Below are 71736 nucleotides of genomic sequence, written 5' to 3'. Positions count from 1 at the left end.
TCATCTTGAATTCCCACCTGTTGTGGGAGGGATCTGTTGGGAGCTAATTGAATCATGGGGGTGGGTCTTTCTGTGCTATTCTTGTGATAGTGAATGAGTCTCATGAGATCTGATGGTTTTATAAAAATGGGAGTTTCCCTGCACAAGCTCTCTTCTCTTGTCTGCTGCCATGTGAGATGTGCCTTTCACCTTCCACCATGATTGTGAGGCCTCCCCACCCATGTGGAACTGTAAGTCCAATAAACCTCTTTCTTTTGTAAATGCCCTGTCTCGAGTATGTCTTTGTCAGCAGCATGAAAATGGACTAATACACTATACATCTGACCAGGGGTTAATACTCCAAATACACAAGGAACTCCTACAACTCAACAACAGCAACAACAACAACAACAACAACAAACCCAAGCAATCTGATTAAAAATGGCAGAAAGACTTGAGGATAGTTGTTTCTTCAAAGAAGACATACAATTGGCCAACAGGTACCTGAAAAGATGCTAATCCTCAGGGAAATGGAAATAAAAAAAAAACTTTAAAGAAGAAAAAAGGGGAGAAGGAGCAGCAAATACAAACCCTTCCTGCCCCCAAGGCCCCTGGGGCTGCAGCTCATCACACAGAGGCTTCTGGACAGCTCCGTGCACCAGAAACACAACGGCAGCCACACACACAGCCACAGCTGTCATTTAAAAATTTCTAGTAGCAACACGAAGAAAGTAAAAAAAAGGCAGGTAAACATAATTTTAATAGGGTATTTTATTTAACCCAAAATATGGTTGCTGTACCATATGATCAATATAGAAGCTATTAGTGAGATAGTTTGCAACTTCTTTCTGCTGATTCTTTGAACTCTGAGGTGCAATGAATGCCTAAGGACAGGCCTCAGTGTGGAGCAGCCACGTGCCCATGCTCAGCACCCATGTGTGGCCAGCAGGGGCCACGGTGGACAGTCAGCGGTGGAGATGACTAGAAATCCATGTTATCCCTGGGATCCAGGTGGTGTCTTTATGTTACAAAAGTAGCCTTTTTCCTTCCTTCCTTCCTGCCTTCCTGCCTTCCCATGTTCTAGCCTCCCCACCTTCCTGCCTTCCTCCTTTCCTGCCTTCCTGCCTTCCCATGTTCTAGCCTCCCCACCTTCCTGCCTTCCTTCCTCTTGTCCTTTCTTTCGGCTGCAAATGTTTACTGATGATCTGTTAGGTGCCTGGGTCTGAACTGAGGAACTGGGAAAGGTAAGCTGAAGCTCTTCCCTGCTAGGGCATATGGCTCATCTGGGAGACACAGAAGCAAATGCTCCTAATAGGACAGGGTAATTATTACAATAGAGAAAAATCACAGTGCAGAGGGCAGGCTTGAACTGGGCCTTGAAGCTTGAGTAGGAGTTCACCTGGCAGTCGGGGTTGAGGGGGCTGGACTCTAGGAAAGGGGCCAACACATGGGGTGTCAGGGAGGAAGAGGAGTGTTTAGGAAGGCACGTGGCTCCTCACCAGCTGTGTTAGTGTCAAGGAACTGACGTTCTGCACTAGAAGTTGAGGTACTGGCTCCAGAGTTGGGCTCCAGAGTTGGGCTGCGTCTGTATCTAGACATTTCAATACGAATTTAAATTTATACCTCATTGTAGGTCAATATTTTACTGAGATTTTGATGAAAAATAATTATTTTACACTCTTGATTATTGAAATGACGGTTATGCTCATTGTAGGTGATTAACTGAGCCATGAGAATGAGTATTTTATATCAAAACCATAGTTACTAATTTAGGTAAAATCTGCTTGTAGAACTGCCCTTAGAAATCAGTGGATGTTCTGTAAGAGCAGTTGATCCCCACTGAGCATCTATTTGAAGCCCAGCAGCTTGAGGCCTTGGTCTAGTTACTACGGATACAAAGATGTTGATGGCAGTTTTTCTGATGGCAGTTTTTCTCCAGCTGGTGGGATGATGTGGGAGCCGGAGGTTACCGCGAGTAACCTTGTCAGGGCCTGGTGCTTTGGGTGTGAATCTCGGTGGGGCTTTTTGTTGGAGGTGCTGGGAGCCGTGTGCTCAGAGCTGTGTTAGGTGGGTCATCTGCTGGTGTGCAGCATGGAGAGGTTAGAGAAGAAAAGAGTAGTTCCATGTTTGTATTAAGTGAAAATTAGTTTTTTGAAGTGAAGCCTAAAGAGAAATTCCCTCCATTTCTGTCCAAAGAGGCTACCATTATCCAATGTTTTTACAGCAAAGGGAAATCACTTATGAATATTTTGCCCAGGGTGAATGTAAAGCAGTACAAGTGAAATATAAAACAATTTCAGCTCTTCCAGGAATCAAAATCAATTTTCCTGATTCCTAGATCTGTGCCATGTTTTTTAGAAATTATTTTTAAAATTCACTAGGCCAATAGCTTAATTTTAATCTATAACATGTAGCATAAAAAAAGTGATGTCCTGCCATTATGTTCAAAATTCAGTGGCATTCTTTGATTCAGGTCTTTTCTACTTAAGTGTTGTAACCCAGCCTTTTTTGCTCAGGGTAGCTGTGAGGATTTCACCACTACCTGGCCAGTCTCGGCCACGCTGACCTGGATGACAACCTGACCCTTCCTTGTAAGATATCAGAGGTCTGTCTCACTTCACCCAGCATGTCTAAAACTGATCTCCAAATTTTCCCCAGGTCAGATTTCTTTATGAGTCAGAAAGCATTTTTCCCACTCTTAGTCACTTCTTCTCACAGTCTCTCTACATTTTACCAGTCCTTTCAAGTCCTCATTAATCCATTTCTCTTCTCCGATCCTTTGGTCCTGTGGCCTCTGCATCAGTCCTGAACCTGGCCTGCCATCCTTCTTGCCTGTGAAATCAGCATTTCAAAGCTGTGGGAGCTTGTGCTGTGATTTCGTCCAGCGTTTCTGGTAAGATAAAAACTGCAGACTGCCCTCGCCACTGTGGCCATGGTCTGAGGAGAAGGTTCTAGCAAGGATCCCGTAGATGTCAAAGTGGAGCCCGAGAGAGTCCACTACTCTGTTCATACTTAAACCTCTTCTTTTTCAAGCAGGGTAAACAGGAATAAATATGGGGCCTCTGGGAAGATTCCGTAACTGAAAGGATGGAGAACGTGCACACGAGATGCAAGGGAGTGGGATGGGGCAGGCTCTGGCTTTGCTACACGTGCGACCTTGGTAACGAGGATGCCCCTGACTTCACATGGGGCTGTATGGGGAATAAATGGTTAATGCGGGAGGAGTGGCTCAAACCATGCTCGACGTGTAGTCGGTGAGCTTAACAGACACACACTATCAGCCTTACTCATGGTTGCTGTTGGTTTTACTATTATATGTTAATAAGGACTTTACTGTAGGAAATGAAAAGATTTATGAAGTATTCTCTTCATATTCTCAATACTCAGGACTCTAAATTCAGAGAGTCAAGATGGGATAAGGAGAAAAGAGTGAGAATGGAGATATCTTGGAGGAAGCTTTAAAAGAGTAGGTATGGGATCCATTAAAATATTAATTAAACAAAGTGATAATTGCAAAATTTAAGACAATCTTAGAAGCAATAAGAAAGGTTACATTCTACAGAAAATCAAGTTAGAGATGAGTAGGACAATCTAATAGTTTCTTCTAGAAAAAATAAACTTCATACAAATAAAATAAATTTTTATCATTGCTCATTGGAAAGAAAAGCTATAATGGAAGACATAATTTAATTTTAGTTTTCTGAATTCAATACTCACCTTCAGATTGAATCAGCTCATTTTATACAACAAGGCGAAGCCAATGGCCAGATCTGGTCATGTGAAAAAATTTGATTATATAGGTAGAATCCAAAAACCTCCAGGCAAAAAAAAAAAAACAGGAAAGCTACAAAGGAAAAAATAGCACACCTGTCTCAGACTTCTCCACATGTCTAGGGAAAGAATAGAGCAATCTCTATAAAATATTGAGAAAAAGAGTAAAGCAAGCAGTGGGGGCACCTATGGAGCACTGTTCTCAAGAGCTCTATAACTAGCCTAACAGCTTTGAATGAATTCAACATACTTGTTGAATGTATAGTCCATTCTCACACTGCTAATAAGGAAATACCCACGACTTGGTAACTGATAAAGGAAAAAGGTTTAATTGACTCACAGTGCCACAGGACTGGGGAGGCTTCAGAAAACTTACAATCATGGTGGAAGGGGAAGTAAACACATTATTCTTCACATGGTGGCAGGAAGGAGAAGGATGAGAACTGAGTGAACGGGGAAGCCTCTTACAAAACCATCAGATCTCCTGAGCGTTTACACACTATCACCAGAATAGCATGAGGGAAACTGCCACCGTGATTCAATTACCTCCCACCAGGTTCCTCCCACGACATGTTGAGATTATGGGAAATACAAACCAAGATGAGATTTGGGTGGGGACACAACCAAGCCATATCAATGAGTGCTGCTGAAGTGTGCTGGCTATGAACCTTTTCACAAACATTATTCTGTGGCAAAATGAAATATGAAAAATTTCCAGTGTAACAATACTTGTAATGAAGATAAAAATAAGTAGAACAACAAAAAATTAGGTCCGAAGAAGAGTTGAAAATATTTTTCTAAACTAACACAAATGGCTAAAATAATTTTTGAAAAAGAAGTTGCAAAATGAAACAAATATTAATAACATAGAAGGAGGATTCTGGGAAGATGACAGAGTAGGAAGCAATAGGAGTCCATCTCCATTTAGACCACGGTTGCACTGGCAAGATCTGGCTGATGTAACTATTTGGGACTCTAAAGTCTATTGAAGGCATGTAACTTCCAGGGGAAGGATGGTAGGATGGTAAATTGAGGTCAATTTCAGTCCATTTCAGCTCTTGGCACAATAGACGCTACGTATCCCTTATCTCCAGCCCCATGGCCAGCAGTTGTGAACATGTTTCTGAAGCAGCCTGCACACAGCTTACAGCAGCCAGGTGGGCAAAGGGACCCTGGCCTCCAAATATCTGGGATCTGTGCCTGGATTGAAGATTGCTGCTTCTAATTATAGAGACAGACAAAGAGGCAGGGGCCATTGTTGCACCTGCCCCAATTGATGCAAGCCCCTCCCCCTCCTTTAAATCCCTTGGAAGTCACTTCTGCTTCAAAATACTGACTTCCAGGGGATTTAAAGAGCTGGCATCTTTCCCCTCACCTTTATTTTTCTCGTTTTCTCCTTTTGGAACTCAGACATTAAAAACTAAGACATTCAAAAGTAACTGCGTATATGAAGAAAATTAGAAAGTGTGAGTGCCCAGGGAAAGGCACAGGCTCAGAAGAGAGCTGAGAAGACCTTAAGTTGACACTTCAGGCTGATCTTTGGTGTGGAAGCAACCTAAAACAATAAAAAACAAAAACAGTACCAACAACAGCAAACCCTGGGGAAAGGGGATAATCTGATTTCCAGTTACCACATCATTAAATTCAAATGCCCAGCTTTTAACAAAAAAATTATAAGACATACAAAGAAACAGGAAAGTATAACCCATTCAAAGGCAAAAATTAAACCAACTGTTCAAGAGAAAGACCGGATGGTGGACCTACTAGATAAGGACTTTAAAATAGCTGTCTTAAAGATGCTCAAAGAACTAAAGGAAGATATAGAGAAAGTCAAGAACAAAATGAGTAAATAAAATGGAAATATCAATAGAGTTAGGAAACCTAAGAAAAAAAGAAATTCTGGAGGTGAAAAGTACAACAACTGAAATAAAAAATTCACCAGAGAGAGACAGAGAGAGATTCAAAAGCAAATTTGAGCAGGTAGAAGAAAGAGTCAGTGAAGGTCAATCGAAATGAAGATAGGACAATTGAAATTATTGAGTTTGAGGTAAAGAAAGAAAAAATACCAAAGAAAAGTGAATAGAGCCTCAGGAATGTGTAGCACGTTATCAAGTGAACCACCATAAGCTTTGTGGGAGTTCAGAAAGAGAAGAGAGAGAGAAAGGGAAAGAGAGATTATTTGAAGAAATAATAGCTGAAAATATCCCATGTTTGATGAAAGACACAAACATAAACATTCAAGAAACTCAATGAGCTCTAATTAGGATGGACATAAACAGACCCGAAAAGACACATTATATTCAAGCTTTTAAAAACCAAAGAGAGAATTTTAAAAGCAGCAAGAGAGAAGCAATTCATCACATACAAAAAATTTTTAATTAGATTATCAGCAGATTTCTTATTATAAACTTTGGAGGCCAGAAGGTAGTGGACTGATTAAGTGCTAAAAGAAAAATTTAAAAAAACACCAAAAACATATCAACCAAGAATCTTATGTCGGTAAAACTGTCCTTCAAAAGTGAGGGAGAAATACAACATTCCCAGATAAAGCTGAGGGAGTTCCTTACCACTAGAACTATCCTACAAAAAATGCTAATGGGAGTCATGGAGGTTGAAAGAAAAGAACACTGGAGAGTAACTTGAAGTCATATAAACAAATGGAGATCTCAATAAAGATAAATACGTGGGTAATTATAAAAACTAGTATCATTGTAAAAATGGTTTGTAATTCCATTTTTGTTTTATATATAATTTAAACAATTAATACATTAAAAGTTCTTGGCTAAAAGCTAGTATTATTGCAGCTTTGGCTTATCACTCTACATTTTATTTTCTACATAATGTAAGAGATATTATGTATTATAAAAATAATTCTTAGTTTACATTTTTTTGGCACACATGGTATAAATATGTATTTTGTGACATCAATAACTGAAAGGGTTGAAAATGAAAATACAACAGGAATGTATAACAATTACAAACATTTATGGACCTAATAATGGATTATCCTAATACATGAAGCAAAAATGGACAAAATTGAAAGAAGAAATAGATGGCTGTACTATACTAGTGGGGTATTGGAAACTTCGCTACTCCACTGTCAGTAATGCATAGAAGAGCCAGGCAGAAGATAAATAAAGAAATAGAGGACTTGGCCAACACAACAAACCACATGGACCTATGAGACATACACAGAGCAGTCTACTTAACAACATTGGAATACACATTCTTCTCAAGTGCAGGTGGAACATTTTCCAGAATAGACCACATGTTAGGCCACAAATTAAGTCTCAATAGGTTTAAAAAGATGGATATCATACAGAGTATCTTCTTTGACCACAACACAGTGGAGTTGGAAATCAATAACCAAAGAAAAACTGAAAAATTAAAAAATTTGTGAAAATCAAACAACATACTCTTAAACATCCAATGCATCAAAGATAAGATTGCAAAGAAAATTAGAAAATACTTAGAGATGAATGACAATGAAAAACACAACATAGCAAAACTTATGGACCGCAGCCAAAGCAGTGATAAAGGGGAAATTTGTAGCTATAAATTCTTACAGTAAAAAAAGAAACATCTCAAATCAACAACTTTAACATTGCAACTTAAGGAACTAGAAGAAGAATAACAAACTAGCTAGCAGAAGGAATAAAGCTAGCAGAAGGAGTAACATAATGAAGACTGGAGCAGAGATCAATGAAATAGAGAATAGAAAAACGATTGAGAAAATCACTGAAGCCAATTATTGGTTCTTCAAAAAGTTCAACAAAATAGACAGATTTTTAGCTAGATTGACTAAATAAAAAGAGATGACTCAAAAGTCAGAATATAAGTGGGGACATTTTTACTGCCAATTCCACAGAAATATAAAAAGGTTATAAGTGAGTACTATGAACAATTGTATGACAATAAATTGAAGATAGATGAAATCAACAAATTCCTAGAAATGCAAAATCTGCCAAGACTGACTCATGAAGAAATAGAAAATTTGAATAGATCTAAAACTAGCAAGGAGATTGACTTCAGACAAAGAAAAGCCTTGGACCTGATGGCTTCACTGGTGAGTTCTACCAAACACTTAAAAAACTAACATCACTTCTTCTCAAACATTTTCAAAAAATTGAAGAGGAGGGGACTCTGCCTGACTCATTCCATGAGGCTAGCACTGTCCTGACACAAAAGCAAGAAAGAGACTCCAAGAAAAGAAAACTACAGACCAGTATTTCTTATGAATATCTATGAAAAATTCTCAACAACATATGAACAAACCAAATTCAGGATTATTAAAAGGAGTATGCATCATGATGAAGTGGAATTTATTGCTGGAATGTAAGGATGATTCAACATGAAAACTGATCAATGTAATATACCACATTAACAGAATGAAAAAAATACCTTACATGATCATCTCAACTGATGCAGAAAAACCATTAGACAAAATCCAACACCCTTTCATAATAAAAATATTTAACAAACTAGGAATAGAAGGAAATTCCCTCAGCATAATGAAAGTCATGTATGAAAACCCACAGCAAACAGCATACTTAATGATGAAAGACTGAAACTTCATCCTCTATGATTAGGAAAAAGGCAAGGATAGTTGTTTTTACCACTTCTATTAAAAAAGTACTGGAATCCTACAAAGACCAATTAGGGAAAAAAAAGCATCCAAATTAGGAAAAAGAAAAATCATAGATGATATGATCTTATACGTAGAAAACCCTTAACATTTCACAAAAATGTTAGAACTAATGAATTCAGCGTAGTAGCATGATATAAAGTCAATGCACAAACATTAGTTGTATTTCTATACACTAACAATGAACAATTTGAAAAGAAAATTAAGAAAGTAATTTCATTTACAATGCATCCAAAAAAATGCCGACGACCAACGCGGTGTGCAGCCCATCCCGTGCCGTTGACCAACGCGGGGTGCAGCCCATCCCGTTACAACGACCAACGCGGTGGTGCTGGGTGCCCGTGGAACGCTGCCGCGTGAACAATGTGTTGAGGAGTGCAGCCTGTGAGAATTATTTTTGATAATTACCCATATTATTTCAAAGAAAAGAGCCCGGGAGCTCTGAGAGGGTGAGACGGTAGAAACAGAGAGGCCAGCAGCTCCAACCCGCCCCGGGAAGCACCACGGAGCCAGGGAGCTGCGCAGCTCAGCCCCAGCAGAGAGCAGGACACCCGGCCGGAGCCGGCTTTGATTTTCCTCGTAAGGACAAGGTGTCCCTCCACGTCACCTAGTTGCTGGTGCCAGCCTGCCCTCTGTTTTCTTTTATGCATTTTCCTGTTTATTTAGAAAAAAAAAATTGCATGACACATTTGTTCTGCTTTCAAATCACACTTTCAACCATGGAACAAGTTGATGAGATGTAACCTGGAAAAAGTCACACATATGGACAGACACACGAACTGAAACGCACAGATGGACATGAGCTCACACTCACATAGACATGAATGCACATGCACACATAGACATGAACTAACACACACAGACATGAACTCACACACACAGACATGCGTTCCTACAGGCATGAATGCACACTCACAGATATGAACTCACACAGATGGATATGAGCTCACACTCACATAGAAATGAATGCACACTCACACATAGACATGAACTCACACACACAGACATGCGTTCCTACAGGCATGAATGCACACTCACAGATATGAACTCACACACAGACATGAGCTCACACAGGCATGAATGCACACTCACAGATATGAACTCACACAGATGGACATGAACTCACACTCACATAGACATGAATGCACACTCACACATAGACATGAACTCACACACACAGACATGCGTTCCTACAGGCATGAATGCACACTCATGAACTCACACACAGACATGAGCTCACACAGGCATGAATGCACACTCACAGATATGAACTCACACAGATGGACATGAGCTCACACTCACATAGACATGAATGCACACTCACACATAGACATGAACTCACACACACAGACATGCGTTCCTACAGGCATGAATGCACACTCACAGATATGAACTCACACACAGACATGAGCTCACACAGGCATGAATGCACACTCACAGATATGAACTCACACAGATGGACATGAGCTCACACTCACATAGACATGAATGCACACTCACACATAGACATGAACTCACACACACAGACATGCGTTCCTACAGGCATGAATGCACACTCACAGATATGAACTCACACTCACAGACGGATATGAGCTCACACTCACATAGACATGAATGCACATGCACAGACATGAACTCACACTCACAGAGAGACAGAACTCACAAGCACAAACGTATAGTCTGAAAAGACCTGACTGTTCATTGCATTTTCAGTTCATTTCATAAAATATTGAACTTTGCTCCACACAATTAAATTTTAATCTAATTCATTTTATATTTTCTGTTTAATGTTTGATCTTCGTACTTCTAGTTAATACTCCAGTTATTAAATTGTTCTGGAAACTCAACACATTTCAGCAAAGCTTTCTCAACACTTTCCAGTATTAACTGAGACCACGCAAAAGGCTTTCGGAGTTGGAGGTGAGCGCTGCCAGCCGAGATGGAGGCCTGCCTTTCACGTGGCCATCCCACCAGGGCCCCACTGGGAGGGGGCGCTGATGGTGACCGGTGGCGTGAGTGCCAGACTATGGGGTGCCATGGGCCCGCACCACCTAAAATGATTTATTTATAAATTGATATTTTTTTCTCATGAAAATGTGAAAAAGGAATATTATGTAGAATCTGACCATGTTATATAATCCTCTAGAACAATGGCTGGTGAACATAGGCCTTTGGTCCAACCCAGCTGACTTTGTGTGTGTTTTGTATTGTCCATGAGCTAAGAATGGTTCCACATTTTAAAATAAATGAATACAATCAAAAGAAGCATCACACTCCTTGACGTGTGAAAATTCCGCGAAGCTGGAATTCCAGCGTCCATGAACGAGGTTTTATGGGGGCAGAGCCACACTCCTGACTCGCGCGTCTCTGCGGCTTTGAGCAAAGGCAGACTTGCGTAGTTCCAGCGCTGGGGTTGGCTCTCCCAGACAAAGCGATTTCCAGTCTGGTCGTTTACAGAAGGTGTCAGCTGGTCCCCACTAGAGATAAGTACAAGATTTCTTTTCTGCAATGTTCTGCTTGTAACAGTTCACACTTTTAATAAACATTTGGTTTTCCTTAGTGATGTGAGTGGACATTTCTGAGTAGACCTACATCATCCTTGAAAATCTATAATCTTTCATAAATTCTAATGCCAGGAAACTCTATTCTGTGATGCTTCTAAACATGCCACAGGCTGTGAAGTGACGAACTTAGAAAATACACGTGGCAAAAGCATGTGAATCGCACACTGCACCATTCTCAGTATAGGTAAAGGCAATTTCTTTGGCATAGAACTTTGAAGTATGTTTTGATGTGCTGTCGCAGGCCTATAGATACAAACTTTGCAAAATATTTGTGAATACATGAAGTTTTTAACCACTCTTACTGCTAATGTTAAATGAGGCAATGATGACTTCTACTGTACGTGACTGTAAATATGTAAATATGGCCAATTATGAAATTACCCCAATTAATATGCAAAGAGCATCTTAAATGCATGCAGTTGATTCTCACAAGTTAGAGCTTTGCTTTATATGCACATAATAAAAATAGAAGCTACGTGTCTATATGTGTTTTATGCATGCACATATACATATGTGTACATACATGTACACGTGTGCACACAGATATTCATGTCTGTGTACACATATACATATTTGTATCTCTGTGTGCATACATATATGTGTACACATGTGTCCATGCATGTGGCGTACATATGTGAGTGTACACACATGTGCATATATTTGTGTAAGCAAGAGTACACATATATACATACATAAGCACACATATGCACATATATGTCTACCTGTCTACACATGAGTGCATATATACATGTGTGTACATATATAAGTGTGTATACATATATGTGTGTACCTTTATGTATAACATTTTTAATCCACACCACAGAATTTCCAGTTAGCATTTCCATTTCATGGCTGAAGAAACTGAGGCTTACAGAAATTCAGGACACGAAGTTCAAGTTTTCAGGGGCAGGTGAAGGTCAGGGCTCGGATTTCTGGATGTGAACACCTGCTTTTATCAAACTACCCTGGCTGCTGCCTCTCTCAGATGATTTTATGGGTTTTTTAATAGCTTTTTTTTTTTTTTTAAAGCAAAGGCGAAACATCTGAAGGGAAATGTTTTTTAGTCTTTGTCATGGAAAGAGGATTCCCTTCAGGCTTCCAACAAACTGTCCGTGTGACTTCCAATATTATCTGGAAATCATTCAATATCAGAGCTCATGCTGATCGATCAGCGATGATCATCTTCAAGGACAAAGCTTCCAAAAGAGTCTGATGAGTGACAACTGTGCCTGGGGACAGAAGGGGTCTGCTTAGCACTGAGTGGAGGGGAGTCCTGTGGAGATTTGCCCGGGGGCACGGGACACGGGGTGCGGTGTGAGGGAGAGGCTACAGCCCCATGGGAAGGAGGGCTTCATGTCATTGTTGCTCAGAATGTAGGTGCTGGTCCTTGTAACAAATCAGACACAGGCCACACTGGTTTGGAAAGCCAGAGCTCCCAGTCCTACGGGCACCTTTGTACTCGGGTGCCTGTCGCTAACCAGCTGGGGACTGTGTCCGGGAATTTAGCTGATTTCTGAACCTCATAAAAGGCCCTTCTTGTTTTTATAATTGGGGGTTTCCCCCTCCCCCATATTTCCTCTCTTTTTCTTCAGTCCTGGCCCTGCATTGTCAGTTGTGTGGCCCTGGGCATTTCTCAGATGCCTGAATGTTCATTTATCATCTGGGTTGTGGTGATGACCATGAGATCCTGGATTACTCTGGATTATTCTCTAGCTATGTCTAGAGTCGTGTATGAACGCGCAGCTCTGGATTACTCTGGATTATTCTCTAGCTATGTCTAGCGTCGTGTGTGAACACGCAGCTCTGGATTACTCTGGATTATTCTCTAGCTATGTCTAGCGTCGTGTATGAACGCGCAGCTCTGGATTACTCTGGATTATTCTCCAGCTATGTCTAGCGTCGTGTATGAACGCGCAGCTCTGGATTACTCTGGATTATTCTCCAGCTATGTCTAGCGTCGTGTATGAACGCGCAGCTCTGGATTACTCTGGATTATTCTCTAGCTATGTCTAGCATCGTGTATGAACGCGCAGCTCTGGATTACTCTGGATTATTCTCTAGCTATGTCTAGCGTCGTGTATGAACGCGCAGCTCTGGATTACTCTGGATTATTCTCTAGCTATGTCTAGCGTCGTGTATGAACGTGCAGCTCTGGATTACTCTGGATTATTCTCTAGCTACATCTAGCTTCGTGTATGAACATGCAGCTCCTTGCAGATGCGCTTTGCACGTGCTTCCTCTGTCACGGGCCGCCTGCATGTCAGCAGCCCCACTCACCTCCAGGGGTGGCCGTGGATGGACCCGAATCACACACAACCGCGTCGCCTTTCCCAGCTTCACTCCTCGCTGCGTGCTGCGCTATGTGATGCCACCTCTGCCCCTTTTCCCACAGCCTTTTGCGTTTTATTTCATATTAGCGTGCTGCATGCATCTTTGCTAGTTGCCTTAAATCTTTTTTTCGGAGGGGGAGGCAGAATGATGCATAAGTAAATACATACACACTACGGGATTTGCAGTCGTCAAGCTGTTTAATGTTTTTATCATTTTATTTATTATTACTCTTAATGAGCTTCTGAATTCATGTCTAGAAGGGGAAAAATCCGCCAAAGAAATCACTCTTTTCAAAAAATTCTACTGATCCACACTGCTTAATACCTAAACCCGATTAGTCACAGAACTTAGAATCTTAACTTTGAATGGAAACTTAGAATTGACAGCACCCCAATCTTTCCCTTCATTACAGTTGTACTAATTTCTAAACAGGTCTCAATTATAAAGGTGTGTGCTTGTCTTAGTTTTCTAATTGCCTTTAAGGTTGGGACCTGGTGCCCAGGACCCAGCACAGCGCTGCAGGGGTGCCGTCCCTCTCACCTTCCTGGCTTAGCTAAAGCCTCGAACTCCTAGAATCTGTTCCTAACCTGCTTCCCTCTGGCCAGGTAGTGCTGGACTCCTCTCCTGACATCCACACTCCCCTGACCCAACACAACCTTCCACGTGCAGCGTTTGAAGCTGAGTGTGACGCCTTACACAATGAGAACGGATGACTGGAAGTAAAGGATTCCTGGGCCCTAAACAGTGTCCGTGAGCTGGGACCAGGAGTGGGAGAGGCAGAGCTCTGAGGACCCTGACCCAGGAAAGGTCGAGCAAGTCAGCAAAGCAGGGGCAGCAGGCCAGTTCAAAGGCTGAGAAGGGAAGGAGGGAGCCCCAGGCAGGAGGCCAGTTCAGAGGCTGAGAAGCGAAGGAGGGAGGGAGCCCCAGGCAGGAGGCCAGTTCAAAGGCTGAGAAGGGAAGGAGGGAGCCCCAGGCAGGAGGCCAGTTCAGAGGCTGAGAAGGGAAGGGGGGATCTCCAGTCAGGAGGCCAGTTCAGAGGCTGAGAAGGGAAGGAGGGAACCCCAGGCAGGAGGCCAGTTCAGAGGCTGAGAAGGGAAGGAGGGAGCTCCAGGCAGGAGGCCAGTTCAGAGGCTGAGAAGGGAAGGAGGGAACCCCAGGCAGGAGGCCAGTTCAGAGGCTGAGAAGAGAAGGAGGGGGCCCCAGGCAGGAGGCCAGTTCAAAGGCTGAGGAGGGAAGGAGGGAGGGAGCCCCAGGCAGGAGGCCAGTTCAGAGGCTGAGAAGAGAAGGAGCCCCAGGCAGGAGGCCAGTTCAGAGGCTGAGAAGGGAAGGAGGGAGCCCCAGGCAGCAGGCCAGTTCAGTGGCTGAGAAGGGAAGGAGGGAGCCTCAGGCAGGAGGCCAGTTCAGAGGCTGAGAAGGGAAGGAGGGAGCCCCAGGCAGGAGGCCAGTTCAAAGGCTGAGAAGAGAAGGAGGGAGCTCCAGCCAAGGAGGGCATGGGGGTGGAGAGTGTGAGTGTGAGGGGAGAAAATGTGTGTGTAGGTGAGTGTAGGGGTGTGTGTGTGTGGGGGGGACAGTAAACATGAGGGGTAGAGAGTGTGAGTGTAAAGACCTGAGGGTGCCTGTGGGTGATGTGTAAGAATACACGTGTATGAGTGTGAGTGTATGGTGGACAGAAGTGTGTGTGAGTGTGTGTGTGTGCAGGCACCAGAAGCTGGGGTGGACAGGGAAGGACGTCAGGAGGCATTCAAGAAACAGAATTGACAGGCTGTGGCCATTCCTTGTATGGCAAACTGAGGATAAGGATGAAATAAATAACGGTGAAAAGAAATTCTGAGAAAAAAATACTAAAAGAAAACATAAAAATAGATAAAAGGCAAAATAAGAGTTAAGAGCAAATAAGATATGATGGAACAAAAAACTTAGAAGGTACAAAGCAAAAAGATAAAATAAGCTCAGAATAGTGATAAAAAGAAGAAATAGAATAATTTCAACAGCTGGGAAAGATCCAAGGTAGATGTAAGTGTAAAGCTAAATTTATGTCAATTTAAATTAATAGAAAATAGTAATAGTGTAACTTGTAAGAAAGGTAAAATGGAAACTGTAAAACAATAAACAGAAAGAAAGTGTGAGTGAAGGTGGGTGGGCCTGGGCTCTGGCAGGGACACCCACAGACTGTCCTGGAGGCCACCAAACCTTCTTCCCAGGTGGGACTTCTCGGCCACGGGGCCGTGCAGAGCCCTTCGGGAAATGATGGCAAGGCTCCAGCGGCTGAGCTCACATTAGGTTTCACACTCCCTGGGCCAGCAGTGGGGAGGATGGGGCAGAGAGGTCATGGTGGGCAGCCCATGACGGGCAGCCAGTCTGTTCGCCCGACCTCCACACACAGGGCAGCAAGACGTCTCCTCAGGCAGGTTTCTCAACTGGATCAGCCCACTGTAGGTCAGCAGCCAGGGAGCTTGGCAGAATATTCACCTCTTTCGCCTGCAGCCATTCCTGGTCTCTCCAATTCCTCTGGGTTCTTTCTCAGCCTGGTACTGAAGGGAAAAAAAGAGAAGTGAGTTAAATTTCTAAACTCACTAAATTTTCAGATTATCCATAGGACAGTTTGAGAGAAAGAAGGATGAGAAGGATTCCCTGTGCAGGTCCAGAGTGAAGGGTGTGTGCTGTATTTGGGGGCACGAACCTGTCAGATGCTTTCTTCTCATTCTCACATAACAAACATTTCACACCATCCACCTCTCCGATTGCACCTGTGGCGTGGTGGGCACTGAGGTGCACGGGCGGCCTTGGCCTTGCTGGGTGTGTGAGAACCTCAGGGCCACTTCTTTAGGTATCTTCCGCCACATTAGCTTGGCTATTGGTCCATAGAGAGATTCCACTTTTCTGCGCAGCTTTATCCTTTGTCAAATTGTGATTAGTTTGGTATTGAGTGCATGTGCAGCCACACGCAAGGTGTTTATGTAAATTTGAAAAGAGACTAGTCCTTTATAATCTATTGAGGGCACAAGGCTTGCACACATGCGACACACTCACACTCAAACACACTCATTCACACACACACACCCAGCAAGAACACAGAGCGACAGCATAACAAAGGGCAGGGTTGGACGGACCAGGCTTCCTGTTGGGTGGGCGTTCCAGAAGGGGCCAGAGGACATCAAGGGTTTGAAATCAAAACAGGATCATTTGTGGAGAACAGGAGGACAAGATGGCAGACTCAGGCCCATCTGCCCTTGGCTTTCAGCTGCACTCATGCCAGGACCTTAGACAACTCATAACCTCTCACATTTATTAAATAGGATGATTACGGTGGCTTCCTCCACCGCTCCTTAGATCAGCCCTCCCTCTCACCAGCTACTCCTCAGTGTTTGCTGTGTGTCTGTTCACGAGTGGGTCCGTGGGGCTCAGAGTTGGGCCTCTGCTGTCCTTTTCTGTATCCCTAAATTCAAGAATGTGCATGGGCCGGATGCGGTGGCCCGTGCCTGTCATCCCAGCATCCTGGGAGGCTGAGGTGGGAGGATCGCTTGAGCCCAGGAGTTTGAGACCAGAGTGGGCAATATGGTGAAACCCCCTCTCTACAAAAAATACAAAAATTAGCCGGGCATGTTGGCACACACCTCTGGTCCCAGCTAATCATGAGGCTGAAGTGGGAATCTTGCTTGAGCCTGGGAGATCAAGGCTGCAGTGAGCTGTGGTTGCACCACTGCACCCCAGCCTGGGTGACAGAGCGAGACCTCGTCTCAAAATAAAATAAATAAATAAATGAAACAACCAAATATGGCTGCTGCATGACAGGGTCCCAGTAAGTACCGGTTGATGGAATAACCAGATAGACGGGATGAAGTTTGCAAACCCTGGACATAGCACACGCTCAGTGGATACTCGCAGATTTTGTTGTTGTCTGTGTATGGGATTACTGAGTTAGGCTATGGAAGATGGGGCTCTAATGAGATCTGCTGAAGTACAAGCCCCACAGACCAGGAAGCCATTTTGCTCTTGGTGCATCCTGAGCCTGGCATGGAGCCTAGCCTGTGACGGGCGGGTGCCCAGGAAGTAACTGCCGAGTGAATGAACAGCGTGAGCCTCAAGCTGTCTTCTTGCTCAACACAGGACTGGGCAGCACTGGTCCTCTTGCCTCTCGTGGGTTGCAGGCTGGTTCTCCCCAGGCAGAACCGCCCTGGAATGCAGGGGACCAGCAAAGGCCACGGCGGGGAGTGTGCAGACGACGCAGCCTGTCCCAGAGCTCAGTGCACCTCCTTTGGCGCCTGCCTTTGAGAGTGCTGTGCTCCCCGCGGGGGCTCAAATTTGCTCTCAGAAAACCACACAAGGTGTCTTGAGCGGCCTCCAGTTCCTCAGTGCATTTCTCTGTGTGGTGTCAGGGTGTGGATGGCTCTTTCCTCGTTGGCTCTGATATAAAACTTCACGATGCCAGTGACCCTTATTTGCACAATAATTTTATGCAGTCAGTGCCTGACTTGGTTAAGCAAACTGGGCATTCAGTAGCTGAGTGGCATCTCACCTGCCTGGGGGCCACTGCTCAGCATTCCTGTGCGCAGTGGTGGGCTTTTGTAAGAACTCAGTGAGTGGAGACCTCTGAAAACTCGTCCTGCTCTCTAAAAATCAGGAGAGCTTTTTTGCAAAGCAGTGAGTGAAAAGACATATTTTTGAAATCACTGCATTCTTAGACTTAAGCTACTATTTTTACAAATTGTCACGTGAGGCTGGAGCTACCTCGTTCTTTTCTTCTTTTGCTTGTTGAAAAATAATTTTTTTCCTTGGCTTGCAAACACGAATTATAAAACATCAATTCTTTCCATTGCTTTTCTCAGAAGAAAAGAATCAGCAAAAGCAGATACCTTGTTAGGAACAGATTATGCATAAAAGGAACGAACAAAGCATTGAGATAAAAAGCCCTTCACATCATTGAGATGCTTAAGTTAGCCTCTGGGATAAGGGCCTCTTAGGTCATTTCAAATGGGGGCCCATTCTTGGGACTCTCTGTGGGTTAAGAAATAAAACAACGCCCATTGTCCTGGTCCATTGTAACCACACTCGTGTTAACTTGGGTTAATTGAGACTTGTGCTCCCTTACATTTAGAAACTTTGTGCAGGGTATTTGAGTGTCTTGCTGTAGCTTTTAAATGTGCAAACTAGATAAAAGTTGCAGGTGGTAGCTTTACTCTCCCAGATAGAAAGAGAGCACGCTCAACAGGAAAAGTGTTCTCGGAAGTTCTGAAGTTCTACAGGTATAAAAGTCAACATAAGTTTTCAAGATGTTAAACATGGAATTATCTATCATGTGACCCAGCGATTCCACCCCTAGGTTTCCACCCATAGAAATGAAAACACTTGCACGCAGGAAACTGGCACAGGAAAGTTCCCAGCAGCAGTATTCGTAGCAGTCAAAGGTGGGAACTCCTGAATGTCCATGGTGGGTGATTGGAGAAGCAAAGTGTGGTGCAGTCACATAACAGAGTATTGTTTGGCCGTAGAAACCAGCAAAGCACTGACAGGGGCTACGAGGTGGATAAATCTCGAAAACATTTTGTCGGAGGAAATAAGTCAGACACAGAAGACCCATATGATTCGTTTACATATGGTGTCCAGAGTAACAAATGGGTAGAGATGGATGTGGATCGGCTGTTCCCTGGGGAGGTGGAATGGGGGTGGATATGAAGGCTAATAGGTATGAGCTGTTTTTGGGGTGATGAAAATATTCTAAAATCAGGATATGGTGATGGCTGCATAACTGAGAATACACTAAAAACACTGAATAGTGCACATTAGGCTGAACCTATGGTATGTAAATTCTATTTCAATAAAGCTGTTAAAACAAGAACACAGTCAATGCAAGTCAAGGGTGCTGTTCTCTGCTATCTGGGCCACAAGGCTGCATGTGTGCATGGAGCTCTGATGCCTGTGCTTTGGAAGCGAGGAGGTGGCGCCTCTGCCTGGGCACCTCTGCGGGGTTGTTGCTTGGGGCCGGAAGAGGGAATTCCTCCTGGCCTTCTTCACCCCAGGAAGAGCTCCTCGTTCTGTTGATAATTTGAGGAATATTGTGCTCTGTGGCACCTTCCTGTCTAAACACGTTCACAGCCATTTTGATGGGCTTCTGGGTGAAGGAGAGAGGCCTCTCCAAACATTCCCAGGGGGACGGCTCACCCCACCTGGCTCAGGTGCCCACATGTAGATATAGATTGTGGAGGGTGACATCCTTCAATCAGCAAGACTGAAAACGGGACTCAGAACTCTTGTGCTTGGGACAAAGAATCTGCAATTGGTTTATGGAAAGAGCAAAATGAGGGTGGATTCAGTTGAGGTTACAGAGTGGGCCTCTCCTGCTGACTCCTATGAGGTGGGAGCCAGGTGTCAGGTGCAGAGCTGGAGAAAAATGCACTGGAATGGGGCATCAGGGGCAGAGCTGGGGAGACATGCATTGGAGTTGTGGCATCAGGAGCAGAGCCGGGAAGAAATGCATTAGATCCATAGTGTTAGCAGCAGAGCTGGGGAGAAATGCACTGGAATGGGGCATCAGGTGCAGAGCTGGGGAGACATGCATTGGAGCTGCAGCATCAGGGGCAGAGCTGGGGAGACATGCATTGGAGCTGCAGTGTCAGGAGCAGAGCTGGGGAGAAATGCACTGGAGTCGTGGCATCAGGAGCAGAGCCGGGAAGAAAGGCATTGGAGCTACGGTGTCACCAGGAGGGCCTGGAGCCCTCTCCCTCCTTCCGCCCTTCTGGGGACATAAAGGACTTCAGGAATGCTCGATAGAGGGATGGTTTTGCAACATGACTGTGTAAACAGAGCTCAAGGATGGCTCTGCATTTATCCTTCTTGATTCTGGTGTTGTCTTCACAACCAACACGAGCTGTGCATTTGCTAATGGATGCTTATGCTGAGGTTTGCATCTGTCAACAAAATCTGGGTTCCTAAGAGCATGGATATAAAACCAACATAAATTATCTTGACTTTGCAGTCACAGCTGTCCACAGGGTCCAAAGCCGATGCACAATCCTGGTCTCTGTCCTTTGCTCTGCCTTGTGGACTCCACACACCAGGGCTGTGGGTTTCTTTTCGAGGGGCTTGGGTGCAGAAGAGAAGCTGGAAGGGGCCCGCAGTTCTCCAGCTGTCTCTGCAGAACCCGTCTGAGGCTGACGTCTGTCCTGAGGTTCAGAATGGCTGCCAAGCCACGGCTGAACCAGGGTGAGCATGGTGGAAACTTCCGGTTGGTTCTGGGCATCTCACACTCTCCTTGCATCACTTGTGTGCTCAGCATTTGCCGGCTGCTCACCTTTGAAAGGGGGTGGAATGGAGAAGAGAAGGTCCTGGGTCCAGAAGCTCTGGCAAGTCTCACCTGTGCTTTCTGTGGGAAATCCCACCTCCCAGCCCTTCCTGTTTTCTTTCTCCGCCCTTCCCACCTCTTCTGAGGGAAGAAAAGTGCAGGGAGGGGCCTTCTGTCTGAACTTCTGCAGTTTTCTTCTTTTCCTCATTGCTCCTTTTACTTTCATGTTATTTATTGACCACACAGTGTTTGGGCGTTTGAGGCCCTGCTTGCTGAGGGCTGGTCTGTCCTGTATTGTGGGGCCTAAGAGGAGCTCACTGTGTCCTGGGAAGATGCCTCTTTCATTGATTTTAACTGCTGTCTCTCAGGCTAGAAGAAGGCAGAATTGTCCCTGGAAATGAGTTGAAGGGTGATTTTTAAAAATGCTTACAAGAAGGATGAAGAGATAAAAGCTCATAAACTGAAAAGAAGTCACGTGCATGGTGGAATGGTGGAATCTGTTCAGAATCACAGAGCTGCACCCTGCACTGTGGATCAGGGAAGTGTGTGCTCTGAGATGGACGTGGTCCTGTGCCTCCAACATCCTCCCTGCTCCCCACCTCCTGCCCTGGTTGCAGGGGGTGTCTCTGTGCTCAGCCACAGTCCACTCTGAGCCTGTATAGTTTCTTCCTCAGAAACATACAATTTAGGCTGACCTACAGTTTAATGTGTAAAAGAAGAGATGGTCGATGACCAGTGCCCCACTGTAGTAATAAAATGTCTAGACAGCAATTAACACTCATTTCCCCTAAGAATGTCACTGCGTCATCAGAAAATCTCGACTGCTTTAAAAGGAAGCAGTCTAGGTATATTTCATCATTAATCAGTTTCTAAATCTGATCAGAATTTGCACAGGTTGCAGTCGTAGGACCAGACCTGCCCCCACTCCCAGCGCCTCTGGGCCCCTTACCTGGGGTCCGAGCGTCCCTCATCCTGGCAAACAGGGCTGGAGATTTGTTTGGGAATGAGGGGTCCGGGCGTCCCTCATCCTGGCAAACAGGGCTGGAGATTTGTTTGGGAATGGGGGGTCTGGGCGTCCCTTATTCTGGCAAACAGGGCTGGAGATTTGTTTGGGAATGCTGCCTGTTTGAAGGAGGCACTGCTTTCGGTTTCTCTGTTTGCTTTCTGTTCAACTGCTAATCCTTTTGTACTTTGAGCTAGAAGCCAAGCCTGGGACCAGCTGGCAGGTGGTTTATCAGGACCACCTGAGTGCCCTGTCCTGCTCTGTGCCGGGTGGAGCCTCAGAGCAACCTGTCTGTGCCAGGCTCCCCCAGCAACATAACTCCCCATTTTCTTTCTGCTCTGTTCTCTTCTAATCACCACCTGAAACTTCCCCAATTGCTTCTCTTCTCATTTTCCACTTATCATCCTTTCCCCTCCCCTCCCCGCACCCTTAAAGCACCTTTGATGACTGTTGCTGCTGGGGCTGTGCTCTGTTCACTCCGAAGGGCAGAGAGGAGAATTCTCTCTCTATTTTTTAGCAACCGAGCACTAGCAATCCAGAAATCCTCGGGTTTTTGCTAAAGCAGAGACAAGAGAAAAAGAGAAGTCACTGGACTGTGAGGAGAGAGACGCCTTTCACAACACAAATCCAACGAGAACGTTTATTTCGCTTTGTGCTGACTACCAGTGCAACGCATCTCTGTTGGAAAAAAAAAGTGTAGGAATGTAGAAAACTACCAAGAAGGAAGTGACCATCCACGATATGAACCCTTGAGAACCTGGTGCATTGCCTTGAAGACTGTTTATGTGCATATGTCTGCATTCCTCACGCTTTTGTAACATCGGGACCGTAGGTACCTGTGTAACCCTCTTAGGCGTGGAAGCACCTCCCATCACTGAGTATCCCTCTGTAGCATGGTTTTTAATGGTTATATGGTGAGGGACCATGCTCCAGATAATAGAAATGGCTTTGTACGCACTTGAGGAACTCCCAGACTCTTCTCTGTTTAAACCACATAGACTCCTCCGTTTCCAAGTTGAGGCTGCAATAAAGTAAATAAAAAATGCAATGACACTTTAGAAATGATGACATTGCTGCTGGTTTATGGACAACCCTTCTCTGAAAAGCTCAGCAACTTTATACCTCTCATGGCAGAGGCCACTGTAATTATTGAGCTTGGGACAATTGGACCCATTTCATAGATGGACAAACTAACCCACAGATTCCTATGAATAGAAATACATTTCTCCAAAGGGCTTTGTTCCCTGTCTCTCATTCCAAATACACACACATTGTGGCAGGAAGCATAACAGTAACGTATGCAACAAATTATATGAAGTGTAATCGATATATATCAAATTATATAAGAAGTGTGCTTTTCAAAGCTGAAATAACAAATTATTTAAAATATGATCTTACATGTGAATGCAAATTTGGTTGTTGTTTGGTGACTTAGCTTTCAAATATCTAGCCTAATCCTCACACCCACTGCACACTTTCAGGAGCATGGTCCTCTCCGACCTCGCTGAAGGGCAGGTCTTGGCCACATGCTTAGCTCTGGTTCCCATCTTTGAGGGGGAGGGACGGGAAGCAGTTCCTGTTGCTTTTATTCTCATCGTCACCTATGGGTCCTGCCACATGCCGATGACTTTTTTGGGGGGTGATTTCTTCATAATTCAATGGTGTCTTTCAACATTTCACCACATGGCAGAGTTGTATGAATCACTTTGGGAGGTAGAGTAAGTGTGAAATATCATAGGTCAGTGCTGCCATGATCATGCAGAGGAGCTGATGAAAAAGAGCTTTTGAGAAAAAGGAGAGAAAAGAATCAGACAGGGATGCGAAAGTGACTCAGAGCCTGGGAAGGAGGCTTTGGGGTTTGGTTTCTGCTTTCATTTTTCCAGGACATGGTGGTCACGCATCTGTGGTGAGTGCCTTGCTGAGAAATTGCTGATGTGGAGCGAGCCAGTGGCCTCCTGTGGAAGTGATAAAAGTTTGCCGGCCACCGTGGCATGGCTCCATGGCTCTCAGGACGGCGCGGTGGCCCCGAAGGTTCTTCTGTGTTGTCTCCTGAGTCCGACTCGGCCTCAACCTCAGACGGTCGTTCCAGCTGTGGAGGCTGCCTGCACGGTTTCCTGAGACATTTACATAACTGTCCATTATGCCAGCCTCTGCCTTTCAATATTTGCCCCCTATGACCACCGCGCCGTGTATCCATCACTGTCTCCCAGCTTCAGAGTGATTGCTGTCTTGGAGACGTTCTTGAGCTTGTAAATAAATGCCCGGCATCAGGGCGCAGACAAGATGGAGCCTGTCCGAGCTGGGAGCTGGCAGCAGAGTTATAATTACAGTGGGGTGGTGCGAGGTGGATTCCTTCCACCCATAGATTTAATTGTCATCAGCTGCCAAGGACAGGGTGCAGGAGACGAGGGGGGTGGGTGGGGGTTGGAAGGAGGCCCCGCCTGGGTGGCCTCTGCACCCCCTCTGATGAGCTCACCAGCGTGTCTCCCACTGGACAGCAGGACAGAGACACCAGCCCTGGGAAGCCGCTAGGATTTCTGCAGAGGGCCATTTCCACATCAGAAAACTGGGAACCCTTTGTGCACATAACGCTTGACATGAAGAAGGACCTCGGAGCCAAGTGGGAACCAACACTGTTTAAAGGCAGGAAGCAAAATCCTACAGTGTCCGAATGAAATGTGTGCTGCGAAAGGTGTAATCTGTGTGTGTTCTCTGCGGCTCACCCCCAGGTGTGCAAACTTGCAGAGTGGGGACACTTGTTGCCTTCCCCCCATGCTAACTGCCTTTTCGTGACTTTTTCGCAGCTGGCAGTGAGGTGTGCGGGCTCATCTGTGGCCAAGTGCCCAGGAAAGAGAGGCAGCCCAGTAGATCGTGCTTCCCGTGAGGGAGACTCCCTGCTGCCAATGTCAGACTCAAAACAGTCGTGACCCGGCCACAGATCACGGATGAGAACGGCTAGAATCAGAAAACGAGTGACTATCCCGTAGCCCCAGTCGGACTTGAGTTTCACATTTCTTGCATTTTTATGCTTAATGACAATAGTTTTATTAGTGAGAAGTGGCCTTCTGGAAGTAGAGTAGAATTCATTTTGCCCCCTGGAGGTGCACATTTTGTGTCTGTGTGCACACACCCTGCTCTTCATCCGACTTTCTGAAGCGACAGGTCCAACTTGCTGTTTTCAGGGACAGGACAATTTTCCCACATGCATGAAAAGGCAACAGACCCAACGCTGAGCTCGGGCAGAACATCCTGGTTATCAGGACCCTGTGATTGCAAACGAACCCACAGACCTCTGCGTGTCATGCTGAGTATGTCTTGATGGGCACCAAGAACTAAAAGCCACTTTCCTAAACCTAAGACGGGGTTTCCAGCACAGCCTGTCATTCAGCTTCCGAGGGGGGCTGCCAAGGAGGGAGAGTGCTGGGGAGTTTCCTGCCTTGGCACTGGTGACTTCAGACACGTGTTTCCTCTGAGAGATTTGGGTGGAGACGCGAAAAGCACCTCTAAGTTCATGCACCCTGACAAAAGTGGGGTTTACCTGCTCACAAGCACATATAGCCACAGATGTTGCCAAGAGCCTCACACCCCACAATCACAGCCCAGTTAAAAATGGGCTTGGCTGACGGGAGGTTCTGAGTGAATGCAGTGTAGACAGGCAGGTCTCCTCCAAGCCTTCTGGGGGTGCAGCTTCCTGAACGGGTTGTGGAAGAACCAGAGAGTTAGGTCTGCTTCTGTTGCAGTGGGGCACCCAGACAGCGTCTTTCCCTGCAAGTAAAAGGGTTGCTCATAGCCCTGTTTTGTTGTTCGTGTTGCTTTGCCAATGCAGTGCTCACACCGAGCTTTGCTGGCCCGCTGGCTCTAAATTCTACAATTTCATCGCAGTTTCTCAGGGTTCCTGCTGAGCGCAGCAGGTCCTTGCAGTAAGCGAAATTTATATAGACTTCATGGACGCAGGGACAGTCTTCCACTGTGAATTTCCTTATCCAAGGACAAATATAAGGGCTCCTCCGTAAGGACTTGCAGGCTGCTGAACTTCTGCAGCTTGCTGGGATCCAACTTAACACCCGTCCCCACTTCCAGGCCTTGGGGAGGTGCCTGTGTACAGGGGGTGCTGGGTAGAGTCTGTAACAGAACGAAGACCTAAAGCAAAACACAGCTCCTGTTCTTAGAAATTAAAAAATCCCGCAAGATTGTCTGGTATCTGATGATCCCCAGCTCTTCAGTCATAGATGGTCATTATATTCCTACTGAAAAAGCCACAAAAGGGAAGGAATTAGATTCTAGATGCCTTTTAAAAAGCACTGTATCATGTTTCAATGAAAAAGAGAAGATTAAGAAAGCTGGGGAGTGAAGTAGGAAGCACAGGGCACAGGATGTCAGAATGTCTCTGCTCATAAACGAATGTCTGCCCACAAAGCCTGTGGGTGGGACGGGGCAGAAGTGATTGTGTTTCCAAATCAGAATTGGGTTAAATATTGCAGAAAAAAAAAGGGTAGGGAAAGCCATGCACGTGTAGCTGAACAGATTATAACCAGTGTCAGGGGCCGCCATAATCTGCACTGCACAGGGCTTTTGCAGATCTGGTGCAGGTGAGAACAAACTGGCATTTTACAAAGTTAAAAAAAAATTGCACATCTCAGATTTGGACCATTGTAACTACCGCTCTGACTAATAAGTCAGTAAAACAAAAAAAAGTTTGCATTCTTTTTTCCCTTGCAGAGCTCTTCGCTCATCGCTGTGGGTGCCAGGACGTTGCATGTTTTTTCCCTTGCAGAGGCCATCATTGTGGGCGCCAGGACATCTGTCCTTTGTGGGCATGTTGAGGTTTCTCTGTGAAGGACTCACATGTAAGTGGCCCCAGTGCCCTGACTTAGGATTGGAGGCAATTGACCCTCAGTGAGCTGGAAGGGAACCCGATCCTGAGGCTGCTGTGCCGTAGCCTGAATGGGTTTTCCTGGGTTTCTGGAACTGAATCAGCCAATGGTAATTGTAGCCCAGGAGCCTCTCTCCCCCTGTTTCTCCATTTATTGGGCATCTTCCTTGAGCTCGGCATTTTGTGAGGCTCTTTTAAAACATCCCACTGAATTCTTGTGAAATTTATGACACAGGTGCTTTGTTTGTTAGGGTGTCCAGAGCGGGCAGCTGGGCGAGCCCCCCTTGCTGTACAAACACCTGCACTTCCTGCAGAGGGTCCCCTCCTCCCCATCCTGCAGAGGGTCCCCTCCTCCCCATCCTGCAGAGGGTCCCCTCCTCCCTGTCCTGCAGAGGGTCCCCTCCTCCTCGTCCTGCAGAGGGTCCCCTACTCTGCGTCCTACAGAGGGTCCCCCTCTTCCCCATCCTGCAGAGGGTCCCCTCCTCCCTGTCCTGCAGAGGGTCCCCTCCTCCCTGTTCTGCAGAGGGTTTCCTCCTCCCCGTCCTGCAGAGGGTCCCCTCCTCCCCGTCCTGCAGAGGGTCCCCTCCTCCCTGTTCTGCAGAGGGTTCCCTCCTCCCCGTCCTGCAGAGGGTCCCCTCCTCCCCATCCTGCAGAGGGTCCCCTCCTCCCCATCCAAGCTGGACTGCTGAAGTGACTGCCAGCCTCCCACGGTCATCAGATTCTGCGTCCCCCTGTACTGGACCTGCCCCCCCCATCCCCCAGGGGCTCATCCCCCCTGTACTGGACCTGCCCCCCCACCCTCCAGGGGCTCATCCTCCCTGTACTGGACCTGCCCCCCACCCCACAGGGGCTCATGCCCCCTGCACTGGACCTGCTCCCCCACCCTCCAGGGGCTCATCCTCCCTGTACTGGACCTGCTCCCCACCCCCCAGGGGCTCATCCCCCCTGTACTTGACCTGCCACCCCACCCCCGCAGGGTCTCATCTTTGTGGAAGTTGATGGGGACGAATTCTGTCTGGGGCAAGCTGATGTTGACCAGCACATTGGGGGTGTTCCTGCACCTTTCTTAAAGGACTGGGTGACCAGGACCCCTAGGGCCCCTTGCACCAGCTCCTGGCCTGCATCTCCCTGGCCAGTCTCCATCCTTGGGGTCCTGGTGTTTCTGCACAAGGTCATCAGCCTCTGGGGTCCTGACTGTTCTCTCCTCTCCACGGGGAGTCAGGCCGCTTGTGACAAGAGGCCCTGGCTTAATCTTCACAGGTGGAAGAGACCTGAGGGCTCATCTCGTCTAACCCCAAATTTTCTAGACAACGTTCTGCTTGAGTTTCAGGAGGTGGATCTGGAGCCAGCAGCCCTCCTGTGAGAACACTGGCCTGAGCCCCTCAAGCCGCCCCTCGTCTCTGAATGGGGGTCATTTTGGCCTTGGTGGGCAGCTTCTTGGGAGATGGTTTGGAAATGGAGGCAAGTTTTGGGGTCTGCAAAGGGGAGGGGACATATGTGGTGGCCCAGCCTGCCCTGGTGTAGGTAGACGCCCCCTCCGCTCACTCCAGAGTGAACTGTTTCAGACAATAGGGGTCCCACCAGACCCCTCAGAAAAGTCCAGACACCTTCACATTTTGGCTGTAAATCATCTCAGTCCTATTCCACTTGACTTTTGACCTGAAGGACACAAACTGTCAGACTGGCCAGACCACCATTAGTGGAGGAATTCCTTCCTTTAATTGTAAAATCTAGAACTCACAGACAGTGTGGCTCTGGAAATGGATGGCCCCAGCTCCCAGGGACTCCAAGGCCCCCAGCTCCCAGGGACTCCAAGGCACCAGATCCCAGGGACTCCAAGGCCCCAGATCCCAGGGACTCCAAGGCACCAGCTCCCAGGGACTCCAAGGCCCCAGCTCCCAGGGACTCCAAGGCACCAGATCCCAGGGACTCCAAGGCCCCAGCTCCCAGGGACTCCAAGGCCCCCAGCTCCCAGGGACTCCAAGGCACCAGCTCCCAGGGACTCCAAGGCCCCAGCTCCCAGGGACTCCAAGGCCCCAGCTCCCAGGGACTCCAAGGCACCAGATCCCAGGGACTCCAAGGCCCCAGATCCCAGGGACTCCAAGGCCCCCCAGCTCCCAGGGACTCCAAGGCCCCAGGTCCCAGGGACTCCAATGCTGGCACCTCCTCCTCAAGCTGAATGCACAGAGCACCCTCATTTCCTGAAGAGCACAAAAGGCATTCTTCTTTTTGATCAAGTTTGGGTTTCAATTAAAAGCTGACCTTTTTGACAGATACTTTGTTGAATAAACGATTATACTACAACTTGTGCTATCTTCAGACATACATGGAAATGCACCGCACAGATCACACTGATGTGGACACGCCCGCCTCCTGCCAGGTATTTTTGTTTTTCCTTTGACTGCCTTTGGACCATAGAAAATTCCATCTCTTTCAATAAACTTAAATCATGGTAAGTTACAGTTTATGTATTAATCTTGTGCTTATATTTTAGGGTTGCAGAATTAGTTATGGAGTACACACACACACATATTTCTGTATATGTCAGTGTTTGTATAAACTTCTATTGAGCTTAGCAATTTTTATTTTTCTCTTGTGATACATCTTCAGGATTTGGTTTATTCTATGGTCTTGATGTCTACTTAAGGGGCATTTATACGACTGAATTCATCATATGCTTTTCCCCTAAAAGCTTTCTCCCTAAAGAAAAACAACTACGATTTATTGAGTGATAATAGGGGTAACTATGTAGTTAATTGTTACAATAACTCTAAACATTGTTATTGTTATAGAACTTCAATTTTATTCCTGCATATGAAATTTAAACCTACGTCTGTTAGGACTATGTCAGTCAAATACAATGTATCATTAGTTGGCAGAACTCATTTAAAGAATTGAGTTAATAACCTGCACGTAGGCTCAGAGAAGTGATCCCTGGTTTCTGTTTCCACTTCACCAACAGGACAACATTCCAGCACAACAGATGGAGAATGGTCAGGCAAAACCAGGGCGGGGGGGTGGCGAGGAATGAACGCCTGCCGCCTGGAGGAGGCTCAGCTCCTGCACACAGTAGGCGCCCAGTGAATGTGCCTGGGTGAATGTGCGAAACTCTTCAGAAGATCAACCACAGCAGCATCAGGGGTCCTGCAGCAGGAAGCCCGGAGCACCCGCAGACCAGGCGTCCCGCAGCGGGGAGCCCGGAGCACCCACAGACCGGGGGTCCCGCAGCGGGGAGCCCGGAGCACCCACAGACCGGGGGTCCCGCAGCGGGGAGCCCGGAGCACCCACAGACCGGGGGTCCCGCAGCGGGGAGCCCGGAGCACCCACAGACCGGGGATCCCGCAGCGGGGAGCCCGGAGCACCCACAGACCGGGGGTCCTGCAGCAGGGAGCCCGGAGCACCCACAGACCAGGGGTCTTTCAGGGATGCAGTCAGTGTGAGGATGGATGTGGTCTGAGATCAGGGGCATAAAATGTGAGGTCAAGGCACAAAGTCAGCATCCAATCAGAGAGACAGGAACATATGAAAGAAAGAGGCCAACGTCGAAGCTGTGAACTATGGGAGATACTGTCAGCCTGGTGGGCAGAAGGGCCACGCCCTGTGGCTTCCTTCCTGAGACAAACGATCAACAGTGTGGGTTCTGGAAGGTTAGGGCAGATTGGTAAGCTCCTTCTCGCAGGGAGCGTCCCCTGTTCCTGTAGACGCTGATGGTCTGGGACTACTCCCTCCCTCCCTTGGCTTGTAAATGGGAGATTTTGGAGACAGAAGTAGGGCAGCTATTCCCTTATGAGCAGAGCAGTTTATTGAATGTATTTTGACAGCAGCCTCTGGGTTCAAATGCTGGGTTCAAACGCTAGCTCTGCCACTAGACACATGACCCCTGTGAAAGCCACTGGCTGGTACATGCCTCAGTTTCTCCCTGTGTAAAGTCAGAAGAACAGCTGTACCTGCTGTGTGGGGCAGCTGTGAGGACAGAGTGAGAGGACACCCAGAAAGAACCCGGGCTGAGACCCAGTGGGCGAGGGGTCACCGCCTGCTGCTGTCTGGTTCCGAAGTTGTGTCCATTGCAGCTGCTCGTGGTCACGATGTGGATGAGGAGCTGAGTCATGATGTGGATGAGGAGCTGAGTCACGATGTGGATGAGGAGCTGAGTCTTCTTTTGCCCCTTTAAAGGGGGAATGTGGGTTTCAGGAACACGTCAGCTTGGAGTCATTTCTGTGTCTGAATCTGCTTCATACACACACGTCTCCAAATACTTAAAATGACTGAAAAAACCTTTGAATAAAAGCTTGGGAATTTCATCTTGGACATGAATTGGTCTCTGAAAAGAGTCTGGGGGTCTTCCCAAATTTTGGGGTGAGGCTGGGTGAGATGACCAAGGGGACATCTGAGTAGCCAGAAATCTTTATTAGTGTTGGAGGAAAACTGTCAAATTCCTTCTGGTTCCCGCAGGAGATCCAGGGTTACTTCTTCCTCACTTGTAGTTCAGTTTCGAAGTCACTTGGAACTGGTGTTTAGAAGCACCTCAAGGCACTATTTTTACGGAATTAATTTTTCCTGCTGTCCATAAGTGTCCGAGCATCAGAGGGCTGCCTGGGATGGCTCCTGGGGCCCCTGCCCTGCTCTCTTCCCTTCCTTGTTCTCGTCCTCCCATTGGCAGAACCTTCTAGATTCATGGGGCTTTCAGCCTCTTCCTTCCTCTCTGTTCAGCTAGAACAGAAACATATTCTGAAACACTAGGCAGCTGTCACAAAGCAGAAAACCATTTTCCCCACAATATCCCACTGCCAGAGCTGCGCTGTGTGTTAACTGTCAGTCCAGGAAACTAACAGAACGTTTACAGTGATAGACTCCATTCAAAATTCTTTTTTTTTTTTTTTTTTTTTTACATACACTGCGGCAATGTGCAACTCTGTTTCCAAGCAATGTGGGTGATCTCTGTCCTTTCTAGAGAAAACACAAGTAAGAAATAACACTTGCCTGCAAGACTTACCAGATTTAGCGTTGAAAAATAACATTTCCAGGCTATAGACTGACAGGAGGTAGTGGCTCTTTTAAATTCTCTATATTGAGAAAGGCAAGAATTTTGAGTGAAAAAGAGCACATATTTTCAAGTTCTGAAATAGGGTAAAATACCAGTCTGCCAACTGATCCTCTGAGCTCGGGTTTCCTTATCTATAAAAAAGAGGGCAAATATATCCCGATGTTGAAGATTAAGCAAGCATCCTAGAGGGCACGCGGTGTCTGTGGGTCACGGGCAGTGGTGTGATTGTTATTATTGTGATGCCACGGATGCCCACATACAATTTCCCTGCGCGGCGTTCATTTCTCAGCCCTCTCTAGCAGCCGGAAGCACAGAAAGGCTGGACATTCAAATCTTTGCTGCTGGCTGGGGCGGGAGGAGGGAGTGGCTGTGACTGTTCTTCTGGGAGCGGGTGGCTCCGGGCCCTCCAGTTCCTGCTGTTTGGGAGGTAACATTTAAATGTATTTACATTCTATTTCTAATCAAGGATGTTCATCAAACCCATTTGGGCAACTTGATATTAAAAGAAGGACAGAGTAATCTTTATGGGAATCATGCTCTGCAGAAAGATGAAGTCAAGATTGTGGCGTGCTTAGGCGGAAAACACTAACAAACCCTCCGACGGGCCAAGCCTCAGGATGCGGGGGAAGGAGTAACAAGGTGGCCCCGAGTGCTCACTGAAGCCTCGTCTCATTCTCAAGCCGTGCCCAGCCAGGCCACCCGTGAGCTGCGAGCCCATTAGGAAAACAGCTGCCTCCAAAGAACCCGGCTGCTGCTTACGTGAATGATCTGGAGAGAGGCACCGTCAATCGCAGCAATGGGGCTTAAGTGTTTGCCGGGCAAGGGGAGAGTCCCGTGAGCGCCCTTTGAAGTGTCTTTTACTGAAGGTAAACATCTAAAGAACGTAAAAGCGGCTCTTCTTTCCAATGAGTCACTTTGTTGGAGCGGATGGGAGGGTGGGGGGCCTGGTGAAAGGAAAGCAGTAAAGGAATCCTTATGACAGCAATTTGCACATTCACTGCTCTTTGATATGTTAACTAGATTTTTAAAAATGGAATTCTTTGTCTCCTAGAGGTCCTGGGCAGTGATGGCCACGGTGAGCCCTAGATGGGACTCCTCTTCCGATGGACAACCTCTGTGAACCTGTGACTTCGTCGAAAGTGATTTGAGTGAACAGCTGCTCCTATGGAAGGGAGGCTCCTCACCGCACCAGTGCAGTAATTAACAGGGGTGGGGGTGGGCGTGGGGACGAGAACCAGCTGATCAAATGTGGGATCAGTGGGTGGTGAGCTCTCAGCTTCCACAAGGCCTCTGTGAATCTTGGAGTTTTTTTAAAAAACAGAATTTTTCCATTCTGAAAGTTAGCAATGCTGTAAAGTACGAGGCTTTAAATACTTTATTTTATGTCATGGATATCATCTGAAGACCAAACAGCTCTGGATTTCCAAATTTAGCACTTTTTCCTCCCAAGGAGAGGCTGATCCATCCTGTTAAAATATCTGACTGGCATGTGGATCCCAGTAATTTACGTTACTGAAACGCGGTGTATGACAGAAGCCAACAGCAGGCTGCACAAATCAGAGAAAAGCCACGTCTTCAGGAACTTGTTGAGTTGAGTCGGGAGGATTGTTTTCTGCAACTGTATCTGGTTGCTAAAACTCGAGCCATGCCACACCTTTGAAACATCATTAGCTTCCCAATGGCAGATGAAATGAGGCCGATTTTCAAACTGTGCCCTCAGAGTTGGTATTTATCTCCCTTGCAGGCAATAGGCGCCAGGCCTTTGAGTAAAGAAACACCACCAGGCAAGTGGAATCGTGAAGAGACCTGTGTGTGTGCGAGAGAACAGGGCAGCGACTGGCATGGTTCCAGAAGGAGCCAGCGCCGGATGGAAGGAAGGCGGGCGCAGAGCCACGGCCACGCTGGCCCAGGGGTCGGGAGGAAAGGAAGGCGGGCGCAGAGCCACGGCCACGCTGGCCCAGGGGTCGGGAGGAAAGGAAGGCGGGCGCAGAGCCACGGCCACAGCCAGCCAGGCCTTCTCCATCCCCTGGGGCTTCCTCTCCCACTTCTCTGCAGCAGAGGGGTCGCAGGCCCAGCAGGTCGGGTCAGGGCCCCAGAGCTTGTGTGGTGCCCAGGGCACTGGACCTGCTCCAGGGGAGCTGCGTGCAAAAATCACATTTAAACAAGAGGTGCTTTGAATTCCCTATTTACTCAGGAAGCTTAGACATATTTTTCAAAGAACTTAGAGATAAATACTGTTTTGGGGAATAGAATCCCTTTGCAGTGCGCATGGTTATTCCTGGTTTATCATTTTCTTATGTAGGCTTTCCATGCAGCAGCGTTTTCTTTCCCCTTCTCATATCTGAGGCGTATTTCAGAAGGAGGTATACGGTAAATATCTTAAGTTCACGATCCACGTAGTTCATAAGGTAATTGCTTATTGCTGTTAGATTTTAAGGTTTTGAATAATGTAACCTGTCTCCCTGCTTCCCTTTCTTCCTTCTTTCTATCCTTCCTTCCTTTCTTTTTCACTTCTTTTCTTTTTAAATCTTATTCTGACCTTAATTCTTTAAGTATCTAGCGCAGTCCTTTAACTGTCCATGTAGAAATGTCATACTGTTGAATTAACGACTAACCTGGGTCATAAACAGGGCTCCTTGTTTTCCAGCCAGCCGGCCGTGTGCCCCCACAGATCAACCAAATTACCCGGTTAATCCGTGCCCTAATGCCTTCCATAAACATTTGCTGAGTGCCCACTATGTGTCAGGCACAGCCCTGCCCTTGGAAACACAGGAACAAGTGGGATCCAGTCCCTGTTCTCAAGGGGCTGATGGTCTAAAAGAGAGGGAGAAGTGGAAAGTGTTGGTAAAGTGGGCACGTGTGACAATAAAGATACTTGGTTTGGTGGAGCGAAAGGATGGAGTGACCCTTTCCTGCGGTGTGGGGGTGTCCAGACAGGGAGATGTTCTGCCTGGTCCTGAGTGGCACATGCTGGTGGGTTTCAGGACCGAAAGCAAGAGCGCGGGTCTCAGCAGCTGTGCAGACACTGTGCCTGCAGGGAGGAGGTGGGAGAAGGGGAGCCGGGAGGGAGTGGGCTGTGCCCAACAGGCACCAGGAGCCCACAGCCCGCCCTGCTCTACATGCAGGACCCGGCTCCCTTGGCGTGTGGGACCTCTGTGCAGGGAGATTCCTCTCTTCCTCCTGAAATTGGCCCAATATTCTGAGCAGCTCACTGAAACACATGACTAAACACTACTTTAAAACGACCTTGTTTATAATTTTCCTTTCGACAGTCGGATAGCTTTCTGCTTATTTGCATGGGGGTGGTGCACGGTTCACAGGTTGCTGTGTCTGTGAACCTTCTCTTTCTGCTGATAGTGGGCTTTGATTAGAGAAGCTGCACTGCCTTCAGCCTAGAATCCCACCCTGCTGCATGAATGGCTTCTGAGCCAACTGCCGCTCTGTGCCCAGGAACTCCGACCTTATCCTCCCTGAAGAGCCCCAGAGTGGTAAGGGGTGCAGGGCTCAGGTGCACCTGCTGGCATGGCTCCAGCCTTGTCCTCTTCCTCTGAGGTGGCTGGGCAGGTGGTCCCCAAGAGTTGCATCCAGCTGTAAGGGTCTAGGATCATAGCGGGCTTTGGTATGTTTCCTTGAATGCAAATCTTTGGCAAATTCTTTTATTCCGGGGTCCCCCACCCCCTGGGCCATGGATGCATACTGGTCCATGGCCTGTTAGGAACCCAGTGGCCCAGGAGGAGATGAGCAGCGGGTGAGTGAGCGAAGCTTCCTCTATATTTATAGCCGCCACCCGTCACTCACATTGCCACCTGAGCTCCGCCTCCCGTCAGATCAGCGGTGGCATTAGAATCTCATAGGAGCGCGAACTCTGTTGTGAACTGCGCATGTGAGGGATCCAGGCTGTGCACTCCTCATGAGAATCTAATGCCTGATGACCTGTCACTGTCTCCCATCACCCCTAGATGGGACCGTCTAGGTGCAGGAAAACAAGCTCAGGGCCCTCACTGATTCTGTCATGGTGAGTTGTAGAATTATTTTAATTATATGTTACAGTGTAATAATAATATTAGAAAGAAAGTACACAATAAATGTAATGAGCTTGAATCATCCTGAAACCACCCCCACTGCTCCCCATCCATGGAAACCCAGTCTCCATGAAACTGGTCCCTGGTGCCAAAAAGGTTGGGGACCACTGTTTTTATGAATGAAATTCTGGAACAATTCTCAGGTTGAAGAATTTGTGTACCTGTCAGGATAACACTTCATAAGTAAAGCTTAAAGCTGGCTTAAGCTCCCAGATAACTACTGTGGGCTCTTTCCCTTTACCCGAGAGATGGCGTGTGTCACAGTACCTGGTGGCTCAAACCGTTAGTGAGGTGCAACTCCGTCAGGACGCTGCCCGGGACTGGATCACGGTCACCAAGCCGTCGGGGCTCGGGGATTCTGCTCCTGGATGGCTGCAGTTTCTCAGGCTTCCCGTAACACGTGCTGCTGTGTTCTGGACTCCAAGGTGCTGTCCAGGTACAGGGCATTGTTTCAGAAGCAGTTCTAGGCAGCGACAAAAAGTGATGGAAAAAGCGGTACAGGCAATTTTGAGGTGGCGCCGTCTTGATCCACTCATGTGCCCTTTAAAGTTAAGATTATACATAAAACGTTTCTTAATAGAAGTCCCATTTCTCAGGACAATTTTTTCTTTTTCTTGAGATAGGGTCTTGCTCTGTCATCCAGGCTGGAGTGCAGTGGCACAGTCACAGCTCACTGCAGCCATGACCTCCTGGGCACAAGCCATCCTCCCACCTCAGCCTCCCAAGCAGTTGAGACTACAGGCCTGCACCACCAGGCCTGGCTAATTTTTGTATTTTTTGTAGAGGCAGAGTCTTGCTATGTTGCCCAGGCTGGTCATGAACTCTTGGGCTCAAATGATCCTCCCGCCTTGGCCTCCCAAAGTGCTGGGATTGCAGGTAGGAGCCACCACATCTGGCCAGGACAATTTTTGAAAGCATCTGACTCAACTCTGGCCAATAAGTGTGTGAATATGCATGCACATGTGTGTGCGTGCATGTGGTGCCTGGGCCTGTGTATGTGTGAATGTGCACATATGTGTGCATGTGTGTGTGCACGTATGTGGTATAAATATGAATGTGCACATGTGCATGCATGTGGTGTGTGTGTGTGCACGTATGTGTGCATGCGTGTGGTGTGTGCATGTGTGTGCATGCGTGTGGTGTGTGTGAATGTGCACGTATGTGTCCATGTGTCTGTGCATGCATGTGGTGTGTGCATGTGTGTGCATGCGTGTGGTGTGTGCATGCATGTGTGTGCATGCATGTGGTGTGTGCATGTGTGTGTGCATGCGTGTGGTGTGTGCATGTGTGTGTGCATGCATGTGGTGTGTGCATGTGTGTGTGTGCATGCATGTGGTGTGTGCATGTGCGCTACTGGGTTGGGTTGATTTAGCTGCATATTATCTACCTTTGTGTTGTTAGTTATTGAGAAAATAATTTTATCTCAGAAGTAAAAGCTTTACAGGAAGTCACATTGACAAGCTGATGAATATTGAGGTACGTTATAAATAGCACCACTGCCATCACAAGAAGGGGGTATGCTACGCATCGTTGTGATTTGTGTGATATTCCGGGTCCTGGGAGGTTGGGTATGGCTCAGGATCTTAGATGCAGTGTGGGGTCCTCTGAGTGGGGTCCTCTGTGGGCTGTCTCAGCTCCTGTTTGTGAAGTGGTGTGAGATCCTTAAAAGCGAGTTTCTGCTGATGCGACAGTGATGGCCATCAGGATTGCTGTCTGCCGTAGTTACTCTCGGGGAGTTTGTCTTTCCGTAATGACCACTTCTTCATGCCCACATTCTCATACTGGGAACAGCTGAGGAAACCTGAAGCTAAGTAAGACTAACTACTACAAATCCTGTTGGTAGTGAGCCCTTTTGGGTGGATAATTCCAAAGACTCTATTCTCCAAATAGCCTTTCCATTGGAGTTTGCAGATTTGAGTGATAGACAATGGAGAATTTATTTTTATTTTTTAGTTCAAATCTTCACTGCACCAAATAGCTATCAGATGGCTCTCTGTGGAAGATGGGATTAAAATGCAGGTCCTTGTTCAAGCAAGAGGAATAATCTCATTTAAATGGTTAAAGAATAAGCACAGCATGAATGCTGTTTCATCATTGTTAAGCCCAGCTTTGTCCTCATTACTGAAGAGAAGACACCTTAATTTTTGCTGTGAGAAGCCAAAGAATCAAGTGGTTGGTCAAATTAAGAAGAGGCCATCCATCCATCTATCCATCCATCTGTGCAACTGCTGGGGACTGAAGCAGCGCGGCCGGGTACTGGTTACCAAATGCAAACTTAATTGCCAATTATGGGATCACAGACACCTGAAAAACCTGGCGCCGGGAAGTTCACTGAGAAACACCTACCTCGGGTGTTTTAGTGAAGGAAACACTTACCTTGGGTGTTTTAGTGAATTTAAGGACTATAATAAAATTGAGGCAAAGGACAAATATTCTTTTGCACATGTGTGAAATCTCTTTCTAAGTGGTCTAAGGAATTAGAGTGAGCTGCAGGTGCTGTGTGTGTGTGTGTGTGTGTGTGTGTGTGTGTGTAAGGATCCTTATGAGGACAGTTAGGACTGTTCTAAAAGCTTTGCAGGGCATTTTTCCTGTTCTTTTTTTAGTGACTTGTTAGGAAGGGGCCCTGGTGGAGGCTCAGGGCCGGCCGTTCAGCCCCCAGCTCAACCCATGCTTTCCTTCCTTATCTCTACAGAGGAATTCATCCATGCTCTGAGCCACAGGCCTTCCATGTAATGAAGGCCACACGTGTGCATAACACAAACACATGTCTTTATGCATCTATGTAAAATGCACACTACCAACAATTGTTATGGGGGTAATTGTGCTCTATGAAGTTGTAGCCAACACTGAAATAGTGAATCTGGAGCCATTGCTCCTAGGGGAAATACAAGTTCAGGTTCCTGAGAGCCTCCAGTCACAATAGTTTCATCAGCCAGTCAATATATAATTTTGTTTAGTGTGTGTTTTTGTTTGAAGATGCTTTATTTAGTATCTACTGTTGATTCATTAGCATTGAACTCAGGGCCAGCAGCACTGTAGCTTGTGCTGAACGAAGCTTCTCTACATGCATGTTTTCTCTACAGCAGGCAGTGCTCCAGCACCGCACTTGGGGATGTTTTAAACAGTGAAGTCTGCAACAGCACTAAACAGATGGGGAAAGGACACTTGTTTGGAGTCTGACAGCTGAGAGAAGGCTGTGTGTCACCCTGCATGGCCTCAGCTGGGAGCGAGAGCATTGGTGACTCATTTTCTGCTGCTCTGTGCATGTCCTCTACTGACTGCAAAAGGGCCACAAGTATTGATTTTGGGGTTACAGATAAATTTTAGAGAGTGGGCACATTTGCAAATAAAGAATCCGCAGATAATGAGAACTGACCATATCTGTTTATATGTAGGAAGTTCCTGAAAGGTAGGTGAGGTCAGATATTATTTCTGTATGTAAGGGAAATGCTAAGTGCATATCTTGGCAAAGGCCAGTGGGAAGTAAGCTCCACATGGTATAAAAGGCATCTCACATTCTGAGAGTTGGCAACATTGAGGATTTTGCTTCTGAACATTGCAGTTCTCTTCTTTCCCCATCTTTGCAAAGCCACTTCCAGCCTCTGCATTGGGGTTGTCATGTGACCCATTCAGGGAGAAATACTTATTTCTGATCTAAGCGGGTCTCCCAGACATTTACCAATGTTCTTTTCCATTGCATTGACTCAGTTAAAAAACTGAGCCTGCCTGGCTCCTTCTCAATTCTGCATTTCCTCAAGGTTTGATGTCTGGTGTGGTTGTCAACTATTTTATAGCTAAGGAATAAGAAAGAAAAGTACATAACTATGAATATCTGTGGGTTCTACTGAGCTCCCGTTACTGTTTGGATGTGAGTCTGAAGCAGATGCACAGGACAGTGACTCACATCCCTGTTAGTGGATTTTTCTGTTGATTTGTTATTGTTTTTTATTATTGGCATTAGCATTACTCTCCAAGATAATGAATATGCAATAGGAAAAATGTCCTGGGCTCACTGGCAGTGCATTATTTTTGAGAATCCAGCTCCACAGCATTGAGTGGAGCCATTTCCATTTTACCCACATTCCATCAAGGGTTTGTCTTTTGCATCCCTGAGCAATTGCATAACTCTAATATTGACCTTAACTGAAGTCCTTTGTTTTCACCCTAACAGCCTGAAGCATTAAAAATGCATGTTTACTTAATTTGTCCTGGCATGCAGTGTAATTACAAGCAGTTTGTTTTCTCTGTTGTAAAATATGGTCTGGAGAAGGAATAAAGTAATGTGGAAAATTAACATTGTGATGTACTGTATAGTGGAATAACACTAAAAACACTTAGCAGTGTTAGTACTGGAGGTGCTATTTGTGTTGTGTGCAAGAGCCATAAAGAATTAAATGCCTCCTTCTAAACTATATTTGCATGATTTTCAACTGCAGTAAAATTAATCTGGTCTGCCTCTAAGAATAAGCAACACAACAACAACAAAATCAAAGACCCACAGCGTTGACTGGTGCTGTTGTACTCTGAAGTGATGCTTCTGTGTTTGTGCGACCCCACATTGGTTTAATGGGATTCATTGCAGGACAGCAATTCTTGGTGGAGTCCCAGAGGTGGCTGAAGGGCTTGTGCATCTGTGTGTGTGTCCCTGGGACTCCAGCAGGGGTGTCCTTTGGGCCAGTTTGAACCGGGTGTGTCCAGTTGGAAATGTGGTTGGCAGGGCCAAGCTTTGTCTCTTCTGGCTGTCCTGTTGCCCTCATCCCTGTTGGCTGGAAAGGTCTTGCCTTCTTGGCAGAGTTTACTGCTTCTCTGTCTTGTTCTTGCTGCAAAACGTTTTGTGATGCTCTGTATGAAGGATACTGTATAAATAATAAATTGCACTGTATCATTTATCCAACTTCAAGTGATCACACAGAGAAACATAATAAGCCTCTTAAAAGAAAGCGAACCAACTCCCCTGTTTGCCTGTGGGGCACGCCGGGACGTTGTCCACATGCCTGAGGGTCTGTGCACGTGTGGAAAGTGGCACTTTTGTAGTGAGGCAACACTTCCATTACACACTTCCTCCCAACCTTGATTTGTTAGTTTTAAACAGCCCAAGGGATCTGGGTGGCTGAGCGCCACTTCCTCCTTGACATTTGTTCTTCAGCGGCTGACCTGCCTGAAAGTGGCCTTATTCAGGGAGGGTGGCTTTTAACATGGGCTGCTTTAAACCTGGGCTTCCGGGGCATCTGAGGCCTTCTGGACCTGCATTTGCTGTGAAATGACAATGGAAGAGGCTCCTGAGTCCATCACACGCTCAGCTTCTCTTGTGCAGAGGGTGGACCTCACAGATCCCCACGGGGAGACCCCATCCCCGAGGAGAGAGGCCTGCTCTGTCCCCTGAAAGAGCACATCCACTCTCCTCTCTCCTCGAGTGGCGGCCACAGGCTTTATCTGGCTTTATCCCCATACCGTCTGACTCCACTTCATCATACTCAGGACGGTGGGGTGACTGCAAGGAAGGAGAATGCTTGTTAATATCAGCCAAAGAACAAGAGTCCCCTGAACCTGACAGTGGCAGGAAAGTCATCAGGACAGGTCAGGCTCAGCAAGTACCTTAAGAACAATTCCCTCTGTAATTTATGGCCTTTTGGGAATATAATCAATAGCATTCAAGAAAACCCATCACCCTGATGGCTCTCGCTGTTGGGAGGGTTTCCTGTCTTTGTCATGGTTGTGTTCTGTCTGCCATCGCTGGCTGTGGCCACCTCACTCCCCTCTCTCAGTGTAGGAGACACGTGTGTTTTATCTTCAGCGCTCTGTCTCCTCTGCTGATGTGCACAGCATCTGATGCATCCTTGAATGTGTGTGTAAATGTGTTGGCCCATGAAGGCCTCAGCAAACGTTCCTAAGGCTGCCGCTGGACGAAGAGCGCCTTGGACATTGTCATCACACTGTAGACCCTAGCCCCATATTTATTTTATTCTTTGTTTTGTTTTGAGACAGAGTCTTGCTCTGTCACCCATGCTGGAGTGCAGTGGCATGATCTTGGATCACTGCAACCTCAGCCTCCTGAGCAGCTGGGATTACAGGTGACTGCCACCACAGCTAGCTAATTTTTGTATTTTTAGTAGAGATGGAGTTTCACTGTGTTGGCCTGGCTGGTCTCAAACTCCTGACCTCAGGTTATCCGCCCACCTCAGCCTCCCAAAGTGCAGGATTACACGTGTGAGCCACCGCGCCCGGCCCATAGCCCATATTTAGTCACAAATTCCCACCAAGGGCCGGCTCTCAGGGGGCTCCCATGCTGGGCACTCCTGGCTGTCCACACGGTTTGGTTTTGGTGGCTGGCCATGAAAACAGAGGGTGCGGTAGCCTCATCAGGCCGGCGGCCAGCCCCCTGCAGGCTCCCTCTGCCCCTGGCTGCCACTGGCACGAGGCCAGCACGGGTGGAGTCCTGGGGCCAGTGTGGAGGAGGAGACCCCTGCCCGTGCTGTCTCGAAAGGGTCCAAAGAGCCACCAAGTGAGTGCTGGGCCTGGGGAGAGTCAGGAGGCCTGGCCCTGGGGGCCTGTACCGCAATGTGTAGAAACCCAGGGCACTGTGGGGATGGCCCCTGCCAAGGCTTCAGCTCATGGGGTGGGTCTGTGAGACCATGACTGCAGTTTGCTCAGCAGAGCTGGCAGGAGGGCTGCCCCAACAGAGGCAGTGGCTGCGGCTCAGCTGGAGACACCCGAAGGGCCTTCTGGGGACGCAGCTTCAGGTCAGTGTCCTCTCCGTGTCACGGAGCAGATGGCCACACCGGGAACAGTGGGCCCTGCGGCCCCTCCCAGATCCCACCTGGTCCCGCCAAGCTCATGACACTCCCCAGCTCAGTGGGACGTGTAGGCAGAGCAGGTCTGGATGCCCCACGGCCCCAGAGTGCCCGGCTCTCCATCTCCTTCCACCCACAAGCTGCGTCCCCCTTGGCTGCTTTCTTCAACCTTCCCAATTCTCGTCTTGGTCTCGGGCTTATTTTGAGTTTCATGCCAGGTGGATCCATCCTGGGCACTTCCTCGGAACAGCTTCACTGGGGTCTGCATGGGGTTTCTGGCACGAGTATCCTGGGAGGAAAGGTGAGTGTGGACCCTTTGGAGGAGGGAGAGGCTGGAAGGAGAAAGACTTCTGTGGGGTGGAGCCTCCTGCCCTGAAGCCCTGAGGTTATACAGGGGGCCTCTGTATTCACCCGGGATTGGCCCCAAGACCTCCCTCGGATACCAAAAGCCTTGGATGCTCAAGTCCCTGATGTAAAATGCTGTGGCGTGGTGGGTCCTTCGTATCTGGGCTTTCAATCTAGGGCTATTGAATCCAAGGATATCAATCCAGAGGACAAGGAGGCCGTTGTGCCTGTGGCTTCTGCTCTGCGCCTGGCCATTGCTCCCTGGTTAATTTTCCTCACAGCCCTTGGAGCTGCCAGGCCCATCAGCCGACGGTCCATGTGCAGCGAGCAGGGGTGACGTGTGTCATTGCCATAACACTCAGCTTGTTAAGGAGAGGCTGGCAAAGACTCTGATGAATGAATTAATGATTCCCAAGACGTGCTTTCCAGGGAGGTGACTGCTGGAGAGATAGACAACCTAAAACCCGCCATGCACCCTGCCCTGGGAGCCCCTTCTGCACTCTCCCATGGAGGCCCCTTTTGGGGTTGGTATTCTTAGTAGGCGAGTAAGAAACAAACACCACAGAGGCACAGATGATCTCTGTGTGCCCGGCTAGTGAGCTGGCTCAAGTCTCTGCATGTGGGTGCCTTTCTCACAGACGGGCCCTCTGAGGGATCTCAAGGGGTCATCCATAGAGAACCCGAGTTGGAGGAGAAGAAGCCAGATGGCTGGCCTCCACCCAGGGCGTATGTGCTGTTCACAGAAGAGTCGCACTTCTCCAGGTGGCAGAGGCCTGCCCTGCAGAGGACCATGAGGTCGTCAGGCAGAAGGGAAAAGCCGGTGAATTTTTTTTTGGCTGCTAACAGCTGGAGAGGGTGGATAGATTTTTGGCACGCTCTAAAAGGTTGTTCATCCATGTCCCTGCAAAGAACATGAACTCATTCTTTTTTATGGCTGCATAGTATTCCATGGTGTCTATGTGCCACATTTTCTTTATCTAATCTATCATTGATGGGCATTTGGGTTGGTTCCAAGTCTTTGCTATTGTAAACAGTGCTGCAATAAACATACACGTGCATGTGTCTTTATAGTAGAATGATTTATAATCCTTTGGGTATATATCCAGTAATGGGATTGCTGGGTCAAAGGGTATTTCTGCTTCAAGATCCCTGAGGAATCACCACACTGTCTTCCACAATGGTTGAACTAATTTACATTCCCGCCAACAGTGTGAAAGCACTCCCATTTCTCCACAGCCTCGCCATCAAACATCCCATGTTCTCACTCATAAGTGGGAGTTGAACAATGAGAACACATGGACACAGGAAGGGGAGCATCACACACCGGGGCCTGTTGGGGGGCACAGGAGGTTAGGGGAGGGAGAGCATTAGGACAAATACCTAATGCATGTGGGGCTTAAAACCTAGATGACGGGTTGATGGGTGCAGCAAACCACCGTGGCACATCTGTACCTATGTAACAAACCTGCATGTTCTGCAAATGTATCCCAGAACTTACAGTAGAATAAAAAAAAAAGTTGTTTATCTGCCCCTTTAACTATCGCTGAGTCTCCCTGGGGCAATGTGGTCATATCTCATGAAAAGGAGTGTGACTGTCCTTCCACGGAAGAGGTGCGTGGGCTGTGTCTTTACTCTGCCCATCAACCATGCCCCTCCAGCCTCCGTTTCCCCTCCCCCATCCCTTTCTCCTGTAAACACTGTCCCATGTCGCAGAACCACGTAAAGCTGTGGACGGTGATGGGATGGGCTTTTTAGGCAACGGAGTTGGCACTCCCCATCGCTTCCTGGGTTTGCCTGAAGGCATTTTGATTGTTTGAGGTTCCACAAATGGAGAAGGCCTTGTCTGAAGTTTGGGGGTTGTCTCTTTAGCTTCGCTTTTTGGTGTCTTGGGATAGTGGAAAGAATCTGGAAGACACGACGTTTGCGTGTGGATGAGATCACTCAAATACACAAACATCTGCAATTGGAGGGACAGGAATGAGTTTGTTGGAAGTGAGGCTTCCTCCCATTTGATCTCACAGGTTCTCTTCAACTGAACAGAAAGGGCAGGATATCCAGGCTTTGCACAGAAAGCTGTGGTCGGAGGTGGGCCATGCCCACCAAATGCTCCAGGAGTGCCCCACACCTCCCAGCCTCCCTTGGCAATGAAGGTGGAGAAAAGGCAGTCATCGTCCCTTCAGGGAAGGGGCAGGCAGGAGCTGGAGACCCTGCCTCTCCTCCTGGATGGTGATAAACATGGGATTCTGGGTGCCAGATGGAGCTGAGTGAGAAATTTCCGTGCTCTGGGTGAAGCTGCTGAGATGTAGGGTGCTCGTGTTACTGCAGCACAGCCTACTCCACCCTGACTAATCTGAGGAATTGCCACTTCTCCTGCTGCCTCTCACTGTACCTCGTTCCTGTCCTACCCTCCATTGTGATACCAACTCCCCATTTTTGTCCCTGGAAACAACTTTAAATTTGTTGGTTGTTTTGGGTCAGGTAAGTTAATATCTGATAGCATCTGTGAGACCTCAGTGGCCAGAGAGAAGCACCCAGATGGCTCTTGTTGGCCTGGTTGTGTCCTGACGGGGTGGGTGACCGGGTTGTCCATGTGATGTGATGATCGTGTCTTGGTTCTGTCCCTGTTGGGCCAGGCAGCCTCAGCAAGTGTCCTGGGGAACGTCTGCCCTACATCTGGTGAGTGAAGCTGGCCCCAGCCAAGTCCTAGCCACCCCCGGACCTGGCGTTCTGTAACTCTGGGATCCGTTCTTCCTGCAGCCTGGGGGCCGGGGCAGTCACAGAGCAGCGGGGATGAAGCAGCTGGCTCCAGGTCTCCCGGCTGCCACCACAGCCTCCAGGAGACCACCCCTTTCCCATGCCAGGAGATTCTATTAATGTCATCCATTCAGGTGCTGGGTGAGACCAAGCAGACCTGGCACTGAGACATATTTCCAAGTTCAATGAGGTATTTTCCAGTTCGAATCCCACAACCTGTGCTATTTAAAGGAAACTGACCTAGAAAAAGCAAAATAAAAATGTTCTGAAAATTAGATGACAGTGATTCGCATTTGTGTTAAAACTGATAAATAAAACAGAATTTTGTAGCCTGATTTGAAGATGTGGCTATTTGGTTATTAATTCTGCGAAAAGTGTATTTGGTAGGAGCACTGAAATTCGGCACCAATTCAGACTGCAGTAAGTGTGTTACTGAGGACACACAAGGAACCCAAGAGTCCTGAGGCGGGAAGAGGGAACGCAGCAAGTGGGACTGGGTCTGGTGTTGAAGAGACACAGTGGCCGACCAGTCAGCAAGGATGAGTGCAGGGAGGGAGTGAGGAAGGCTGGTCTGTAAGGATGAATGCAGGGAGGGAGTGAGGAAGGCTGGTCAGTAAGCACGAGTGCAGGGAGGGAGTGAGGAAGGCTGGTCAGCAAGGATGAGTGCAGGGAGGGAGTGAGGGAGGCTGGTCAGCAAGGTGAGTGCAGGGAGGGAGCGACGGGGGCCAGGTGCCGGCCGTGGGGCTGCTACCCCTTGGCTGGTTAGGGAAGACATCATTGAGCTGAAATCCTGATGAATGGGGACTAATTAGAGGAGGAGAGTGAGAGAGGCACAGGCGGGGAGAGGAGATGGGAGTTAGGGGAGGTGGCGGCAGGTCCCAGAGTCTTAGTCACAAAGTGGAGACGGACATCTGGGATTTGGAGAGACAGCGGCTTAGCTGGGATGGACGAGTTTGAATATCAGCAGGTGGACACCTCCAAGGTCTCTTTCTTTCCTTTCCAAAGTCCACTGTGAGTCTGCGACGATCTGAGGCAGCTGTCCTTTGTGGGCGACTCTGTGCCCGGGTGGAGTTTCCGACCTTGGGAGCCCACATCTGCCTGAATGGGATGGCGGGACTCACACCTATAGCCAGTGCTTTTTCCTAGAAGTGGCCGCACCACTTTCTTGAGGCCTGCATGCTGGAGCCGGCCAGCTGGCCCCGCTAAATGCAACGGAGGCTGGGGCGTGGCTTCCTGAGTCGTGGATGGACATGAGGAGAAGGAGGGTTGTCCCCCAGGGCAGGTAGGGGCTTGGCTGTGCAGAAAGCAGTCATGCAGGAACTTGGGAAGTCGCTGAGACTTGTAAGCGAGTGCGTGTGTGTGCGCATTGTGTGTGTGGTGGGACATCACTGAGATTTGTGAGTGTGTGTGTGCGCGCGTGTGTGCAGTGGGAAGTCACTGAGATTTGTGAGTCGTGTGTGTGTGCGTGTGGTGGGGATGTCACTGATTTGTGAGCGAGTGTGCGTGTGTGTGCGCGTTGTGTGTGTGGTGGGACATCACTGACATTTGTGAGCGAGTGTGTGTGTGTGGTGGGAAGTCACTGAGATTTGTGAGCGAGTGTGTGTGTGGTGGCAAGTCGCTGAGATTTGTGAGCAAGTGTGTGCATGTGCTTGCATGTGTAGTGGGAGGTGCTGAGACTTATGCTGCTAGGATGAGCTGAGTCACAGGTTTGAGGGTGCCTCTGGCTGAAGTATGGATTGAAGGGGTGGCTGTGTGTAAGGGGTCAGTCTAGAGGCCCCTGCCGTATAGCAGGGTAATGAGGCCCATGGAAGCTGGAACCAGCAGTGTGGTGCTGGTGAAATGGATGGATCCTAGGGCCCTGATTTGCACCAGGGACGGATTGGGTGCTAGGAGCTGAGAGGCCCCCTTGGCGGAGCGCTGGCTTTGGTGGGAAGGAGGTAACTCCGGTTTGGGTTTGAGCTGAGGTCGCTTTATCCTAGGGTGGTAAGGATAGTATTTCACCTCCAGCAGCCCCTCAAAAGCCCTGACCAATGCCTGGTGGGGAGGTGGTGTGGGGTAGGAGCAGAGTGCAGCCTCAGAGCGGGTCAGGCCCCCACGGGGCTCAGAGCCAGGCACCGACCCGCCGTCCTCCTGCATCGCCTTCCTCCCACAGCAGGCTGTGGGCAATAACACAGCGCCAGGTGAGCCAGGGGCCTGCTGCTCAGTGGGTGCTCAATACATGCAACCTGTGGGGCCTGGAGGCCACGGACGTTTGCTGCGTTCATAATAACTTCCACAGCTAATGAGTCTCACAGCTTGTTTACTTCATTTTAAGAAACACTGATATTTCCCTTACTATAATTTACCCCACATTAACTTATGCATGATGGGGTCTGTGTTTTGGATGTGCATGTGGAACTCTCATTAAAGCTAATTGGAGCTGTGTGCGTGCGTGGAAAACGCAGGGTCCTCCTGCCTCCCACAGCAGAGAGGCTGGCCTGGGAGTCGCCGACTTGACAGGCTCTCCTTCAGGAGGTTCCCGCTCTGCTTTTGAAGAGGACGGGGGCCACCACTGAGTCTTGAAATGATGTCAAGGGTAATGGCCAAAAGAAAAAAAAAATCTGTAGTGACACAGTGTGGGGGTCACAGAATTGGCAGAGCCACGGTTTTATGCTTTGCTCATTGATAATTATGAAAATCTTTTGGAGAGGAGAAAAATATTTTCTGAAAAATTTCAACAGACATCTTATCTTCACATAATTAATACACTACAGGAATAAAATTCCAGTGTAAAACGTAAACATGTTTTTTTTTTTGGCTTTCCGTGTAATTTACAATTATACATCTATCACATAATAAATGACAGACAATGTTCGTAAAAGAACCCAGAGGCCTCGTGTAGCCCAGGCGGGAAATGGTAGCCTATAAAATATTGAGGGCGGCTTTCAGGTTAGTAGCAATGTGAAAATGCACGTAATCGAAGCGGGCACCATTAGTTAAGTTTCATATTCTATTCATATAAATATTTCAGGCTTCTCTCTTTTGCCATCCTATGACATTAGACACCTGCAGAGTAGCAGCATCTCTTTAAAATCTTGGATAAACTATGACACATGCCTCCATGGAAATGATTTTCCCTTCAGTGATGGACTCATAGGCATTTTACTTAAAGTATCATTTCCTGGCTGGTCACCGTGGCTCACACCCTAACTGCAGCACTTTGGGAGGCTGAGGTGGGAAGATGGCTTGAGCTCAGGAGTTTGAGATCACCTTGGGCAACATGGTGAAACGCGTCTCTACCAAAAATGTAAAAATTTTCTGGTCATGGTGATGCACCCCTGGGGTCCCAGCTACTTGCAGAGGCTGAAGCACGAGGATGGCTTGAGCCCAGGAGGCGGAAGCTCTAGTGAGCCGAGATCACACCACTGCACTCCAGCCACTGCACTCCACTGGATCTGAGCAACAGATCCAGATCCTATCTCAGAAAAAAAAATTGTTTTTTTCCTTTTGTTTTAATTCACACCATAAATGTTTCATCTCCTCCTGCCTGTGCCGGGTGGCGATGCGGCTCTGACACTCATCACCGGCTGTCACATGCTCTGGGCTGCACGGCCACACAGTGGTTATGATTTCTGTAGCTTCCCTTCTGGGGGAATTTGAATTCTTTTGGAAATGATATTTTTGAGTGTTGATCTCAGAGTCACTGTGCCCGGTTTTGGAAACGTGGCCGGCTTCTGGGCAAACATTTAACACAGAGAGTGGCTCTGCCCTGGAAGGAGGCCTGTTGGCAGCACCAGCTGAAAGGATGCCCCGTGGTCCCTCGTGCCCAGGGCGGGCCCAGCTCTCCTCGGTCTGTGGTCAGTCACACGGGAAACCACGCGTGGGCAGGGCTTGTTGGAAACATGCTTGCGGACGTCCTGGGAGCTGTGAGAGCCTCGGCGATGACGTGCTTTCGTCCCGCCTTCATGTCCGCTTCTTTATGGGCTCATGACGCCGTGAGCGCTGTGAGAGCCTCGGTGATGACGTGCTTCCGTCACGCCTTCTGTCCGCCGATGACGCGCTTCCGTTCCGCCTTCTTGTCCACTTCCTTTTATGGGCTCATGAGGCCGTGAAAGCTGTGAGAGCCTCAGTGATGATGTGCTTCTGTCCCGCGTCTGTGTCCGCCTCCCTTTATGGGCTCATGAGTTTCTGCTTCAACTCCAGGCATTTTTTTTTTCTTTTGCCTCTAGCCCAGTTTTAGAAAGGACTATATCTTGGTCCTTCTTAATGGTATAAAAGATATCCTCAGCCCTCCAGATGCTCCTGCATTTGAGTGACGACACACTTCTCTGGCTGTGACCAACTTTTCTCCCTTTCTTTTTAAATGACAGGACTTCTTGTTCAATACTTGCTGGATATGAAGTGAGTGGGATGGGAGTGACGTTCCACATGGAAAACGTGGGGACATGAGGAAGCCCCCGTGGTACAGCCGTGCCCCCAAGTCTCCCTGACCTTCGCATTTCCATCACCTTTTAATCTTACTGACTTATTCACTGATCTATACAGCTAGTACCCTGCCGTCGAGATGGGCAGGGTTTTTTTGATGGTGGCATCAGGAGAAAGTCTGCTGTTTGAGGAAAGACCAGAAGCCCGAAGCTTCAGCTGAAGTTTTGGTGGGAATTTGATCACAGATCAAGCATCAGAGACTACTGGGGGCTCTTCTCTGCAGGCTCTCTCTCTCTCTTTCCCCCCACCCCAAATCAGGTATTAACCTGTTTCTCTTCCAAGGTAAAGTCCTGTGATGGTGTTTCCTGCGGTTACGTTGGACAGACTAGGAAAATCAGCATGACTACAGCGGGAGGTTTTTGGACAGTTTAAAAAAATTTTTTGAAATAGTATTAGATTTACGCAAAAGTTGCAAAAATTGTACAGACAGTTCCCATGTGCCCTTCCCCTGCCTGTCTGGTGTCAGCATCTTGCATGGCCATGGGAGGACTGTAGAATTAAGAAATTAGTATTTGCATAATGCTGTTGACTAAGTGGCAAGCTTCACTCTGATTTCACCAGTTTTCCCAACAAGGTCCTGTTTCAGGATCCAACAAGGTCCTTTTTCTGTTTCAGGATCCAACCCGGCGCCTCCCATTGCATCCACTCCTCACACCTCCACCGTCTCCATGGCGTGACAGTTCCTCAGTTTTTCTTTGTTGTTCATGACCTTCACCTTTTGGAAAGGTACTGGCCAGTCACTTTGCAAAATCTTCCTCAATTTGTGCTTGCTTGATGTTTTCTCCTGATTAAAGTGATGCATTTTGGGCAAGAACATCATAAAAGCAATGATGAATGATTTTCAACACATCATATCCAGAGGTGTGTGACGTAGAGGTGCCTTACCCTGGCGATGTTGCCCATGATTGCTTGGCGAGGTCTCCCAGGGTTACAAAGTTACTGTCTCTCCTTCTGTACTTAGTAAATAACTCCAAGAAGCAGAGATACTTTGAAAGTATTTAAATATTCTATTATATTTAAACTTTTGCTCACTGATCTTAGTATCTCTGGGTAGACTGCCCACAACAGTTATAGTGTGGTTTTCTAGTTCCCTCATTTCTTTTACATTTAATTGGAAATTCCAATAAGGAAGAATTTCCAAATTCCACTTGGAAATTCTCCATAAGGAAGCTCTGTCCCTTCCACCCATTATTTTACTTTATTTATTTCCATGTTGGACTTTGGAATATTTAGACTGATCTTACCATGAATTCACATGGTTCCATGTATAAAGCTTGGCTGAAAATGTCCACTGGAATTAAACCTTTATATTGGGATTTATTTAGGACATCTTCATAGGTCTGGTATCATTTTATTTTCTCTTTGAATTCATGACGTTTTGCCCATGTATGTGTCCACCTCAATGCGCCATTTTAAGACTGTTGACCCCTTAAGACAGTATCTTGTGATTCAGCACCAGGTACTAATCAAAATTCTTTGAAATAATAACACAGGGTCGGTATAAATTCACATGTTTAAATATGGACAATGAAAAAAGTTCAGAGAAAGCAAACAATTTATTAGCGGAAGCTACTAAATCAAAAACGATGGAAAAAACATCTTTCCAGGCACTATATGTCTTCACGCTTCCATCTTTCTGAAAAATGGTGCATGGATATTAAAGGAGGTTTTTGCAGAACGGGATGATTCGGATGTCTGTGTTATGCATGTAAATGTTTTACTGCAGCTGGTGTTAGCCAGGAAACCAAGATAGTTCTTTCTAAGCTTTAAATCAGTTGTTTTATAGAGCACAAAGAATTTTTTATTATAACATAATTCTGTGCATAAAATATCACATTAAAAGAAGAAGATAAAGTTTTGTACTTTCATTCTCCATTAATTTGACCAAAAACAATTTGCAGAGAAATATAACCAATCAGAATTCACTGCTGCAAGGCCAGTAGGATTTGAGGTCCAGGTCCAGGGGCAGCTAGGGGAAGTCCTTGGTGACCAGACCCCAGGGCCGTAGTGGGATATTTTGGTGGCTGCCATGAGAAGGCTGTTTTAACAGTGGGGAAAGCACTTGGGGGCTGACGGCTGTCAGAGTCATGCTCTGTATCAGATGCATCCCAGGCACAGATCCCTGCAGGCACGGGTGTGGCTCCTGAGGGCTCTGGGCTGCGTCCTCCAATGCCATGCCCTCTCCCTGGGGTGGCCCCATCTGGGACCAGCTGCCAGATGCTGACTCATGCAGGTTACTCATGCCTGGCCCACTTGCCTCGTGGGGAGATGCTGAAGGGTCCTTAGGTTCAGGGGCCTCCTGGGTCGGGGCGTCTGCTCTGTGGCCCACCCTGCCCCACGTGCTGGCAGGAGCACGGCCTATATGCTTTTGGCTCTCCCATCTCAGGGTCTGAGTCCTGGGGAGCCTGGCCTATGACAGCTGGAGAGAAGATCTGGCTTTCTGAATATCCCAAAATGCCCTGTGAAGGGCCAGTCTCCACTCGCTCATATCCTGCATGCAGTGTGAGCAGGCTGAAACGATACACTTTGGGAATGAGAAATGTCTGCCCTGCACACGTGTGCTTGCTCTCCTTGGTGATTTCAGCTCATCTCATGCTCTCGTCAGAGAGCCTCAAGTGTCTACGCCTTTGAAAACCTGGCTGTCAGGATAATTAAAACTTCCTATTCTATTTTCCTCCTGCTTAGATGATGAATAGCAAATAAACTTTCTAGGAGACCAGCTCCTCAGGCACCGGCAGTCATCTCTGCTGCGATCTGGCCTGCACGGAAGCCCTCACTAATGGTTTTCAGCACTCCATTCCTTGTATTAGGGGAATAAATAATTACGTTTTATGCACAAAAGTTTAGCTGAAGCCTTAAGTCAGTACTCCAGAGGATGTGCCCGGAGAATGCCAAGACCACGGACAGCTCCACGGCTGGAAAGAGGATGGGAAGGAAGCCCCCGCAGGAGATGGGCATGGACGCTTCCTTACATCCGCAGTCACCTTAGGGAGCCGGGACTCTCACTGCCCCATCTGCCTCTGAGAATGGTGTTAGCGTTGCTAATCACAGAGAAGCCCACCGAGACACAGGCACATGCTGTGAGCCGCCCAGAGCCGGGAAGGCGTGGTTGCTGACGGGCCAGAAGCAATTCCTTGTTTCTATTTTAGTTTTAGGGGCCATGTCCTCCTTATTATAGCACTATGCTGTTTAGAAACAACGAACAAATGACAATCTGCTCCTCCCCATTCCTGTGTTGAAACCAGGCACTGCTCCGTACGTGCTTGGTATGTGTTGTGTGAAGCCTCCGAGGCACTCCTGGGTACTGATCATCACTGGAGGAGCCAGCGTGCCCTTCCTGTGTGGGCAGGGAGGCTTGTGGTGCCTCTCACATGTCACCCGCTGTCTACATACCACCTGCTGTCCACACGCCATGCACCGTCCACATGCCACCAGCCACCCGCCGTCCTCATGCCACCCACCGTCCACAGGCCATGTACCATCCACAGGCCACCCACCATCCTCACACCACTTGCCGTCCTCATGCCACCCGCCGTCCACAGGCCACGCACCATCCACATGCCACCCGCTGTCCTCACACCACTCGCTATCCTCACGCCACCCGCCAATCTCACGCCACCCGCTGCTCTCACACCACCTTGCCTGCTGAATCCACCTTGCCTGCTGAATGGCTTTCCAGAGGCAGGAGCTGTCTCCGCTTCTCTTTCCAGCCCTTTTGGGTTTAGCACCGGGTTGCCTACTTGGTAGGTGTTCATTAAGTGCTTGTGAAAAGTTTTGATGTACTTCAAAATTCAAATGTTCTAAACTGAGCAGCAGCTGTTTTTATGAAGATGCATTTGTTTAAAAAATGTTGACCAAAATTTGAGCAGGATGTCTGATTTCTCAGTTTACTGTGTGTGCTGTTTTGATTTTACTGGTGAGAATCTTATCCTGCAGGCATCAGGCTTGCAAATCGAGTGGCTGTGAGAGACTCTGTTCCCCGGGGTCCCATGATGCAGAGCGGGGTGACTGGAGGCTGTGCTGGGCCTGCTGAGGATGGGGCACCGCCAGCTGGGTGAGCCCCTGTCTGCTAAGCAGTGGCATTCACCAGCCCATCTCCCAGTCTCCTTCAGGTTCCTGCTGCTTTGTTTCTCAAGGCGCCCTTGGCAGGATCTTCCAGGACGCTGGTTACATATGCAGGTTCCTGGGGCCCCGTGCCTGGATCTGTGGAGACCCAACCCCAGGGTGGAGGAGCTGGGAGCCACATTCTTTTTAAAAAAAATTTTTTAAAAAATTTTATTTATTTATTTCTTGAGACGGAGTCTCGCTTTGTCACCCAGGCGGGAGTGGAGTGGCGTGATCTCGGCTTACTGCAACCTCCACCTCCCGGGTTCAAGTGATTCTCCTCTGTCAGCCTCCTGAGTACCTGGGATTGCAGGCATGCACCACCACGCCCGGCTAATTTTTGTATTTTTAGTATAGATGGGGTTTCACCATGTTGGTCAGGCTGGTCTTGAACTCCTGACCTCGTGATCCGCCCACCTTGGCCTCCGAAAGTGATGGGATTACAGGCAGGAGCCACTGCGCCTGGCCCGGGAGCCGCATTCTTATTTGGCTCCCTGGGGCGATTCTTGTGCGTGGAGAGGCTGTGGAGAGCGTGCCCAAACTCTTCTGAGTCTTTTCCACACTCATTGCAGAGATGGCTTCAAAAATTTGGTTTCTTCCTCCATGGTATGAATCTGCTGCCCAGATAGGGAGGCATCTTGGTCAGCCCTTTGTGCCTCAGTGGAACCAGATGGCTCGTCCTCACTTGTGGAATGGGAGTGGAGTTACGTGTGTCACTTCTGGGCCAAAGCAGTGAAGAAGCTGTTGGCTATTCCCCTGTCTGTGTCTGAATGCAGAGAATGCCAGAGCCAGGAGGGGGTAGGCCCAGGATGTGAGGAGCCTCTGCCCCAGCGTGGCCGTGTGTACAGCACCGATGCTGATGGGAACAGCCATGATGGGTTGCTAGGTGAATGAGAAACAAGCTCTTCACTGGTGAAGCCAGTGAAATTTGAGGACTTATTTGCTATTGTTTTTGGAAGAGGGTGCAGGTGTAAGAGGAACCTCAGTCACAGTGGTGTTTGCAGTCTGCGGGTGGGCGGCAAGGAATTGACAATGTGCTGGAGGCTGGAGAGGCACAGTCAGCGCTGGCAGTGCCTTTGGGGAAACCACAGCTGCAAGGACTTGGACGGCGACCTCCATGCCTGCTGAGGTTCTGACGGAGCTGAGGCCCAGTGCGTGAGAACTGCCCGGGCCACTGCTGCCACGTGCTACAGGAAGCATGAACTCGGCCATGGCTGGTGGATTTCAAGCAGAAATAGGAGACATGACAAGTTTAGAAATCAAGAGCCTTACAGAATTGGATGAAATGGTTGCGCCTGCATCCTAAAAAGAAAGAGATAAGATTGAAACATATTTTGAATTCAAAGCCTTCTCTGTTGAACCAAATGAGTCAGCCCTGTTCAAATCCAACGCTGAGGGAGTGGCCCTCCCCACAGCTGTTTCAGTGGCCTTCAGATAACCACCAGTGAGGCAAGGAGGGAGGGCGGCAGGGGAGGGCCTGCGCGTCTTGGCAGGTGCTTGCGTTTTCATGCCTTAAGGCCTCCCCATTGCATCCTGGGTTTGCAGCATGAATGGTCGGTGGCACAGCAGTGCCACGTGCGGAAAGATCTCTTTGCCCCCACAGATTCAGATGTGGCTACAATGGTGATGGACCAAGGGGGCTCTTCCAGGGGCAGAGCCCGGGGCACAAAAAAAAAACAACCCGCAGGGGAGCTCTTTTTGGAGAGCAGACCCAGGGCCAAGGTGCCCCGCGGTCTGGGTGGAGGGACCTCGCGGTGCCCAGCATGGCGTGGGGAGTGTGCATGGCTCACAGGAGGCACATTAGGACCCATATGAAGGAACGCCGCATCGTCCCGCGAGCCTGGAGTGTAAGCTGGGGATAATGACTGGCGGGATTTGGGGATGGATGTGATCTGTGCCAGGGAACAGGAGTATACTCAGTTATTGGGTGAGCAGAGGGGTAATGGCAGAGACAACTGACTGTCCCCCAGCGATGTGCCCCTGCGGCCCACATCTCCCTGCCCCTCGTCCCGCTCCCCATCTGTGTGTCCACCTTTCTGGTGCTCCTGGCGGACTTTTGGCACAGGGATGCCTGTCACCTGTGGCTGAGGTGAGACCTGCAGGTGCAGGTGCATCTCCTCCACCCTCTCCTGTGGCCTTATTGGTTGAATCAAGAGCAGTCTGGGGCCCTGCAGGAGGTCAGAGCCACCCATGACTGGGAGCAGAGGCCAGAGCCACACCCAATGACCAGGATCAGCCACATGGGACCACAACTGAAGAGAACCTGGTGTTCAGCCAGTTGCCACTGAGGTTTGTGATGAGGGGCAGCGTCCCCCGCTTTTGCCTGCTACCTCCTTTCAGTGGCGGGGATGGGGATCTCACATTTGTGGCGATAAAGGCACCGACGTGGACCCTGGAGCTCCCAATGCCCTGGGTTCCTGCATTGCGGTGTCTCCTGGTTCTCTTGTTAAGTTCTTTCCTGTCCTCATCTTTAATGTGGCATTTTCTCAAGTTTCTCCTGTCCACCTCCCTCCACACCCCTCACTGTGGAATGACCTCAGGAGGGAGCAGGGCTGGGAGCAAGCAGGGTGGGGCCAACATGGGCTTGTGAGTGCCGAGCCCCTTGGGAAGAGTTCTAGGTCATTGCGTGATGAACGTCAGGCGTCATCCTCGGTCTTGCTGGCTCCGCACCCTCGGAGTTCTTCTGACTGCCAAGCTCTGTGGGTGCTGGGTGCAGCGGGAGAGATTGGGAGCCTGGTTCCTGAGGGCTCGCCTTGCAGGGGAGGACGGGGGGTCACTGTCCTGCCACTGAGCAGTGAGGAGGCCTGGGGCAGGTTGAGAGCAGCCTCCTCTGATCACCAGCATGAGCCATGGCCACTTCAGGTGCTGCCCACTCCCGGCCCAGGCAGAGCGTGGTGTTGTGTGGTCTCTGGAGTGAACGAGGGGAACCGGGGAATGGGACATCTGTAAGAAGTTTTGTGAAAAAATGTGTTTTATTTTTACTTTATGAGAAAAACAGATTACGAAGTTCTAAGGAATACACTAAATACTGGATTTGTTCAAAACCACCAAATAAAATATTTTATATTTTTGTTTTCATGAGAAACTTGAGCTGACTTCTGCCAACAGAACTTGTTTGCATTGGATTTAATGATGGAAATAGCTGTTTTCCTGGTGGTTTCCTGGCAGACAGCAAAATATTTGGACTTCATTATCAAATTATCAACAACAAATGCTAAATATAGATGTGATATATAGGTGTCCTAAGCCTTCTGGCCTGTTTTACATTTATCATAAAAACTTTTGAAGAAAAATAGAAACTGTAATTGGTGGAGAACCCAAAGCTGTAAGTTGATAAAACGGCACAGAGCCATTTTCCCAGGAGGAGTCGCGGGGCCGAGAGGTGGTGTCTGAGGCACCTTTCCTCGCACTGCAAGTATTTCTGCGGCATCCACAGTAACATGATTCTATTTTAGTACGTTGCATCTGTGAGGAAAAGATATAAAATCTGTTCTGGAGAATAGAGAGTTGAATTATTCTAATAGTGAGAGTTTTTATGAAATATTTGATTTCCTAAGAGGAAAATTATAACTTCAAAAACAAAACATATTTTTCAGGATGACTTCTTTTCAAAGAGTTTATGTATTTCATTTTGCTATTAATTTTACTTTGGGCAAATGGAATGATGTTCTGCATCTCTTCTCGGCACTCACTGTGCGTTATGGTTTGCATTTTATCACCAAACTGCAAATTAAATATTGTCTTTGTTGGGGAATGATTCCTCTGTAGCCCTGCTATATGACCTGCATGTTTTTTTTTCCTGTAGAGCCTTGAATTTCTCCCTATTAGAAATCCAAAAAATCAAATTTATGTTCTACTGCTATATTTCATTTTCTATAGGGACTGCAGCATGAGGAGGCAACTGCAATACCTTTGAGCCTTTTATTTTCTAAAATAAAAGGATCACATCAGCCACTTTAAAAGATAAGATTCAGGCAATCTCCATGAGTAGCATGCACAATTTGTGCTACTGGGGCTGGGCTGTGGGCTGGACGCTCCTCTCCCACAGTGACATTCTTGTTTGAATGCTCCACGCCTCCTTTTTTCCTAGAGGCAACTCTGACCAGAAGTTCTAGAACACTTGGGAATAACTAAGTATAACAATAATGAATCACTCCATCGAAAATAACCTAAGAGAACATTCACCCCAATGTTAACCATGTCCCAAGCCTCCCCCAGCCAGTGTCTCCAGCTGTCCTGCCCTCCCTTCCTGCCCCGTCCTGTCCACACGTGGCCAGTGAAGCTGGCTGTTCAGGCGGTGACCCAGGTGCAGGAGTGAGCGCGACCACACTGACCAGGCTTGCTGGGCACAACCAACAAGCAGTTGCAATGGTGGCAGCCGGCCAGAGAGCAGGAGGAGGTGCAGGGGCACTGGGAGTGGGAATGGGGTCCTTGGCTTCTCTGAGAGGAGGCCGGGGAGGCTTAGCTGAGTGGCTGGATCTGAAGCCAACACGTGAGGGCCTCTGCAGGGGACACAGCAGTCGACTCCGGGGATGGAGGCCATTGTGTGAGGCGTGTCTCAGCTTTGTGGGGGGCGGGGGTCGGGGGGGCCTGCAGAGCCGGGAGGTGGATGGGAGTGGGGTGGCCACGGAGGAAAGGGTGGGCCAGGTTGTGCGGCCTCACAGGCTACAGTAATGGCTGTGGATGTCACCTCCGGGGCTCTGGGAAGCCACTGCAAGGTCACAGCCAAGAGTGTCAAGATCGGATCTGTGCTTTGGGGAGCTCACAGAAACACCATGTGCGGGAGGCAGAGTGGACTCGAGGCAACCTATTAGGAGGCTGTGAGGTGCACGGCCCAGGAGCTCAGCCAGGTCCTGGAGCTGGGCTGGACGTTGGGCAAGGGAATTTGAGGAGCTGAGGGCAGCACCAGGCATGGCAGGATGGGCTCCATCCCGGAGGTGGGAGTTGGGAGACAGCAGGGGACGGGCAGGAGGGGCTGGGAGAGTGTGAGCCTGGTTCTGGGTATGGCAGAGTTTCAGTTATTGGGGGAAAAGCCTTATCGTTTGGTTAATAAACACATTTAGTAAAAGGAAGGAGGCACAGGTGCTCTCAGGTGCAGAGGCTGAGGGTCGGCACAGGTGTCCTCGGGTGCAGAGGCTGAGGGTTGGCGCAGGTTTCCTTGGGTGCAGAGGCTGAGGGTTGGCATAGGTGCCCTCGGGTGCAGAGGCTGAGGGTTGGCGCAGGTTTCCTTGGGTGCAGAGGCTGAGGGTCGGCATAGGTGCCCTCGGGTGCAGAGGCTGAGGGTCGGCACAGGTGTCCTCGGGTGCAGAGGCTGAGGGTCGGCACAGGTGTCCTCGGGTGCAGAGGCTGAGGGTTGGCACAGGTGTCCTCGGGTGCAGAGGCTGAGGGTTGGCACAGGTGCCCTTGGGTGCAGAGGGTGAGAGTTGGCACAGGTGACCTCAGGTGCAGCGGCTGTGGGTCGCACCGGAACACCCAGGAGCGGAACAGGAGGGTTGGTGACTGGTGACAACGCAGCCGCCCTCCTTCCCTGTCCTGCACGTGTGGCGTGTGCGGGAGATTGGTATGTATATTTACATCCATGTGTACACATGCATGAACATGCACAGGTACATAACTAAGGAAGAAACAGATCTAAAGGGAGAGATTTCATTTTTACAGGCCATGAAGGCAGCCAGGAAAATGACATGAATATGAGTGTTATGATTGTGAGCTGTCTGTTTACTAAAATCCCAGCCCATCTCTTTGTCTTCCAGTTACACGGGTGTAGGAAGCCATAAATGTTTAATGGAACTGGGGGCCAGGAAGTGGCAGTGATGTAAGTTTTATCTCTCTGTGGTCAAAATACCATCAAATGCTAGCGGGGGTGGGAGCCCCCTGTGCCGTGATTTTGTATGTCTTTGCCTCATAGGTGGGATAGTTACTCTTCTTCTCCATTTTCTAAAGAATGAAACTCAAATTTCCCCTTTGAAAGTTTTTTCTTTAACGTTAAAATACACATATTTACTTCTGCACAAAATATGGGCTCAGTCCTCAATGGTGGGAATTATTTTAAGAAATCATACATGGCCTCATAGTCTTTCCAAGGGGTAGAATATTTTCTAATCCACATTTTCCTGAATAAGGGCACAGTTCAGGGTTTCTCTGGCTCATTTTTAGTTTCTCCAGGAGAGACAACAGAATTTCTCTCTGAAGACACTTTGAACAGCGCACAGTTGGGTGTATGCAGAGCTTCAGGGTGCTGCGGCACCCACTCCTTCCCAACTCCTCACTGCTGGGCCAAGGTATGTTCAGCAAGTGAGAAACTTCCTCAAAGAGTGTAAAAGCTCCATTCTCCCATTTCTGAAATCTTTGCTTCTTCGTTCTTTCCAAAACATTACATGCCTTTTGTGATACCAACAATTTCATTGGAAACTCCCATTGTGAAAGCATTTGGGAGTTGCTTGAGGGAACAGTAATCGGCCGTGTGATGGATGGTTGCCGGTGTGAAGGATGGAGCTGTGGAGGTTAAGGTCAAAGTAGGCGGCTCTTCCATCTCCAAGAACCTTATCTGAAGAGCTTCTGGGAACACTGCCACACAACAATATCTAGCACCCCAGTCATTTTCTTTTCTAAAATAACATTATTTTCTGAATTTAAAATAATTCAAGTTCATTTTAGAAAAGTTGGAAATTAGATATAAAAATGATAAAGGAGAATATCCCACTGTTAGATAATCCTGAGACAACCACTGTTGAAGTTTTGGGCTATTTTCTTACAGATATCTATACCTACCTGCACGTCCATACCTAAGACTATGGTACTCTGTCAAGTGTAAAACTTATGATTTATGCAGCAAAATTTGAAACACAAGGAATGTGGCATTGTGTCTTGTTTTTCCATATAATATTATACTGTGAACATTTTTGCATGTCATTAAATTTCCTTCACCGGCACAATTTTTCATGGTTACATAATATTCCTTCAGTGGTGAGTGGGAGTTGGCTTTTAGCAGCTTGGGGAAGAGAAAATGTGTATATCTTCAAAACTCTGTGTCCGCCGATTCCATGGTCCTAACTGGCACCACAGACCTCGGCAATCACTACAAATTTGGGCTTTAAAAACTTTTTCGTTTTTCTTGAGCCGGATGTCATGGCTCACGCCTGTAATCCCAGCACTTTGGGAGGCTGAGGTGGGTGGATTGCCTGGGCCCAGGAGTTCAAGACCAGCCTGGACAACATAGTGAGAGATCTCATCTCTACTAAAAATAAAAAAAATAAGCCCGGAGTGGTAGCGCACACTGTAGCCCCAGCTACTCAGGAGGCTGAGGTGAGAGGATTGATTGAGCCCAGGAGGTTGAGGCTGCCATGAGCCATGACCGCACCGCTGTGCCTCAGCCTGGGAGACAGGTTGAGACCCTGTCTCAAAAATTTTTTTTTCCCAAAGGGACAATTAATAACCATTTATCAGCACACCACTGATTCTGTTATAGAAATGTAGCGTAAGTAATTTAAACATTTGCTTTTCTGAAATGTAGGATATTTCCAATGCTTTTCTATTCTTATAATTGTGCAGATCTTGTACATAAATCTTTATCTGCATGTCTGATTGTTTTCTTAAGACAGAATTCTGAAAGTGGAATTTTAGACTCAAAGGATATAAGCATTTGTAAGGCCATAGATACATAGTTTCAAATTGCTACCCAGAAAGGTTGAGTATCTTTGTATTTATATGAGGAGGTACAAGAGTGTCTGTAATACCAAATCCTAGTCAACACCTACTATTGTTGCTTTTAACAATCTTTGCCAATTAGGAAGGAGAAAATGACATTTCACTGTTGCTTTAATTTGTATTTTTAAGTTGTTAACAAAGGTGAACGTTTAAAAAAAGTGTACATTGGCTGGGTGCTCACTTCATAAGAGGGTTTCATGATGTTTTGTTAATTTGTCTGCTCTGTGCAGAAGGCGCTTAGGTTGTGTAGACTGCGTGTGAGTGACCTGACTCTTGGCAGATCCATTGGTGACTCTTCAAAGTCATTGAAGACTTTTCATAGAGTAAATATGGGTGTGATAAGTTCCTGCATCAATGATGAAGTCGTGCTCTCAGGATATACATCTTTCTCAGAAGCCTTGTAATTAGAGGTGGAATACAGTTATGTGGGAACCTTCTCTATCACATGAAGAGTCATTAAAAACAAGTGAAAACAATGTCAGATTGCCAGAACCAGGGACATGTGCCTTCGGGGTCTTAGGGCAGAAAGAGAAAAACAGGAACTGGGTAAAATAGAGTTAGGATAGGTGATTTGCCCACAGCCCAGGCAGCAGCTGCTGAGACTGTGAGTGCGTGTGTGTGTATGTGTGTAAGCATGCGTGTGGACGTGTGTGCACCCATATGCATGTGTGTAGTGTGTGAAAGTGTATATGTGCATATTTATATGTGTGGGTGTGTGCCTGTGTGTGCCTATGCATGTGGATGTGCATGCACCCATGTGTGAGTGTGGAGTGTGTGGGTGCGAATGTGCCCATGTGTGTTTTCGACACAGCGAGAAGTTTCTGTCCGGCTCCCAGCTTTGAAGAGGGCAATGAGGAGATTTCCGAACTCTCCCCCATGGCCTGTCCCGCATTTTGGGGCCCCAGCAGCCCCTCGTGGCTCCCTGCTGGCCTGTGGGACGGGGGTCCCATAGCCCCCACGTGCCCTGCCCTGCCGGCTGCCTTCACTTCTGGGTTGCTGTGGCTGCCCCATCCCTGTTCCTGGGACTTCCTTTTTACCCATGATTGAAGGGGCTGTAAGTGCACGTGGTGGCCTCACAGTTCTTTATGGGAGGCTTGCAGGAAGTCAGAAGGAACCAGGCCCTTTCCGAAGCTGTCTGACCCTTCACTCATTCTCTGCATTGGGGAGTGCAGAGAGGAGGCTGGCGTGGCGCGCAGGGGGGATGGCATCCCTAGAAGCACTGCCCGACCCTGAGACAACCTGTCTCTCAGAAAGGCCACCGCCTCCTCCCAGGCATGGGGCCGCCTGGGCTTCTCCATCTACCTTGCCTACGTCCAGCAGGCCACAGAGCCCTGCAGTTCCACGTCCTCAGTCAGCCGTCCTTGCCACACCTCAGGACCTGCACCTGGGCCTACAGCCAGCCCACCCTCCGGTCTCTTTGTCCCAGGCTGCACCATGAAAATTCACCGCTTAGAAAGTACCCACAGCCAGCGTTCAAGATGCCTCGCCATTGCCTTAGAAATAAAACCAGAACTGTCCTGAAGGCCTGTGGGGCCCAACATCGCACTGCTCCCTCGTGCCTGGGCACCCGGGGCTCCCCAGCCGCCTCCTCTCTGATCGCAGAACGCACATGTTCCTCTGTGGTGAGCGGAGGCCTCGCCTCCACCCTCCCCTCCAGCCCGGACACCTCTGTGATGAGCGGAGGCACCCCTTCCAGCCCCGACACCTCTGTGATGAGCGGAGGCACCCCCTCCACCCCGGACACATCTGTGATGAGCGGAGGCACCCCCTCCATCCCCAGACACCTCTGTGATGAGCGAAGGCACCCCCTCCACTCCAGACACATCTGTGATGAGCGAAGGCACCCCCTCCACTCCAGACACCTCTGTGATGAGCGGAGGCACCCCCTTCCAGCCCGGACACCTCTGTGATGAGCGGAGGCACCCCCTCCACCCCGGACACCTCTGTGATGAGCGGAGGCACCCCTTCCAGCCCCGACACCTCTGTGATGAGCGGAGGCACCCCCTCCAGCCCCGACACCTCTGTGATGAGCGGAGGCACCCCTTCCAGCCCCGACACCTCTGTGATGAGCGGAGGCACCCCTTCCAGCCCCGACACCTCTGTGATGAGCGGAGGCACCCCTTCCAGCCCCGACACCTCTGTGATGAGCGGAGGCACCCCCTCCACCCCGGACACCTCTGTGATGAGCGGAGGCACCCCCTCCATCCGCAATACCTCGGATAGGCCTCCCGAACCCTCCGTGTACCCACAGGACTCGCTGACGGATGGAGTCGCCGGTCCTCGCCTCTCGCGGCACGGTCACCCCTGCGCTCGCAGTGCCTGGCCTGGTGTGGGCACTTCACAGATCTGCAGAGAGTGTGATTCCAAGCGCAGCTTTCCCCAACCATGACATTAAAATGCTGTTATGGGATTAAAACAGCCACGTGGAGTCCAGCGCAGAGCAGCAGCGCCGAAGCCGGAGGAGCTGCCGTCCTGTTCCACCGTCTGCGCTTTGAACTGGATCGGATCCTTCAGGAGCGGCTCCGCCTCACCCAGAGGACAGCGGGAAAGTGAGACACTTCGTCCCGAGCCTGGCAGCACAGGTCTGCCGTCGGAGAAAACCCCGTCTGAGAGTCCAGCCCACGTTTGTGGAGAACGTGGATCTTCAGCTTCCCCCGAGCACCTGGCACCGGGCGAAGCCGCATCTGAATGAAAAGAGAAGACTGGAGCTGAGCATCCCTGAGCTTCCCCGACGGCACCAGCCCTTTCCCTGCAGGTCTAGAGCACTTCTGATGGAAGCTGGGGTCCGAGTGGGACCCCCTGCCCGACACTGAGGGCACCTGGGCCTGTCGCAGTCAGGGTGCAGCTGTGCTGGCTGGCATCCGTGATTGTGGTGAGAAAGGAGCTAAACAGGTGACTCGTTCTTCACCTCACCGCGTGAGACACATCCAGCCACGGGAACGCCTCGGAATGTGCTGAGGCACCACCTGCAGTTTCCATTTCCAGGGAAATCCGAGATGCTGAGTGGGCACCTGCTGGATGCCGCATGAAAGGCCCGGGAGATGTGTGGGGCTTTCATGGTGGATCGAACCACACTCCCGACGTGGACGCCAGGTTTTGTGAGGCTGGGTTTTCCGTGGTTGCTGTGATAAGGATCAGGTGCTGAGTAAGAACCGTGGAGAACAGGCAGTGAGGGCACCCTGAGACCCGAGGCTCGAGAACTCTGCCAGGTGTTAACAGTGGCACACAGCCCAGGATCCAGTGATTGTGGCTAAGGCACACACAGATGACACAACTATTTTTCTCTACAGTTATGTAGCTTTTTTTTTTTTTTTTTTTTTTTTTTTGTGGCCACTAAGTTGTTAAGACATAAATACTTCCTGAGCTCTTTGGAGCTGTCTTAATAAATGAATTGATTCGGCGTTTCTCAGCACCTGGGGTGCCATGAACAAACCTCTGAGCACCGAGGCGTCTGTCTGGGCCCCTCTGCTGGAGTGCTGGCCTGGGTGGGTAGACAGATCTGCCTCGTGCTGGAGGCAGTCACGGGCTCCGTCACTCTGAGAAGTTGGCTGTGAAAGCTGGTCCAAGAGCTGCTGGCTGCCGGGGAGCTGTGAGGAGGGCCCGGGAGATACTGTTTCAGCCTCTGCTCTCTGGGCCTCTCCTTCACTGACACGGATCACCTGTAGGAAGATGTGGCCACTGGAAGGTCTGGCGTGGCCAGGGCCACCCGACACCGTGCCTGGCCTCGGACGCTTGCCACGTGGCCAGCTCCTCCATCTGATCCTGCTGCGGTCTGGTTGCCTGGTGGCCTTCCCTCCAGTACTCAGGCTGATTGGCAGCGCTGGTCACGCCCTGCTCTCTGGGTCTGACGTCCAACACTGAGGTCGCGGACACATAAGAGGCGCTGGGGAGGAGCTGGATAGGCAGGAGCGTTTTCCGAGAGGCATGTCGCCTCCCTGCAGGCGCCTCTTGGTGTATCCTTGGCCATTGCAGGAGTGGCATTGGGAAGGAGACCTGGAAGGGGGCATCTCAGGTCCGGGGCTCAGAAGCCACTGCACCCTCGGAAGCCACTGCACCCTCTGACCCCAGCCTCCTCCAAGGTCACCATGAGCCATCTGGGGGTGCATCCATCACACTCACCAAACACTTTGCTTCCAGCTTTAAAATGGGTGACTTGCTTCTTAAAAATAAAAATGCCAACCCATGAAGACATCCTATGCACTTTGTCAGGGGTACATCTTCGGCTGAGGATTAGCCCAAGAGGGACAGAGGCCTTCTGGGGTCCACTGCGGGGGGTGGGGGGACATGCACTTCCTTCTCCCCAGACATTTGCTCTGGGTCATGGAGCTTCCGTAAGGGTGGTGGGGATATCTGGCTACTGAAATGCTTGAGAATGGGATTTTAGTAAACTTTGAGAAGATACAAATAGGAATACGTTCAGTTAAGTACAATCGACCATTGAACAACATAGGGGTTGGGAGCACTGACCCCCACGCAGCTGAAAGTTCAAGTATAACGTTTAACCCCCTCCACGATGAGCTATGAATAGCCTGCCCTGGACCAGAAGCCTTGCTGAGAACATGAAGAGCCAACGTTTTGTACACTCATGGGTTTGTACAAAACCCATGTTTTGTACGCTCTGTGTTATATACTGGATTCTTACAATAAAGTAAGCTAGAGAAAAAAATGTTATTAAGAAAGTCATGAGGAAGAAAAAACTCATCTACTGTTCATTAAGTGGAAGTGGCTGATCCTAAAGGTCTCCAACCTTGTCATCTTCAAGTTGAGTAGGCTGGGGAGGAGAGAGGGTTGGTCTCACTGTCTCAGGGGTGGCAGACATGGAAGAAAATCTCCTTGTAAATGGACTTGTGCAGTTCAGACTCGAGTTGTTCAAGTGTCAACTGTAATTCCATCATCAGTAATTTTATTAAAATGGTGAAAATAGTCCAAATTCTTCCAACAAGACAGTTTAATGTTGTAATTAAAAATCCAGGCTGAGCCGGGTGTGATGGCTCACAACTAATCCCAGCACTTTGGGAGGCTGATGCAGGTGCATCATTTGAGGTCAGGAGTTCGAGACCAGCCTGGTCAACATGGTGAAACCCTGTCTCTACTAAAAATACAAAAATTAGCAGGGCGTGGTGGTGCATGCCTGTAATCCCAGCTACTTGGAGGGCTAAGGCAGGAGAACTGCTTGAACCCAGAAGACAGAGATTGCAGTGAGCTGAGATCATACCACTCCAGCCTGGGTGACAGAGTGAGAGTCCGTCTCAAAAAAAAAAAAAAGAAAAAAGAAAAAAAAATCCAGAACAAGCACAGTGGCTCATGCCTGTAATTCCAGAACTTTGGGAGGCTGAGGCAGGAGGATTGTTTAAGTCCAGGAGTTCGAGGCTGCAGTTGGGTATGATTTCACCACTGCACTCCAGCCTGGGCAACAGAGTAAGAGCCTGTCTCAAAAAAAAAAAAAATCCAACCCAAACCAAACCAAAAAGTAAATTGTTGGCAATTTGCAAATAGGATTTGCCAGGTAAGTGAGATTATTGTGGACAAAGATTACACATGCCATAAAATATCCCACAAATTTGCTAAATGCTTATGTTGAAAATAAATAAATTTTTGATTTCAACAAAGGTAAGAGTTATGTGAAATGGTTTTGTCATAAGACTGGAAGCACTTGCCTGAATATTCCTTAAATGAGTGTGAATCATACATTAGAATCCCCCTAGTTCCTTCTGATTGTGAAACACAGATAACCTCCTGCCCAACCCTGCAAGAAGACCCCCCTGAATTTTCAACTGCTTGGTGAGTTTGTTCATCCCAGTGATGAGGCAGAATGAAAAGATGGCTTCACCATTGAAGCATTTTAACCTCACAGTTTTTCTACGGCTCAGTGTATAAGCATGCGTTGTAATTGTAAAGCTTATAAGACAAATGTTATTTACTCTTTCAGATCCTCGGGTAAATTGTGATTGTAAAACATGAATGGTTTTCCCTTTGCCATCCATACTGACTGCTTGGTGGGTAAGGAAGAGGCTGCATTGGCCACAGGACAGGCCCGGCCTCTCTCCGTGGTGCACAGGCATTGAAGCGCCGCCTTGAAGTTCCCCGTAATTGGACTCTTTTCTTCCTTCAAGTTTCTCCAGAAAACCCCTGGGGCAAGAGTGGGGCAAGATGCATAGCTTTCTCTGGGACAGGACAATGTACAAATACAGCATCTTCAACCTCCGGCTTCTTCCCTTCCCTTCCGTATCACTTCCTAGGACTCTCTTCTCTCGCCATTCCTGCCTGCTATTTTCCTTGACATCTGTTTAATTTTAACTTCACAGTTAAGGGTCTAATTTCTACTTCTGGTGGTGATGGGGGTGTGTGTGTCTTCTCTCCCACTCTGTGCCTGTGTCTGTCTATGCAAAAATAAAAAAAAATGTTTCCATGAAGGAGCAGTTCTTGACAACTGCTTTTTGAGTCAGGAAATTTTCAGCATTTTAAAAATCAGTGGGATCAGAGTCAAAGATATGTACAGGCCGTTTAAGAGAATGACCGACTTCTGGCCACCCGGTGCCTGCCTGCTGTGGTGGGCGCTGTGCCGGGCCCAGGGGTCCCAGGGACTCCCGCCGTGCTGTCAGCCTTGGAATCTCAGTGGGGACCTGTTGTGTGGAAACTTCCGGACAACAGTCTTTCCCATGGAGAACCTACGTCTTCACAATGTTACCACTTCTCGTACCCCGCTGCTGGACTTCCCACCTGCGTCAGCCTTTCAGGTGAGAACGGAAACCAGGGAGCGGGAGAGAGTCATTTGGATTAAACGCATATTTCATAGCAGAGACAAAAATTACCCCAAAACCATTAAATTTGGGTTGACACTGGTTGGAAGAACTGATATAGTTAAATTAAAAAAAATTAAAATTATAGCATAAACTTTATTTCTATTTTAAAATATGCCAAATTGTATAATTTTGATAACCAGAGCTAGAAAGTATCCATCCTTTGTTGCTCACAGTAACTGATTCCTTGGAAGCAAAGCCACTGCAGATGCCCACGCCCCCGAGGCTGGGTCCAGGGGCCTGACATTCCCCTCGGGTGACAGCTGCGCCCAGGTGCTGGGCAAGGAGGGGGCCGAAGGGCACGCACAGTCTCCTACAGCCCCGTCCTCCGGCTTCACGGAGGGCTCGGTGAACTCGGTGCATCTCTGTCAAAGCAAAGTGGGGCTCTCCTCGTGGTGCTGTGTCTAGGGTGGGGGTTGAGGAAAAGAAATTCTGGGAGGCCAGAGGTGAGAGCCCTGGGTGCCGCCTTCTCTGAGTCGCCACTGCAGACGGGGGTCTCCCCACCCGCCGGGGAGCAGCTCCAGCCGCCGTCCCCCGACCTGTTCTGTGCACCAGCTCCAATCTCCCAGCCTCGCCCGTGAAGATGGAAAGACCAACTCTGCAACCTATGTAGACCAGTTTAAAGGTTTTAAAAAGGTGGTGACAGGGTTTCCAAGAAGTCTATTTGGTGTGTGGACGTGGAGGAAGACAGGGGAAAGGCTGAGGCCCTGAGTTTTCATCCAAAAGTGTCTCCTAAGAGCACCGCGCGCCACATGGAGCCAAATCCCAAGTCCTTGGTCATTCCAGGCTGACAAGGATCCTTCATCCAAATGCCGTGATCTGCTTATGGAGCCACTCACGCCTCTCCAGAAATGCCCCGTGCACAGGCACACCACGAGCCTTTGCAACCTTTTCTCTCTCTTGGTATTTTTGACTGCTCTAAGAACAAAATCCCCATTTCTCCAGAACCACCCCGCACTCTGTCACCGCCAGTTCCAGAAGGACAGCCCCTCTCTGCAGCAAATGTCGCCAGCCCTTTGCTAAAACGGCGTTGCTCGCCAGGTCATCTGTTTACCTGTGTTCCCCATGCTGGAAACACAACCTGGCTATTGTGCTGATTGGCAGAGTCCAGTGTCCTCTCACCAACAGGCCGGGGTTTCCATCCATTCAATTCAAATGACAGTGCCGTGGTGGGTCTTGAGGCGTTTCATAGAGGATTTTGCCACGCAGATATGCTTCATATTCATGAATAAACTCTGGAAGCAACAAAAGGGGTGGAGAAATGAGAATAAAATAAAAAGGAATCTTAGCATCATTGTGAAAAGTTTATGGTGGGTGGCTGGCATGGGAGTCTATAAACCAGAACTGGCTCCAACGAGCCCAACAAGACGAGTGAGCACTTTCCTTCCTGCTGCTTATGAATTATTGTCGCTGAGCGCTCCAGTGTTTACTTCTTAGCATTGACCCTTTTGCAAAGCTGTGATCCAAAGCTGCACTGCTATTAATTGGAAATGCCCCTGCCAGGCCTGGAGAAACGACTCTTCAGGAACAGAAGGAGGCGGCTCCCCAAAGGCCAGTTAGCCCTGCGATCTACCGAAGGGCGTCTGCACTGGCCTAGATTTTATTCAGAATTCACAGCCGGGGGACAGAAGGAAAAAAGAACAGGTTTCTTTCAGGTTGCTTTGTGCACTGGCATACATATAATTTAAATATTTACCCACTGGGAGAGGCTGTAGTGCTCGGGCCCACCGCTGCCAACGGGTACTAATCCCGGGGTGTGAGACTCTTGCTGGCAGAGGCCTGTTTTATGCCGATTGAATAACACACACCACTTTTCTTGAGAAACCCCCACTATGATTTCAAAACACATCAGTTTCAATTAAACGCGAAGGAAAAAAATGTGCTCACTAATTCTGGGCTGCAGTTACTTATTGTGGAGCTGGCTGCTTTGAATTTGAAAAGAGTTTGATGGAGACTTAACCAAATGACATATAATCATGGAATATTTTTTTATTATACCTGGAGTGATAAAATTGCCAAATGGTGTACTGTGTGACTTTTAAAATAAATTACACCAAAACCTGTGTGCTGGAGTAAATCTAAGACGCAGCACTGCTGAGTACCACACTAGCCGAATGGCGTCCGAGAGGCTCAGCAACTGTTTTCCTGTCTGTGTGTGGCTTGATCTGTGGACCTTCCTGTGCACTTACCGTGGACCTGGGGGACTCCCCAGCCATGGCCCTTCTCTGCCCCTCTCCTCTGAAGAGGTGGGCTTAGGACAGGTGGTGTGGCTGGCTGCATCACGGGGGTGTGGGTGACCACCTGGAGACAGATGAGCTCAGGGCCCAGGAGCCCAGTCTCCTTCCTCCTCCATATTTTTCCACCACAAGACTGTGGTGTGGAAGGGTCTGGTGCCCTTGTGATTGATGCTCTGCAAGTGCGCCAGCCTGGGAGAGATGCGGTGCTTCTCCTGGAGGGAGACCACACATTTACTTGCTCAAGGTCAATGTCGTCTGTTTCTGCAGAAGCACTTTGTCGTTATGCCCAGGGTTGATCATTTCTAATACTGCGCTTATTTTTAAAATTCCTTAGAAGAGTGAAAGTCCACGTAGACCTTGTTAACTTTAGTTGGTAACGACTAATCAGGAAGACGCATTTGTATTAGCATTGTGTTTACTGTTACAAAAAAGGCAAGAACTTAGGTGCCAAAATGGTACTTGTCGTTTGGATCTGACTTCTACATACGTGTATTCTTATCTGTAAAAATTACTCATATATATACATATATGCACACATACATCTATTTAAACATATATCTATCTCCTAGGAGGTCAAAATTTCCAAGTCAGTTTCACTCACCACTTAAAGTTGTCCTCATAGTTGGGTATGTATGGGTTTTTATCACAGAGAAATGAAGAAAAGGAATATTTTATAAGATACCTTTCTTTCTTCCCCTTCCTCTCCCCTCCCCTCCCTTCCCCTCCCTTCCCTTCCCTTCTCTTCCCTTCCATTCCCTTCCCTTCTTTCTTTCTTTCCTTCTTTTTCTTTCTTTCTTTCTCTGTCCCCCTCCGTCACCCAGGCTGCACTGCAGTGGCGCGATCTCTGCTCACTGCAACCTCTGCCTCCCGGGTTCAAGTGATTCTCGTGCCTCAGTCTCCTCAGTGGCTGGTATTACAGGTGCCCACAACCACTCCCAGCTGATTTTTGGATTTTTAGTAGAG

At 48.4% G+C, this 71736-nt stretch overlaps 2 long non-coding RNA genes across 2 annotated transcripts; both read left to right on the top strand.

The window, feature by feature from the left end:
* The first annotated feature begins 31860 nt into the window (after positions 1-31860).
* Positions 31861-38001, top strand: LOC134757410 (uncharacterized). Its single transcript, XR_010131300.1, has 2 exons — positions 31861-32355; positions 32541-38001. It is a non-coding gene; the product is annotated as an uncharacterized lncRNA (long non-coding RNA).
* An 11509-nt stretch (positions 38002-49510) lies between these two features.
* Positions 49511-51787, top strand: LOC129528233 (uncharacterized). Its single transcript, XR_008673466.1, has 2 exons — positions 49511-50183; positions 50541-51787. It is a non-coding gene; the product is annotated as an uncharacterized lncRNA (long non-coding RNA).
* The last annotated feature ends 19949 nt before the right edge of the window (positions 51788-71736 follow it).

This window comes from Gorilla gorilla, chromosome 17 (genome assembly GCF_029281585.2).
Source record: "Gorilla gorilla gorilla isolate KB3781 chromosome 17, NHGRI_mGorGor1-v2.1_pri, whole genome shotgun sequence".
Classification (NCBI taxonomy): domain Eukaryota; kingdom Metazoa; phylum Chordata; class Mammalia; order Primates; family Hominidae; genus Gorilla; species Gorilla gorilla.
Note: the sequence above shows the minus strand (reverse complement) of the source record. Positions and strands in the feature narration are given on the sequence as shown.